General features: G+C 34.9%; 4 protein-coding genes and 1 long non-coding RNA gene across 12 annotated transcripts; 2 read left to right on the top strand and 3 right to left on the bottom strand.

Moving 5' to 3' along the window:
• Window positions 1-2,970: 2,970 nt before the first annotated feature.
• LOC125659766 (cytochrome P450 2C8-like) lies at window positions 2,971-6,380 on the bottom strand. Its single transcript, XM_048891541.2, has 4 exons — window positions 5,996-6,380; window positions 4,323-4,835; window positions 3,442-3,885; window positions 2,971-3,251 (listed from the first exon to the last, which is right to left on the bottom strand). The coding sequence occupies exons 1-4, from the start codon at window positions 6,312-6,314 to the stop codon at window positions 3,073-3,075; spliced, it is 1,455 nt and encodes a 484-aa protein (XP_048747498.2). The 5' UTR covers window positions 6,315-6,380; the 3' UTR covers window positions 2,971-3,072.
• Window positions 6,381-20,919: 14,539 nt separating this feature from the next.
• LOC125659779 (uncharacterized) lies at window positions 20,920-25,180 on the bottom strand. Its single transcript, XM_048891562.2, has 4 exons — window positions 25,105-25,180; window positions 24,776-24,863; window positions 24,431-24,574; window positions 20,920-21,280 (listed from the first exon to the last, which is right to left on the bottom strand). Exons 1-4 carry the CDS (start codon window positions 25,117-25,119, stop codon window positions 21,003-21,005), a joined length of 525 nt encoding a protein of 174 aa, XP_048747519.2. The 5' UTR covers window positions 25,120-25,180; the 3' UTR covers window positions 20,920-21,002.
• A 10,103-nt stretch (window positions 25,181-35,283) lies between these two features.
• LOC130050286 (uncharacterized) lies at window positions 35,284-37,279 on the top strand. Its single transcript, XR_008798721.1, has 3 exons — window positions 35,284-36,344; window positions 36,454-36,558; window positions 37,199-37,279. It is a non-coding gene; the product is annotated as an uncharacterized LOC130050286 (long non-coding RNA).
• Window positions 37,280-39,527: 2,248 nt separating this feature from the next.
• LOC125659785 (DNA cross-link repair 1A protein-like) lies at window positions 39,528-65,567 on the bottom strand. Of its 3 annotated transcripts, none has more exons than XM_056149901.1 (12): window positions 65,388-65,567; window positions 63,888-64,076; window positions 63,553-63,793; window positions 61,388-61,555; window positions 58,566-60,320; window positions 55,456-55,589; window positions 51,503-51,621; window positions 46,398-46,541; window positions 45,877-46,022; window positions 44,407-44,561; window positions 43,218-43,359; window positions 39,528-40,065 (listed from the first exon to the last, which is right to left on the bottom strand). In XM_056149901.1, exons 2-12 carry the CDS (start codon window positions 64,029-64,031, stop codon window positions 39,860-39,862), a joined length of 3,354 nt encoding a protein of 1,117 aa, XP_056005876.1. In that variant the 5' UTR covers window positions 64,032-64,076; window positions 65,388-65,567; the 3' UTR covers window positions 39,528-39,859. The 3 variants fall into 3 exon arrangements, with proteins under 3 accessions (XP_056005876.1, XP_048747529.2, XP_056005875.1); XM_048891572.2 differs by having other exon boundaries at window positions 65,230-65,490; XM_056149900.1 differs by having other exon boundaries at window positions 65,339-65,490.
• A 34-nt stretch (window positions 65,568-65,601) lies between these two features.
• On the top strand, window positions 65,602-69,854 carry LOC125659768 (UDP-GalNAc:beta-1,3-N-acetylgalactosaminyltransferase 2-like). Of its 6 annotated transcripts, XM_056149903.1 has the most exons (3): window positions 65,651-66,894; window positions 68,102-68,418; window positions 68,689-69,854. In XM_056149903.1, the coding sequence occupies exons 2-3, from the start codon at window positions 68,190-68,192 to the stop codon at window positions 69,621-69,623; spliced, it is 1,164 nt and encodes a 387-aa protein (XP_056005878.1). In that variant the 5' UTR covers window positions 65,651-66,894; window positions 68,102-68,189; the 3' UTR covers window positions 69,624-69,854. The 6 variants fall into 6 exon arrangements, with proteins under 6 accessions (XP_048747500.2, XP_048747503.2, XP_056005877.1 ...); XM_048891543.2 differs by having other exon boundaries at window positions 65,602-65,682; window positions 68,102-69,854; XM_048891546.2 differs by having other exon boundaries at window positions 65,635-66,315; window positions 68,102-69,854.
• The last annotated feature ends 2,235 nt before the right edge of the window (window positions 69,855-72,089 follow it).

The following is a 72,089-nucleotide window of genomic DNA, read 5'->3' as shown; positions in this document are numbered from 1 at the left end:
CGAGAAAAGGTACCAGCAATCCTGCAAAACTCTGAAACAGCGATCAGACTGAACAGTATTAATGAGTTATTTTTATAAAGTTAACCAATTTTTTAAAGGAATGTGATTATATATAATTAAAAAATAAAATTTGGATTTACCAATGATATATGAGTAAGTTCTTTTTTCCACGTTATACAGTGATTTGATTACATGTTTCCTTTGGTGCAATACCCCTTATCTAGAACTAGACAAGCATGCTCTTGCAATATGTAAAACTTATACGGTACCAATTTTGATGCACCAGATGCGCATTTCGACAAATAATGTCTCTTCAGTGATGTGAGTCAACATCCGGTGTAAACAATAACAAAAGATAATCACACCCACAAACTGCCAATCTCTAGTTTGAAATACAAATTTAACCCTGCTTCAGATTTTTGAGGCCAAAATTAAAACTTCATGATAATTTATATCTAAAATAGATATGGCCAATATATGCAGTTATGAGGGGAACAAGCATACCCATTTTAAAATTTCAATACAACAGCTTAATCTTTATTTTTGCAAAATAAGTGCTGCAATCTGAATGTGACCAGAAAATTCATATATTCCACCATTTTCACCGATTGGCTGCTTTTATACCCAATTGCCGGCATTTAAACTTATTGTGCGTTTCATATGCCAGAAGTGGTGTTAATCAAATGTGGATTCTAAAAAATTCTAAGGAACTTTTAGTAAACTTGAAATCGCAAAACTTTTCCCAAATTAATAACATCAAAATCTATGACTTTTCAACACTATACGACCATTCCTCACGATAAATTAAAGACTAGGCTTTTTGACATCATCGACAGTTGCTTCTTCAACAAAAGTGGAAAAAAGGAAATATTCATATCTAGTGATCAGTCATCCAAAAACTTACTTTGTGAAACAAAACTCTGATTCCACGCACAAGTACTCTGAAGTTGAAATAAAGAATATGCTAGAGTTCCTCAATGACAATATCTTCGTGGTCTTTGGTGATCAAGTCTTCCAACAGTTTGTTGGAATTCCCATGGGCACGAATTGTGCTCCTTTGTTAGCTGACCTGTTTCTATATTCATATGAATCAGAGTGAAAGAAATATTTCTTTGGCAGTATTAAATGTAGTACAGTTATGTCGACTTGTTTGTGTTTCAAAACATCATAATACTCAATGTCATAAATCCTATAAGCAATACAAAATAGAGTGTTTGGGCAAACACGGATCCCTGGATATACCAGAGATGGGATCAGGTACCTAGGAGGAGGAGGCATCTCCTGTCGACCGGTCACACCCACCGTGAGTCCTATATCTTGATCAGGTAAATGGTGTAATCCGTAGTCAATATCAATGGAGTTATGTGTTGTCAGTATCCATTCATTGTTTACAATTATTGTTTTGTTTTATTACAGTATTGTTGTGTACTACCTGCACTCAAAATGACACCTGTGACCTACATTGTTCCAGAGCCTCATGTTATTTTTAGTAGAATGATGACGTAATGTTTGCATCATTGCCTTTCAAAATTGTACAAGAATATTCGTTCCTATTATAAACACACTGAAAAAGCTCTAGTTGAGAAAAGGCTCTGGTTAGACACTTTTCTATGCATTTTGGATTTTTATTAGGCTATACTGGGAACTGGGATGTCGGAATTACTATTTTTGTGTGTGTACAATTTGGATTTTTATTAGGCTAAACTGGGAACTGTGATGTCGGAATTACTATTTTTGTGTGTGTACATTTTGGATTTTTTATTAGGCTATACTGGGAAGTGGGAACTGTGATGTCGGAATTACTATTTTTGTGTGTGTACATTTTGGATTTTTATTAGGCCATACTGGGAGCTGGGATTTTTATTAGGCTGTACTGGGAACTGGGATTTTTATTAGGCTATACTGGGAACTGGGATTTTTATTAAGCTATACTGGGAACTGGGATTTTTATTAGGCTATACTGGGAACTGGTATTTTTATTAGGCTATACTGGGAACTGGAATTTTTATTAGGCTATACTGGGAACTGGGATGTCGGAATTACTATTTTTGTGTGTGTACATTTTGGATTTTCATTAGGCTAAACTGGGAACTGTGATGTCGGAATTACTATTTTTGTGTGTGTACATTTTGGATTTTTATTAGGCTATACTGGGAACTGGGATTTCGGAATTACTATTTTTGTGTGTGTACATTCTGTTCGGATTCATTGTTCAACTACCGTAAGTTAGTATTTTGCTATTGTTGTAATTTTCTTTCAATAAGAATTGTAAATAAATCTTATTGTTTAATTGTCTTTGTAAATTCTGCTGCTTTAAGGGTAATTTTGACCCATAACAGTATATCATAGGAAGTTGAGAAAAGTTGCATAATGTCACTCATTGACTTAATGAATATCCAGGCATACGCATAGACGAGTTATGTTTCTATTACTGCTAAAACTCATACCGACACTACTGCTAAAACTCATACCGACATTACTGCTAAAACTCATACCGACATTACTGCTAAAACTCATACCGACATTACTGCTAAAACTCATACCGACACTACTGCTAAAACTCATACCGACATTACTGCTAAAACTCATACCGACATTACTGCTAAAACTCATACCGACATTACTGCTAAAACTCATACCGACACTACTGCTAAAACTCATACCGACACTACTGCTAAAACTCATACCGACATTACTGCTAAAACTCATACCGACATTACTGCTAAAACTCATACCGACATTACTGCTAAAAGTCACACAGACACTACTGCTAAAAGTCACACAGAAACTATTGATAAGATTAAAAATCATACACGGTAAAAATGGAGCTGTCTGTTTCATCGTTTCCATTCAATGTATGTCTTTGTGAAAATGCATTTAGGAACATATATTTTCCTACGTGTGAGAGATAGTGTGGACTGTGGACTATATCATTAAGTGATAATGAAAATATTGAAATTTAAGACAAAATAGATAGAAAACACTAGACCTTTATTGATATCTAAGTCTCGCTTCTATTCTTGCACACTACACGTGCATTTGAATCACCACAGTTCACAAATCTGTACAGTTCTAACGTTTGCTTAGTATCAGGTTGAAGGGGAGCGGCATGTTGGTAATCCCCAACGTAGAATCCAGAGAAGGCAGACGATCGGGATTCTCCGGTTTGACGTCAAACTTTTGTAGAAACCTGGTCAGGAATAGGAATAGTTCCATTTTGGCCAGCGACTCTCCTAGGCACATCCTGCGTCCTGTTGGTATAAATAATGTACATGTGATAGCTGAATAATATCATCATCAACACAAACAATAAAATGATTATAAAAAGGTACATGTAACAAATCATTGGCTGTCTAAAGTTGATTTCTTCTCAAAAACATTAAGTATGATTAGCATAACTAATAACAAAATCTGGGTTTTTTTTAATTCCACATGGCCTACCTGTTGAGAAAGAAATCAGTTTATCTTTGTGATCCCCGGAACATTTCCCGGTTGGGTCCAAAAACCTTTCTGGTTTGAATTCGGAAGGCTCAGGAAAGATTTCAGGGTCCAGCAACACAGAATCTAAAACGCAAAATACGATGGCACCCTTGGGGAATAGATGTCCGTTGTAAGTAAAATCCTCTTTGGGTGCATGCGGCAAATTAAGGGGAACCAGATTTCCTAAACGTTGAACTTCCAGAATGAATGCTTCTACCCTTGGCAATTTATCCCTGTGTTCCATTTTAGGTTGTCCCTGACCGATGACGTCATCAATGTCGTTTTGAAGCCTTTTCTGCCAATCCTGATGATGAACTAGGTACAGGAGCGCCCACCTCAGTGTAGTGGACGTCGTTTCAGTTCCTGCGGCGAAGAAGTCTCGAACACTGTGACTTAACTGTTCATCTATGAATGGAAAAATCTATTTGCAATCATAACTTCACGAGTCTTTCCGGCAAGCTCGGGAAACGTACCTCGAATTTCATATGTTACAAAATGGATACTTCCAAACACATCAATCACTACATGTATATAATTAGAAATTATTAACGTAGCGTTACCTTGCTATAGTGAAATCTGATCTTTTAAAATTAATATTAAAAAAAAAAGACTAGATGATATTGTATAGCTGCATTTTGATTTGATAAAGAATGGAGATTATGGTATTTAGATCGAGGTTGTATTTCTGCTGCCAGGAAAGGTCCGAAAAGTTGCGATTTTCTCCCCATGCAATAAACAAAACAACCCCTACCGTTGAAAATATATTACATGGTCTTTGAAGAACTGAACATTTGTTCTGGAAATACCTCAGAGTAAATACTGTATACATATCTCTGCATTACCTGTAAATGTAGTGTCGACTTCATTTAATCTTTGTTTTTCTTCCAAAAGATAAGCATCGATGTAATCATTGATGTTGTCCTCGTCAAAATTTCGCTTGTGTTCCTCGATCATTTCCTTTACAAACGGCTTTAAAGAATTGATATTTTCTAATACTGAGTCAAGGCTAAAAAATCTAATATGATGTAACAACGGGAAAATGTTTGCTGGCGAAGATGCATTGGTAGTGGAGAACAATTTGTTTAAGATCGAAATCAAACGTTTGAATTTAGAATCGTCATAATCAAACCTTTTTCCAAACAAAAGTGAACAAATAACATTTGACACCGAAGTGTTCAGAAGCGTCTGAATGTCAAAAGCCTTGTTTTCATATTTTTCCAGTTCGTTCATTAGACAGTCTATTTCTTCAATGATCTGACTTTCCATGCAGCGTCTCCCGAATCCAAATTTACGCATCGTTGTCAGTGCGAATGTCCTCTGTTCCTTCCACAGTGAACCAGATGACCAGACAAGACCTGTAAAGAAATCAGTTCCATGTTGTGTACACAGATACCGAACTAACTGATTTCGGAGATCACAGGGTTAATTCAGCCTGTGATTTGGCTTATCTTTAAACTAGTGACTAATTCTTATTGTTAAATCAACACCATAATATTTGTTTTGAGGTTAAGATTTCACGAGTTCCTACTGAGGGATTGTTCAGCTCAATTACAATCATCACATCAAAACATTGTTTTCAGTGGTTACAGGTTAATATAACGAACAGCGATCAATCTCATCACTCGTACAAAGAATACAAAACTAAGAGTCAGGCAAGGGCGGAACCCTGGACACACCGGAGGTGAGATCAGGTCCTAAGAGGAGTAAGCATCCTTTGTCGATCGGTCTCACCCGCTGTGAGATCTATATCTTGATAAGGTAAATGACATAATCAGTAGTTAAAATTAGTGTGTAAAGAACATAAATTCAATACACCAGCGTGGGCTAGTATTGCACCTAATGAAGGTAAAACAGATTGAAAAAACTGAAGTTGATGTTAACAGTGAATTACATGTACATATAGGAGTTAGACTAAAGCAAAAAGTGTTATTACAGAGGTCGAAGTCTTTAAATTATTTTGTTTACTTCTTTTAGTTTGATTCTATCAAAATAAGACTTTGATCGTTTTGATAACCATGAATAAATACCATATCCATGCACAGAACCGGTCGCGGTAGCTCGGTAGTCGAGAGTTCGTCTCGTAACGGGGAGGTCGTGACGAAGAGCTACACTTTTACCATGGTCGCGTCAAACCTACGACGTAAACATAAATAGTGATTGCTCCTTCGCCTAACGCTCGACAATCACGGGTCTTTGGGATAGGACTTTAAAATCGGAGGTCCCGTGGCGCGGCAGGTGTGGGCACGTTAAAGAACCCCCACTGCTACTGTCATAAGCGCTAAGCATAGGTCTAAATTTGTGGTACTTAACCTACAACTGGTGACGTCTCAATGTGAGTGAAAATTTATCGTAAAAGAAACAACCAACGAATGGTGCATTGTCCTTACAGTCAAATACTAATTGTTAAATTAAGAATACACACACCCTAAATCGTGTCACACATCTCTCAATAGAAAAGTTATGCTACTTTGTTAGTATTATACAGTCCGTACATAGCAATAAAATAGATAAATACCTTTTCCTTTTGCTATAACTTCAGAAACAAATATCTTTGGTCGCTCAGAAAACGTATCACCATGTTTAACCAGAAGTTCTCGAATGTTTTGATATCCATGGACGACTATCATGGGTTTGTGAAAGATCATCACCGTGTAGATATCTCCATAAATCTTTCTCAGTCTCCTGTGTCCTTGCACGGCTTCTGATGGCTTGATTAGTCCGACATTTCCAATGATGGGGTAACATGTCGGACCGGGAGGAAGCCCCTTACGTCGTCCGGTCAGACTCCAAATCAGAGAAATCAAAACAAGCACAATGGCAATAGTTACCCACATACTGCACCACAATGTTAAACGTACGAAATGTCAGGGTTTTATCAATGTCCGGTGAATATATAGAACGAAATGCTCAAACCTTTGTATGCGACAACTCGATTTCGAACGATATTTATTTTGCTTACAAGATTGCAATGAACGCTGAAACTGTTTGGAGATTAACCTGTGTCAATACAAAGACCTGTATGCGTGACGCTGATGATTTAAATAAGGGAGGTTCAAGGATACTACCCAACTTTAAGTTCAATGACCAGTTTCACTTTATATTTGTCATTGTATTCATCTTGTTTACATTCGTAGTTTATACCCAGTCCAGGAGTAGAAAAGGAAACGGGTGGAGATAAATTTTTAAAATGTCTGTTTTCATGACATGTTCAGCAAGAGAGCCTGATTTTGAAATTTAAAAGGGGCGGGAACCCAAGAAAGTTTTATAGGATAAATGATAGGATTAATCATATGATAAAAATTTGTCATACTATACTGTTGATATACGGCCTAAATAAGCTTCAGTACTAATTTGAAAACGTTAAAAATTGAATTCCCGCTATCAATAGAGGCTGCCATGATGTGAACTCTTTGGTATTCAAGACCACAACAATTAATAATTTTGATGTCATACCGTCTGTTCCGGTTTTGATGAGATTCTAAGATCATCAAAGATATGCATGTGGTAGATCTTACGAATAGATAGGTTGATGCCTTCCTGTCAAGCAGTTAATAAGACTAATGCGAAGGGGAGATGTGAATTTTTTTGGGGTCGAAATTCCTGACCCAACCAAGTCATCTCAAAAGAAAAGACTATGTAAACTGTGGATCCATCATTTGCGTAATGACAAGTTGAGGTTTGAGACATTTATATGAAAAACCGTATACGGTCTGCCTTGTCTGCGACTCGACTGAACGTCCTCTTTTCTTAATTTCTTCTTGCAATAGAACGAGCTCAAATCTATACGGCTCCAAACTGAACTGTTCGTGACTTGTATTGTTTACAGTGCTGCTGATGAAATAAATGCAGGATAATTCGTACTCGCAAGTAGGACCCGAGGTCACCCGAAAGTAGTTCTTATATCTCAAAATAAATGCGCGTAATAATAAATACAAGTAAAACTCTTACCTGTTAGAAAAGGGTGAATGTGCCTACTTTCAGCATGACTTTGTCATTGTCGAAGTACAACTCTTTCGGCAGGTAGGCAAACTCCAATTTACATTCTGTTATGAATCCTTTTATTAGGTCTTTCCACTTTTCTGTGTTTTTCTTATGTTTATTAATTACTATTATCAATCTATATATCTTTTCCTGACGGAGTGATTTTTTTGTCTCAATGCTTACAGATGAATAAATCTCATCATTATATAAAACCTAAAAAATATGCTTTAGTAGGACCATATCGATGTAGGGGAATGTTCACAACCTGTTGATTAATGGTTCTACAAAGGCTATCCAAGGAGGGGTCGCCAACAGAGTACAGCGAGGTCGGTCTGGCCTGCACTGAGGGCTGCGCTAGGAACTACAGATGAACATTTGGAAATTACAACTTCTTATGGAACAACTGCCATCATTTCGCTAACAAAATATCTCATCATCGGACATCCACGGTCGGTTGCACTTCTTTTACGTAATCAAAGTACTGACAGTACTGAAAGACGGTGGCGTGGGTTGCGGAAAGCTTAACTCAGGTGAACTTAAAACAGCACAGAGATAGTAATTGTCTGAATAAGGAATCTTAATGGTAATTCATTTAGTAGTAAGAATTCAATAATGGTAAAGCAGGGTGTAAGAGTCCATAGATAGTTTATTGAATTCAAAAGAAGCATGTACATGTGGTTTAAAAATGCAATTTCCAAAATTGAATTAAAACCATGCCTTTTAAAGGAACTGGTTCACGTTTTTCGAAAGAAACATTTTTCATTTTTTATGTTAAAAATCAAAATTATAGCTCGTTTAATGTTGACAACAAAACTTTGGACCGTCTGAATGCAAGGATAAGAGCATTATTTTAGCTTTGATATTGTGTTATGTAAACAAAAACTCAGGTCTTTTTATGTAAACAAACCAGTGAAACGTTCATTTTGTAATTTAAAACATCTTCATATTGTACAATTACAAATTTTAACTTTTAATGACACATTTTACCTAAAGAATACTTGAGATGTGATATATATAATAAACTTGGATCAATAGCCATTTATTTTGAAAACCCCGTAAACAATAACACACCTTAATCTTTGTTTTACAAACAAATAATAAACTCTCTATAATGAGATTCTGTCATGATGAATAACCTTCATTTTTTGTGAAACCCTCTAAAACATATTAGACTGTAGATTTTGATCATTTAAAGTGAAAAACAAAATTTTAGGGAAAATCGTGAATCAGTCCCTTTAAATGAGCAAATTTGTTTTTTTTAAGAGAAGAGAGGAACATGAAATTCCTATCCTTGTACTGTTTCTCTGTTGAACTTGTACGTAATATTTCAGATCTTTTGAGAATGATCACCTTGTAAAATGGAGAATGACATTAGAGTCTGTGGCCTTTCCATTTCGAAATATCCATATTTTTCTAGCATGTTGTGGCACTCAAAACTTAGTCCTCAAATAATATGTGGAAATTGTTCATGTGCTTAAAATATTTTCATATTACGCGTTATTCAATATTTGTCTGAAATCTTGGAATTTTCCATCACGAATTCTCAGCGAATAGAATGTTGGAATTATCAAAAAGCTATCTAAAGTAGATTCGATTAGAGTGTAGGGTCCTGTGGAGATCCGCGTTAGAATATGTCCTCAGTACCCCTTAAATAAGCTTGAATCTTCTTTACCCAAGGATTTGTGTCAAGTTTGATTGAAATTGGCCCGTCTTGAAGACTATGATAGAATGTGGCAACACTAGGCCTCGGTCATTCCATGGTGGGACAAAAATGAAGAAGTGATAGTTTCTTCTTGTTTTGTTGTAACAGGACTAAAACTGGGACTAGGTTCATGTAGATCAACGAAAGAAAAGCAGAATTTTAACACTTCTTTATTCCATTGTGAGCTAATTCTAGGCTCTATCATAATTCCATTGTTGTCAAAGACAACCATAAATCGCCATGGGTTTCACAAGGAAATATGCTGCACACAAAAAGCAGCTGATTATACACAGATAATATCACAGAAATGCTATATAAATAATTTCCATCCACAATTTTTTAAAGTGAGATCTGAGTAGCCTATTCATCTTTTTATATCCCGAAATTCAACATACAGGATTTAAGTTTCTCTTGACTACCAAGAAGTTTGTCTACAAACATGTAAAGACTGGGGTTTTTCCCTGTTCACTAGTTTATGGACATTTAATAGTTATTTTTCTGTTCACTACTTAGTCCAGGTACTTATGGACATTTGACTGTTTTTGCTGTTCACTACTTAGTCCAGGTACTTATGGACATTTGACTGTTTTTTCCGTTCACTACTTAGTCCAGGTACTTATGGACATTTGACTGTTTTTCTTGGAAGTCTTCAGGGTGCCTTGCTGCCACTGTTGGAAAATGGCGGTCATTTTAGCTCGACTGGCAGGGTTTCCAACATTGACTGTGGGGATAATCTTGCTAGGCTTGATAAACTGTGCAAATCTCTGAAGTTCCAAATAACTGCTGTGTTCAGAGTAGGGAATACCTGAAAAGAAAAGGAAAGTCTACACTTTCTAAACAACCTGATCGAAGGATAGTATACCGTGTGTTTACTTATGCTTAAATCTAATTGGTGCAGTCAGACCTGATGTGTTATTGACGTAATCATGAATTAGTGCTTGTTCTGTGTATTATAATGGATGAATAGAGATTTTCATATTTTACCACAACCATAGATTAGTGCTCTAGTTTCATCGCAAAAACTGCTAAAATTTGACTCCTGCTAAAACAAGTCAACATTCAGTATTCTCAGTTACATTGTATAAAGCGTAGTGCCATAAATGAGTCACCTTTCGTGTTTGACGCTATATGTCTTATTGAAAAAAATCCTTTGTTTGAAAAATCATTCTGAAATTCATTTGTGGTCCAATTTTGATGAAAATCTAAAGCATTTCTTGCAAAATATCTAGACATAAATTCTGTTAATGATTTATAAAACATTGAACAACAATCGCAGAAAGGTAACTACTGAGACGTTTATAACAAAGTTCAGCACTCCAGTTCCCGATATAATCCTTTGTGAGAGTGGGGAGAAAACTTTGAGTATGGTGTTCTTTACAGTCATATAATATGTTGTAAGGCCACACCAATTTGTAAAATAGTTCTTCGGAGTTTCAAGCAAAAAAAGTGAGGCGAGAGGGCGAAATTATTTTGGAAATATTTTTTATTTTGGAAATAAAAATTATGAGGCGAGTGAATACAAGAAATATAAATAATTTTAATTCGATTATGTTTGATTTTGAAAAGTGAGCGCTTAAAAATAAAGATCTAAAATCATCAGATATCATTTGTTTACCATTTTGCAACTTTGTTGATATGGTTTACAATAAATAAGAAGTATTTCAGGTTTCAAAGACTTCATTTTCTTCAAACCTAATGCATGTACTTTGCAACATTTACTGATAGGTCTTTTTAAAAAAAATTATTTTAGTTTCATTTCAACAAACTTTCAATTCAGATCTATGCATATTTCTAGGGACATGTCCGATTTTGAAATCTCCAATATATCGCTTTTAGCATTTTCTTGAATTTTAAGAAAATTAAAGTAAAGTAAATTTTATTTAAAGTTGACAGTATATACATTCAACAAATCAAACACAAGCTTTGTAGAGCTTTTTAACCGATTATAATCAAATTTATCCCTTTAAAATAAATACAGTTATTGAGAATGACGATTTTGAAATGCTTGAATATTCTGAAGTGCAATTCAATTCGGTCCTTTCTTGACACCAGACTTAGTCCATAAATAGTTCTAACGCGAGCATGCGCTCTCGGCTTTTTCATTTTCATCCTCGGGCAAGTGGAGACGAATTCCCCTCCCATCCCTCCCTTAAATATTATGGTTGGTTTGAAGGTCCAATTCTGTTGTATAATTTGATGAACTCATTTTCTGCTGTGAGTTTTCTTTCAATTTCAGAAATCGTTATGGCAGTTAGAGACTGAAGAAATCTATAGACTTGCCTTTGTTAATCTTTCTAATATGTTGGCGCAATTTTGACAGAAAACCATTTGCTGTGGGATACTGTTTTATCCAGGTCCCCCAGCTCTGATATGGTTTGTTCAATATTTGTGAATGCTATGGTGTCAAAATCTTGTAGGTGGTAAGATCGGCTCATAGGGTATGAACATACGAGTGGCATGTTAACGGTGAATGTTGTTTCAAATAAAAGCCATATGCTGTTGAGTATTTTTTTTTCAGGTCAGAGGTGGTTAAATTAAGTAAACCGCCCATGAAGCTGAAATATGTAGACATCAGCTTTATTCACGTGTATTGATTAATTTTAGTTTTAGGAATTTCGAAAAACTGTATAATTGAACACACGTGCACGTAATTAATAATCACCAAAAACCTTCGTGAATTTGTCGTTAACTGTCGGTCCGACTTAGAATAGTCCTCAGTACCCCTTGTTTGTCGTAAGAGGCGAATAAATGGGGTGGTCCTTCGGATGAGACCACAAAAACTGAGACCCGTGTCACAGCAAGTGTGGCACAAAAAAGATCGCTCCCTGCTCAATTGCCATTAGCGCTGAGCAAAGGCCTACATTTTGCAGCCCTTCACCGGCAATGGTAACGTCTTCATGTGAGCGAAATATTCTCAAGAGAAACTTTAAACAATATAAGAATCTACATGCACATATGTATAATCAAGCAATCGATTTTCTTTAAATAATGGTATAGAATAGCGCTTCAAAATTTTCATCGGCTTTCGGTTTGATTGCAGTATAAGGAACATTCCAATCCAGTGATATGATCATATGAAGTATCGTAAATATACTACTCAAAATTTGATAAGGATCATAGATATGTTTCTGTTTAAAAAATTAATAACTGCATAACTGGCAATGTTGTGTCCAAGTGAAATCAAAAACGTCTTCAACAAACTTGCACGTGCATTTCATGCCATGGGAAATGCGTTTCTCATCACAGTTTATGCTTTTGCTACCATTGCACGATTTTCACTCAGGCATCGGTGTCTGATTCTTTCTAAAATTTCAAACTCATTTGAGTGTTTACACTACGTTTATCAACACAATGCCCCCTCAACGTGTAAGGCGTCGCCTGACGACAGAACAACTGGGCAGATGTATTGGAATGCTTGACGTTGGCTATTCACAACGTGACGTTGCAAATGCACTAAACGTCAGCCAGAGCGTTGTAAACAGGGCCTGGAACCGACAGCAAACTTTTGGTACAGCAGCACACCGACATGGGGGTGGTCGTCAGAGGTCGACAACCCAACGCCAAGACCATTTTGTGGCTCTTCAGGCACGACGCCATCCCTTCTGGACAGCAACCAGCCTACGTAACGACCTCCAGAACGCCTCGGGAGTGAATTTGTCCACTCAGACGATACGGAATCGGCTTCACAATGCAGGTCTCAACTCGAGAAAGGCATGGGTTCGATTCCCTCTGACTGTTCGACACCGGCGGGAGCGATTGGACTGGGCTGAAGATCAGAAAGATTGGGTTCAAGTTCTGTTCACCGATGAGTCCAGGTATTGTTTGGACTTTACAGACAGGAGGCACCGAGTGTGGCGACGACAACGTGAACGTTTCCATGATGCCAACATAAGTGAACATGACCGTTATGGCGGTGTTTCCATCATGGTCTGGGGTGGAATCAGCAGGGATGGAAGAACAGATCTTCATGTCCTGGGGAGAGGAACAATGACGGGGGTGTGGTACCGGGATGAGATCCTCGACGTTTACGTCAGACCCTAAGCTGGTGCTGTTGGCCCTGAGTTCATCCTGATGGATGATGACGCCCGTCCTCATCGCGCCAGGATGGTGGAGCAGTACCTTTAGCAGGAGACAATTGTCCGTATGGACTGACCAGCGCGCTCGCCGGACTTGAACCCGATTGAGCATGTATGGAACATGCTGCAGGTTGCCCTTTCACGCCGTAGAGCACAACCCACGACTTTGTCAGAGCTCGGAAACGCCCTCGTGGAAGAGTGGAACAACCTTCCCATTGGAAACATCCGGGTGCTTATTGACAGCATGGCTCGACATTGTCAAGCCGTCATTGATGCAAGGGAAGGACATACCCGGTATTGACACTTCATCGACTAAGTGTAATGATGGACTATCCCCCAAAACTGTGTAATTCTTTCTCTGGTTTGCTGTTAACATGCCTTTTGGTGTTGTTATCAGATTTCAAGCATTTCATATTGATAAAAGTTCATGCCGTTCATGAATTTTCATTCATAACCTGAGTAAACACGATTCTGAGTCAAATTTATGTCTTTTGTTATGTTAGTGGTAAATTACACACATATAACCTAGTAATCCTTATCAAATTTTGAGTAGTATATTAAGAAAGATATCATTAATAACTTAAAACACCGTATTACACTGTTCAGATTTTTCTCGAAAACCCGCAATTCTATCACGTGTCAGCCACATGCATCAAGGTCTTTCGTGAGCTTGTTGTAAAATGTCGAAAATATTGTACGTACGCAGATGTTTTTGGACACGCGGGCGGATATTATTTTTTGATAATATTATAATTTGGAATTATTACAAATAGATGCGGCGAATCCGACGAACTAGATTACAAATTGGCATGGCCTGATATGGTAAACAAAATTTTAGAATCTGTTAGACATATAAATAGTAAGAAATATATGTATATTAATTAAAAGTATGTTACAATACTGATAATGTCTCGCACATTAATTTAATTTTATTAAAGTTTATCCGAAATTCCTAATATAATGTCTATATAATTCGAGTTATGAGTGTTACATTTCTTAACTACTTTATGATATGTTAGCAATTCATATTTTATATGTTCTTTAACTCTTTCTTGTGTTTCATTTTTGCTATTGAGTCTACATAACATTTTGAATTTGTATATACGATAGGCAATGAAAGAAATTAAAATATTAAGAACTGATATTTTGTCATTTGTTTCCTGATAGAAGCCAATAACAACATGTTTCCAGCTAATTTCAAATTTTAATGAGGAACTTATCAAATTCCAAATATCTTTGACGTTTGAACAGTCAAATATTAAATGTTTACAATTTTCGGTTTCATTTGGACAACGAGCATCAGAGAAGCTGCCACCCCATTTGAGGCAAAACGGATCGGAAAACAAGTGACCACGACAGACCAGTGGGAAGACACAAAAGATGTGGTGATGCGTGAAATAATTGGAAAAAAAATCAATCAATGCAGTGAACTTAAAGAACAACTATTAAAAATCGGAAAGCAGGGCACCATCGTCGAAGCCGTGTATGATGACTATTGGGGGTCAGGCTTGGACAAAGCAGGCACTCAACACACCACACAGAGGAAATGACCAGGGAAAACACTCTTGGTAAAATATTCATGGACCTAATCAAGAACAGAAAGATCGGCCGTAATCTAAGCACCCAAACACCAAGTTCCCCGGCTTCTCAGCGTGGTAAAAAAAATCGTAACTGGATGTAAGAGTTATCTCTCTTTGTATCTGACATACTAGAAATGAAAAATTTGTCAATTCGTTCAATTAACTGCAGAGGTTTAAATACATATGAAAAAAGGGTTAAACTATTTACATGGTTAAATGATATAAACGCTGATATAATCTTTATTCAAGAGACACATTTCATAGAAAAAAATGAACATATTTACAACTCAAGATGGCATGGAAAAAGTATTCATAGTTTATCAGATTCTCAATATAGCAGAGGAGTATCAATACTGTTTAGAAAACAATTACCTGTTGAAATTTTAAATGTACACAGATCGAATGATGGTAGGAGACTTCTTGTTAATCTAAAATTTGAAGAAAATGTTTTCACTTTTGTTAAGTGCACCAAATCAGATAAAAGAAAGAAATACTTTTTTAAAAAGAATTTCAACATGGTGTAATCAATATACAATTAACAAAGAAAATTTTGTCATAGGAGGGGATTTTAATTGTGAGTTAGACAATGAAAATAGTGCAGATAAGAGTTTATATACACTCAAACAGTTTATTAATAGTTTTGAATTAAGTGATGTATGGAGATCACTGTATAATAAAGAAGGTTTTACATGGTGCAATGGTGACAATATACCAACCTCTAGAATCGACTACATTTTCATATCTTCTAACCTATGTTTTATACCAAATAATGTAACTGTGAGGAGAGTTCCTGGCTCTCACTCAAATGGTATTAGAATGTCTGATCACATGTGTTTAAAACTTACATTAGATATATCAGGTAACATACGTGGGACAGGGTATTGGAAATTTAATACATCTCTACTTGAAAATAAAGAATTTATAAATTCGATGAACTCATTTTTGAAAAACTTTCGAGATAGTAATGATGACTCACATACACATTGGGAAAAATTAAAAACCTCAATTAAAACATTTTGTATAAACTTTTCTAAGCGAATCAGAAAATCGTATAATCTAAAAATTAAAGAAACTGAAAATGAAGTAAATGAAATTGAAATATTACACTCTAGTGAAATTGATATGAACAGAAAACGTTTCTTAGAGGAATCTTTATCAAACCTCATAAATGAAAAATCAAAGGGAGCGCAAATAAGATCAAGGGCAAATTGGGTAGAAAAGGGTGAAAAAAATACTTCATACTTTTTAAGATTGGAGAATCAAAGGCATACATGCAATACTATTAAACAGCTAAGAAATGAAGATGATACTTTAACTACTGATAACGATGAAATATTACGCAAAATAAACGTTTTTTATGAAACTCTTTATAAATCTTACGATATTGAAGAAAATAAGATAGAAGAATATTTTTCCAATGTAAGTGTTGAAAATATCCTGAATGAAAATGATAGACAAATACTTGAACTATTCCCAACATTACAAGAGTTTTCAGATGCACTTTTTGCAATGAAAAATAATAAAAGCCCTGGTCTTGATGGACTACCAAGTGAGGTTTTTAAAATGTTTTGGCCTAAACTTAAAAAACATTTCTTTTCTACCATTCAAAAATCTTTTGCTAGAAAATTACAGACCAATTAGTTTGACTAACACTGACTACAAAATCATCGCATTTACTTTTGCAAGACGATTCCAAAAAGTAATTAATAATTTAATATCAAATGACCAGCATATATTAAAGGTAGATTTATAGGATTAAACGCAAGAATAATAGCTGTTTGTTACTGAAATTCTTGCAATTCAGATTAAAAAAGCAATAGCATCAAAGGTATTAACATGGTTAATAATGACAAAGACAATGAAAGTAAAATTGTCCAACATGCAGATGACTGTACACTCCCTTTAAAAGATGAAGTCTCAATGAATAATGCTCTAGATATCATAAATAAAATTTAGCTCCGTTTCGGGAATGATTCTTAACACATCCAACTCGGAAAGTATCTTAATGGGAAACCTAAAACGTAATTATACGGGTTGTCACTTTATTTTTGTTCCACCAAGGAATGGTCGAAGCCGACAGTGATGCCACATTCCATCATAGTCTTCAGGATGTTAGCTCACCAGAGCTTTAAGTGAGCTATTCTGATCACTTTTTGTCCAGCTTCTGTCTGTCTGTAATCTTTTCACATCTTTTGACTTCTCCAGAACCACTGGGCTGATTTCCATCAAACTAAGCATAAATCATCCTTGGCTGAAGGGGACTCATGTTTGTGCGAAGGATGAGCCATGCTGCTCGCAAAAGGGAGATAATCAAGAAAATGCAAAAATAAGGTGGGGTCATTTAAAAGATTTCTTCTCGAGAACCAATGGGCCTGAAAAGTTGAAACTTAAATGATACCTCCCTGACCCTGTTGGTGTAGAATTAAATTTGTTCAAATAATGCCCCCAGGGATAGGGTAGGGTCACAATAGGGGATCAAAGTTTTACATGTAGATATATAGCAAAACTCTTATCAATATGATTGGTTGTATTTTAAAATATGCTAATTGTGGTTTACAGGTTGTATTAATATGCAAATATTAACAGGTAGTGCAGATTCAAGTTTTTCAACTCGTGGCTTCCATGGGTAGGATGCTGCTGCAAAGATTTACTTGGTGAAATACAGAGAAAATATATTCTGAAGACCAGCAGGTCCTTAATTATATTACTATCCAAGCATCCTCAGGTAGTTCAGATATCAGTTTGTTGAAATCATTCTATATGGTGATTTTTTATGACCGTGTAATTGTAGATTTGGGGGCATATAGTTTTTGGTCTGTTTGTCCACAAAAACTTCAACCTTACTTATAACTTTTGAATGGATGGTGATGGAATTTCACACGTGTATTCCTTGTGACAAGGCCTTTCTTTTGGGACCGAAATGTATGACCTTCACTTTGGAGTTTGACCAACTTTTGAAAAACTTTAACTTAGGCCATATCATTTGAATGGTTAGTGATAACAATTTCATATCTCGCATGTTGTTTTTTTTTTTTTTATAAAAATCTTCTCAAGACCAGCAGAGCTAAGATTAGTTATATTCAATGTAATTCAAATTAGATCCTATGGTCCGCTCATCTACTATCACTTCACATAGGATCTAACAACTCGCCATTAGAGGTCATGTCAGATTGAACTATGAGGGGAAATTGGCAGTCAATCAACTTATTTTAGCTTTGCCAATCAAATCATCGGTTCTAAACTACTGCTCGGGTAGTTTAAAAAATATGGCGGCCCCCATAATCAAAAACTTTGTTGAAGATGTGCTATAGGATTTTGACGTAAATGCATTAAAACTATGTGTAACGATAGTAGATGAGCGAATCATAAAATGTAATTTTAATTAGATTGAGTTATATTAATATGCAGTCATCCTCAAGGACTGCAGATTCAAGTTCCTTCAAATCACTTCAATAGGAGATCAAACTTTTACATGGGAATATATGTAATCGTTGAAAATATTCTTATCAAAAACCACTGGCCATGTAAACATGCAAACATTCCAATGTACTGCAAATTCACATTTGACTAATGTTTGGCTTAAATGAAGTCCGTAATAGCTCCAAGTGGCTGAAAATTTTAACTCGTCTCTACTTTCATTTAACACAGTCATTTTCATCGGTGCCACTAACTACCCACATTGACATCATTATTATCAATCGTCAAACACCTGTGATAATGTGATTTAGATAAAAATAGACATAATAAGACATTTGTATATTTATAAAGACTTGTTATTAGCATAATTTATGTACTATAATGAATCAATATTGATAAATATTAATATTTGAGTCTCTAAATCGTTATGGGTCCTTCCATCTCTTTTGGGTAATTAGTCATAACTATCGTTCATGGTGGGGATTGTGATAGTACAGACGGTTTAAAAATGTTCAGTCACTTGGAGCTATTACGGACTTCATTTTATGAATTGGGGTAAGAAATTCATTTTAGAGATGATATTTTATGCTGCACATTCTATTTGATAGCTTGTTGCAATGCTCAAACACTCTGTGTAGTCGTATAATGTCAGGGCCCAGCTAAAAGTCAACCAAAAAATAATAGGCATTTTTCCGAGTTCATTTCTGCATATCTTGGGAAGTATACGGAATTTCGGGATGAACTTTGGTAGTAATGTAGATTGATTATGTATGAATAAATTAAAATACAAAGTAGAATTTTATATCAATTAATTTATTGTTTTTACATCGGCTAACTTGGATACCCTATATTTAGAGTTCTATACCTTTACTCTTTATATAGTAAATTCGACCCCAAGCGATGCAATTGCCTGTGATTCGGAACACCAAAGTCCAATGATCGATTTTCATATCAAGGCGAAAATGAAAAAAAAAACAAAACAAAAAAACTTGTGCATAAGAGTGAAAGTATATTAAGTTCTTATTATATCAGAAATTTAATTTATAAAGTACAAATATCAGCATTATCAACTGCTAAAATTCAAGGAAAACTGCGGATCATTCATCATTATGAAAGAATAGAATAAATCATTGTTATTATCATTGCATAACACAAGTATTGTTTGGGTAAAAAGTGGGAGGAGTTCTGAATGAGAGAAAAATGCAAGAGCCTTGAGTTATGAATTTAACCCTTACACATGTGCATATAGCGAAGAACGAGCAACGAACGCTGGTACGTATACGAAAATGAGAAAGTTTCAGTTAATAAATACCTCTCCCCACCCGAATTATCATTTTAATATTTTCAAGTATGGACAAAAGCACAATTTATTATACCAGGTATTTTATTTTGTCTCATTTGACAAGAATTCTATACAGGTTTATCATTTTTCTTAATACCCCCTTCTCTCTTACTTAAAAAAATTATACTACGTTGTACGTTTCAATGCACATTCGTGCTCAAATGTCAAATTGATTTGACAAATATTTCTGATTATTTTACGCCTATCTTTATGAGAGACATTGTCAATAAATATATTTACCCCTTTCCCCAAATTTAAAAGTTTTAAACCGTTTGTCTCCAATATAAAGAGGAAATATTTCTCGTATATTTCTGCCCCACATATGATATACGTATAGTTCAGTGCAATAAACAGTTTTATCCACATCACAAACATACAAATATTGCACAATCTAAATGTAAACTCATGGTCACACTATTTATTTTGTACGTACGTACATTAATTCTTGGAGATTATTTCCTCAGTTCGATATACTATATCTGTATTTACAGTAAAGTGAATTACGCAAAATATACGTGGGAATAAACCTTTTATACTATTTAGAAGCGTTCAGGTGTCAACACGAGGTAGATGATGTACCTTTTCTACCCGTGCTGGTTGTTCAATGCAATTATCTCGACTCCTCCTTTCGGGGATGTTGTTTTTAATTGCGTGTAATCCAAACGACCGCGCTCGTAAATTTTGAAGTCATGCATGTGCATACAAGCTTTCTGAAGGTCAAGAAGAATCATCCCAATAAAAAGGTTTTTAGCCGATTTTGATTTGATATGATCAGTGAGATGCACTAAACAGCTGTCTGTAGAAAATGAACTTCTGAATCCTGATTGAAAGTCATATAAAATGTTATTATTAATAAGAAACTTTCAAGTTGATTGTATATTGCTTTTTCTAAAATTTTAGACACAATGCTTAAAATGCTTACTGGCCTATAGTTTTCTGGTTTTAATCTATCACCTTTATTGAAAAGAGGTTTAACTTTGGCAGTTTTGATTTTTCGGGAACTGTTTCTTCCGATATAGACTGATTTATCAGAAATGCAATGGGAAGCTTAATGATAGGTGCTGCATCTTTGAGAAATCTGGCTGGTATCCCATCTAAGCCCGTACGTTTGGTGACATTAAGTCTACAGAGTTCTTTATAAACAAACAAAAAGTTCTTAAAATTGTGAATTAAACTGTTTTGGAAATTAGTTTAGCAAATTTAAGTGGCACTACAAAGTTCAGACAATAAAGGTTAATCCGAGTTCTCAGGGAAAAACAGCCTGTCATTGAACTGTACTCACAAACACATCAATAAGTGACGCAACTCTGTCAATCCATGATGAAAGATGAAAATACAAAGTCAGCTTTTTGTTTTATTTATTCTTGATATACATTGTACACGAGAGCGTTTGCTAAATATGTCTCGGAATAGACATAACTGAATCATTGTCCGCTGTAGTACGCATAATTACAAGTTTTCCTCTGGCACCATCTCGGACAAGAGTTTCCCATTCTACATAAGACTTGAGATATTTTGTTAGCGAAATGATGGCAGTTGTTCCACAATAATCTGTATCTTCCAAATGTGCATCTGTAGTTCCTAGCGCAGCCCTCAATGCAGGCCAGACTGACCTCGCTGTACCCTGCTGGCGACCCCTCCCTGCCTCCGCTACATCGATGTCCCCCAAATCGACGGCTGGAGATAGCAACTCTTGAATTTCCTAGTTTTAGTTAAAAGAAATTATAAGATTTTGTTATTGAAAACAAATCAGATAGAGCGCTTAATTTGTTGGGTTCCGAATTATCTCAAAATGGGATTGTCTGCAAGTGTAAGAGATCCCCACAGCTGTGAACTCTCTACATGAGTGAACAATTCTAAAATATAACAAAAACAATAGGAAAAAACCAGTAAGTCCATTTTCTAATATCCTCATATACACGTTAAATTTTTGTATCGTTTAATTTTTTTAAACGTCAGTTTTCAGTTAAATGGGTTAATTGGGAAAGAATACGATATAAAAAATATTATATTTACTCTTGACAATGAAAGATGCATGTTACAAGTATATTTTAATAATGCTATACATAAAGTCTTAAAAATTACTGTGAAATTTATTAGAGACTGTTTTGAATACAGACTTTAGACTACATAAAAATTATGTAAACATTATCTAATGATGTTCAATGGGCCTTTCCCAATTATTGTAATGGTGTTTGTGCCAATAAATATTTGTATTTAGGATATACATTATGTTTAGGATATTCAGGAATAACTTAAGTTTGTATGAACGAAGTGTGAAAACAGAGGAAGCATGGGTAACATGTATAAGCCACGATCGAGACCCTGCGCCCAAGTTACCCTGCCCCCAGTACGTGTTACGTCATGACATCTTGTTAGTTTTAAAGCCCAACTACGCTCATATTATGACAGATACAGACAATTTTAAACCCAATACTGTACTTTCTGCGGATTTTGAAACTGCGGACCATATATTTTTATTTACATAAGCACATAATTATGAACATGAACTATGTCATTTTGAATTATATTTACATATCACCATCAGTTTATTGACTTATGAATATCAATATTTTATGGATTACATGTCCATGAATTTGAAATTTCGACTTAAATCTATTTTTATTTTATATTTATGAAGCCAGATGTAAGATATCAAAATATATATGTAAATAGATACACACAAACCTGAAGGTAATCAATAGGACATATTATGGTTAAAACGCTTGTAACTGGTCTTCAATGCAGGCATGTGCATATGTTCGTGAATGATATTTGAAACCTTTATGCATTTTGTTTTGTGAAATGATTTATCATTCTTTTCTCTATAAGTAAAAGAAACTTACTCTATAGGATTAATTCTACACCATACTATGGGTATATAACTATCCTTCTTTTAAAATGACATAACGATAATCAATTTTAAGTGTATTTTATCGATCGATATTTTTTTTCTGATATGAAGAGGTGAAATATAGTGCAAGAAATTTATGAGTACTGAATATGAAAATTTTGTTGATTTTTTCTTCTTATCCCACTGTCTGCTCCATTTATACATGTACTTTGCACTCGCATATGCTGTAGTTTTGGAAAGGAAATCTACATTATAAATGTAGATATGAAAGGAAGATAATATACACTGTAGTGTATTCAACTTTAAACACTATTTTTTATCTACTCATACATCACAGAATCACAGCACAAATGTTCAGAGTGGACTACCCCTAAAATGAGAACTCAAACATTCTTGATTGAAGAGTAACTGAGACGTACATATTATCAAAAATTTAAATATGACCCCTCTCTCTCTCTCTTTTTCTCACACACACACACACACACACACACACACACACACACACACACACACACACACACACACACACACACATCAATTCCATGTTCACATGCATACATGTACAGTGTAATGTACTTGAGGTATTTTCAAATTTCCATGTGCCACACATTCTCCAGCCAGTAATTTTTATAGTTTACAGCAATGGTCAGTCAAACACATTCTATTCTGACCCCCCTCCTCGGATTAAAAACAGCTGATCAGCACGGTGTAAGTGTGTCGCAGTCGATATACTGGGATGGCAACGTATATACTGCAGAGATACAAATAGTTTGTTATTATATTTTGTGTATTTTATGAGAACTTTATTTTATTTTCCAGATTACGTTTTACTAAAACTGCATCCCCCCAAATAAAGTAAATTCTAATTGACTAATGTTAAATTGATATACTACATGTACATTATATATGTTATAGTATACATTGTATCACATCATATTGAAATACAAAATATTCTTTATTTTACTATCAATATTTAGTATTGTTAATGTTCTCTATATAGTAATATACTATACACGATATGCTTAGATCCATATACTTCTGTTTATAAACATTTGAGAAATTTAAATGTCTTTGACTAATGTCTTTTTATCAGATAAGAAACCTACATATTTATATGATCACATGATTACGTGTCTTTTATTTCCTTTCATAATTTAAATTCCATTTTTTTTTAATGTTTTGTACATATATCACTGTTCGTTATCTTCACCTTACATATACACATAAAGTCAAATCTAAATATCAATCTGCATATATATTCCACTTTCCATACATAATATTTCTTTATATAACCTTTATACGTTCACCCTTATCGCGGCGGTTGGTACCTAAATAAATTGAGTCATTTTTTTATTTTTGTATATACACTGTAGGCCTATTGTTCAATTTCAAACCATACAGAAATTACCCCCCCCCCTTTCAATGCTTCCATTGTTTCTATATCTCCAATAATACAAAAAATTAGACATTTATTCTTTATAACTCTCTTGTGGAACTTCACTGATTTATTCATTTGATGTCACCAAAAGTGTTGGCATACAAACTTTACAAAACAAAATGCATAATCATACTAATATACATGCGAAAAGTTATATAAACAGTTACAAGTATGTAACTATGGTAATGCATTGGTGCACTGAATTATTGAGAGGTTAGGGTACAAATATAGCCTGTTATCATAGACTTACTATAATAGTACAGTTTGTACTTTACTTCTAAAGCATATTTCAAAGTACTCCTGTAAATATTCACATAATTTCCTAATTTTAACAACATTGGATGTACACAAATATTTACAATGATATTTTCTTTTATAAAGTAAAACTTAGTGTTGTATGTTAACCTGGAATATCACTCGCGTTTCTACAGAGTTACCACCAAAGGTTTGTAACTGACGGGGGATATGTAAATATTTACTTATATATGTATTATTATTAATAATTTCATACTTCATAATATAATTTTCAAAGGTTGAATATAGAGAAAAATGCAACTTACCCAGAAGATCCAAGTATTTCCCTCTGTAGTAAATGAAGCGATGCGTGTAGGACCAGGTCCCCCTCCAAGGCGCTCCACGCTTGCCCTTCTGTTTGCTAAGGCAACTAAGATTCGTTGTGCCAAAATAGTACGGGGCAGCACCGGCTGTTTGTGGATTAAAATTGATTTTTAATTGTTATGACAATATTCTGGCCAATGTCTCTCTTTTTTAATTTATCGGGTGGCAGCAAATGCGAAATGTAGTTATTTACGATTTGGAATTGCATGTATATGTAATATCATTTTGATATTATGCTTTTGGTTTATCTTGAAATAATTTTATATTTAATTCAGTTTATCACAGACTCCTGGATGGGCATCCTCTGTTGTTCCCTCTCTTGCCCCACCACCAGGCTTCAGAGTGGACAAGTAAGGTGAAAACAACAATGAAAACCTGTCAAATAATTATTTGATGAAAATATCATACTATTGAAGAAAGAATAGGAAGCAAAGGGTATTTATTAATTATATCTACATAAGATGGGGTTGTTTATTTTTAAGTCCACAATTACATGTGCATAAAAATGTTCTGTGAGCAAGCTCTCGAATGGACACAGGGAAACATGAAATTAATTAGTTCTATGTACATGTATCATCTAGTTTTTTTTAAAATTTCATTTTCTACAGAGACTTACCAGCAAGAACCGCATGTTGTTCGTTAAAACGCCTCTACATGTAACAAAATGCAGTCACTAGACTTTTATAACATCATTAGTAATGATATATCTGAAACTAATATGACTTTTGGCGACAGGTGTTTTTTTCTCAATTCGATACTGATAATATGAATATAGCAATGAATACCATTTCTTTTCTTTTGTTTTCAAAACCATACTTTCTCAAGTAATTTGTGTATACACGTAGGTGTAACAAAGAAAACAAAAAGACACTTTATACTTACAATGTCCTCCCAGAAGCTGATCAGTTTCGTGAAATGTTCAATAATTTTGTCCTAAATTCACAAACCTCAGTACAAATACTTCATGATGTTGAAGTTGAAACACTTCTATACATGTAGATCAGTCCAAATGTGTACAACTTCGTACTGAAGGATTTTTAATGTGTTTATGTGGTGTTTTGGTACACAAAGATAATAATTTGATTATGGCCATAGTGTATAGATACAATGTATCAGAACTATGAAAAATAAAATCCTTAAAACATTTGTATAAGTGCTAGCAATTGTTTCCGAATCCTGTTTCATTTGGCACCTGTTTGTATATTTCATGCATTAAATATACATGTAATTTAAACCAAAATCTGTGAGACGTCTAGTTTCTTGCCGTTAGAAATTTGATATTACAGTAAAATACACCTAGTTTGTCAGAAATGTTGAGGATACATCAGTAGAGTTCCGTATGATTGTGGCAGCTCGTTCATATAACGCATTCCCACAAAAAGACAGTATGCACTGGTAACAGAAAGAGAAAAAGTGTTACGGACCAGACCGGGATTCCAACCCGGGCCCCCAGAGTCTCTAGTCAGGTGCTCTACCAACTGAGATATCTGGACACCGGGAATCGAACCCAACTAACCGTTACACATTAAAGAAAAGATTTCTGGTTTTCAATGGTAAAGCAATAATTTACATACAGAATCTAGGGCCTACCATGAAAATGAAGTGATTGATCAATCTGAACACGACGAAGTGTATCAACTTCAACATCATGAAGTATTTGTACTGAGGTTTGTGAATTTAGGACAAAATTATTGAACATTTCACGAAACTGGTCAGCTTCTGGGAGGACATTGTAAGTATAAAGTGTATTTTTGTTTTCTTTGTTACACCTACGTGTATACACAAATTACTTGAGAAAGTATGGTTTTGAAAACAAAAGAAAAGGTATTCATTGCTATATTTATATTATCTGTATCGAATTGAGAGAAAAAAGCCGTCCCCAAAAATCATATTAGTTTCAGATATATCATTACTAATGATGTTATAAAAATCTGGTGATCACTGGATGCAGTTTGTTACATGTAGAGGCGTTTTAACGAACAACATGCAGTTCTTGCTGGTAAGTCTCTGTAGAAAATGAAATTTAAAAAAAACTAGATGATACATGTACATAGAACTAATTAATTTCATGTTTCCCTGTGTCCATTCGAGAGCTTGCTTACAGAACATTTTTATGCACCTGTAATTGTGGACTTAAAAATAAACAACCCCATCTTATGTAGATATAATTAATAAATACCCTTTGCTTCCTATTCTTTCTTCAATAGTATGATATTTTCATCAAATAATTATTTGACAGGTTTTCATTGTTGTTTTCACCTTACTTGTCCACTCTGAAGCCTGGTGGATGTGTGGCAAGAAAGGGAACAAAAGAGGATGCCCATCCAGGAGTCAGTGATAAACTGAACAGCGAAAATAAATTAAATATAAAATTATTTCAAGATAAACCAAAAGCATAATATCAAAATGATATTACATATACATGTACATGCAATTCCAAATTGTAAATAACTACATTTTGCATTTGCTGCCACCCGATAAATTAAAAAAAAAGAAAGACATTGGCCAGAATGTCATAACAATTAAAAATCATATTTAATCCACAAACAGCCGGTGCTGCCCCGTACTATTTTGGCACAACGAATCTTAGTTGCCTTAGCAAACAAGGGCAAACGTGGAGCGCCTTGGAGGGGGACCTGGTCCTACACGCATCGCTTCATTTACTACAGAGGGAAATACTTGGATCTTCTGGGTAAGTTGCATTTTTCTCTATATTCAACCTTTGAAAATTATATCATGAAGTATGAAATTATTAATAATAATAATATATATAAGTAAATATTTACTTTTACATATCCCCCGTCAGTTACAAACCTTTGGTGGTAACTCTGTAGAAACGCGAGTGATATTCCAGCTTAACATACAACACTAAGTTTTACTTTATAAAAGAATATCATTGTAAATATTTGTGTACATCCAATGTTGTTAAAATTAGGAAATTATGTGAATATTTACAGGAGTACTTTGAAATATGCTTTAGAAGTAAAGTACAAACTGTACTATTATAGTAAGTCTATGATAACAGGCTATATTTGTACCCTAACCTCTCAATAATTCAGTGCACCAATTAATGCATTACCATAGTTACATACTTGTGTTTATATAACTTTTCGCATGTTTATTAGTATGATTATGCATTTTGTTTTGTAAAGTTTGTATGCCAACACTTTTGGTGACATCAAATGAATAAAACAGTGAAGTTCCACAAGAGAGTTATAAAAAATAAATGTCTAATTTTTTGTATTATTGGAGATATAAAAACAATAGAAGCATTGAAAGAGGGCAGGGGGGAGGGGGGGGGGTAATTTCTGTATGGTTTGAAATTGAACAATAGGCATATATATACCAAAAAAAAAAAAAAAAAAAAAAAACACAACTCAATTTAGTTGGGTCCCAATAGCCGCGATAAGGGTGAACGTATAAAGGTGTTATGTATGGAAAGTGGAATATATGCAGATTAATATTTTTAAAATCGAAAACTTAAGATATGACTTTAGATTTGACTTTTTGTGTATATAATAATAATAATAATAGTTTATTCACCAATCAAGGGCCCTCGGAGGGGCATGTACATTTTAACAGGCAATTAATTATAACAATGAAAATAAATAACAATCAATTAGAAGTACTACTGGTAATACTGACAGAGTTCACACTTCTGCACTGCACATATCTATATAATTATATATGAAATACTGATTACAGACAAGATTTAAATTAACAACATGATAAATAAAATAACCCAACTGCCTCACATAACAGTTACTGGGATAGCAGACAATGATAGTGTCGTGTGAATACTTATATAAAAGAGAATAATAGCATTATATGAAAGAATAAAAAAAAAAAAAAAAAAAACAACAAAAAACCCACAATATGTTGACCTGATTATGTACAAAACATAAAAAAAAAAATGGAATTTAAATCATGAAAGGAAATAAAAGGCACGCAATCACATGATCATGATATCAAACGTGTACTTGTGGGTATAAATATGTAGGTTTCGTATCTGATAAAGAGACATTCAAACTTCTCAGATGTTTATAAACAGAAGTACTGTGTATATGTTGTTGTCGGTTCCTTTTTATTTCCGTGCAGTATCACGGGTAGTGTCCACACTAGTGGGCCCCCTTCCAGGTATCTGGCTGGCTGCACGCATGGCAGATCTCACCTCAGATCTCCATTCTTTCCGGTCTTGAGGGTCGGCAGTAGAGAGCTTCCATTCTCTACTATCTTTCTCCGTCAGCTCTCTCCAAGATAGCATTGGCCGACCAACTCTACGTCTCCCAGGAACTTGTATATTTAGAGCGCACTTGACTGCACTGCTGGATCTGACAACGTGGCCATACCAGCGGAGTCTCCTTTCCCTTAAGATGAGGTCGAGGTCGTCGATGCCAAGCCGCCCCAGCAATTGTTGAACCTACAGTGGCCATATCTTCAGGCTTGGTGTTACAGATCTGTCTTATGGCCCTGTCATTGCGTAGTAGGCGATGAAGATTTGGCTTGGTCAGTGCCCAGGTCTCACTGGCATGGAGCATAGCGCTCCGTACATAGGTGTTATACACTCGACCATGGGTCTTATACGACAGGTGAAGTGATGTCAGGACTAGTAGCAGCTCCATGAACTTTTTCCAGGCAGTCTTCACACGCGTAGTGGCTGCAAGGTCACAGCCACCAGCTGCGGAAAGCATGTCTCCGAGGTAGCAGAAGGATCCTACAACCTCCAACTTGTCCATACCAACTTGGATATCACTCTGCGGCCTGCCGTCAAGAGGGCGAGCAGTTCCTCTGCATCTTGAACATCTGAAGTCAGGGTCCACAGACAGGCACACGAGCCCACTCATTTCTTGTGCACCCAGGGCAGAAAATACTATTGCTGCCTACAACTGTACGACAGACAGCACTTATGGATTTAAGTATATCGTGTATAGTATATTACTATATGGAGAATATTAACAATACTAAATATTGATAGTAAAATAAAGAATATTTTGTATTTCAATATGATATGATACAATGTATACTATAACATATATAATGTACATTGGTATATCAATTTAACATTAGTGAATTAGAATTTACTTTATTTATTGGGGGGGGGGGGTGTGCAGTTTTAGTAAAACGTAATCTGGAAAATAAAATAAAATTCTTATAAAATCCACAAAATAAAATAGCAAACTATTTGTATCTCTGCAGTATATACGTTGCCATCCCAGTATATCGACTGTGACACACTCACACCGTGCTGATCAGCTGTTTTTAATCCGAGGAGGGGGGGGGGTCAGAATAGAATGTGTTTGACTGACCATTTATGTAAACTATAAAAATTACTGGTTGGAGAATGTGTGGCACATGGAAATTTGAAAATACCTTAAGTACATTACACTGTATATGTACATACATGTATGCATGTGAATATGGAATTGATTGTGTGTGTGTGTGTGTGTGAGAGAGAGAGAAAAAGAGAGAGAGAGAGAGAGAGAGAGAGAGAGAGAGAGAGGTCATATTTAAATATTGATAATATGTACGTCTCAGTTACTCTTCAATCAAGAATGTTTGAGTTGTCATTTTAGGGGTTATCCACTCTGAACATTTGTGCTGTGATTCTGTGATATATGAGTAGATAAAAATAGTGTTTAAAGTTGAATACACTACAGTGTATATTATCTTCCTTTCATATCTACATTTATAATGTAGATTTCCTTTCCAAAACTACAGCATATGCGCGCGCAAAGTACATGTATAAATGGAGCTGACATTGGGATAAGAAGAAAAAAATCAAAAAAAATTTCATATTCAGTACTCATAAATTTCTTGCACGATATTTCACCTCTTCATATCAGAAAAAAAATATCGATCGATAAAATACACTTAAAATTGATTATCGTGATGTCATTTTAAAAGAAGGATAGTTATATACCCATCGTATGGTGTAGAATTAATCCTATAGAGTAAGTTTCTTTTACTTATAGAGAAAAGAATGATAAATCATTTCACAAAACAAAATGCATAAAGGTTTCAAATATCATTCACGAACATATGCACATGCCTGCATTGAAGACCAGTTACATGCGTTTTAACCATAAATGTCCTATTGATTACCTTCAGGTTTGTGTGTATCTATTTACATATATATTTTGATATCTTGCATCTGGCTCCATAAACATAAAAATAAGAATAGATTAAAGTCGAAATTTCAGATTCATGGACATGTAATCCATAAAATATTGATATTCATAAGTCAATAAATTGTAGGCGATATTTTATTGTAAATATGATTCAAAATGACATAGTACATAATTATACCCATCGTATGGTGTAGAATTAATCCTATAGAGTAAGTTTCTTTTACTTATAGAGAAAAGAATGATAAATCATTTCACAAAACAAAATGCATAAAGGTTTCAAATATCATTCACGAACATATGCACATGCCTGCATTGAAGACCAGTTACATGCGTTTTAACCATAAATGTCCTATTGATTACCTTCAGGTTTGTGTGTATCTATTTACATATATATTTTGATATCTTGCATCTGGCTCCATAAACATAAAAATAAGAATAAAGTCGAAATTTCAGATTCATGGACATGTAATCCATAAAATATTGATATTCATAAGTCAATAAATTGTAGGCGATATTTTATTGTAAATATGATTCAAAATGACATAGTACATAATTATACCCATCGTATGGTGTAGAATTAATCCTATAGAGTAAGTTTCTTTTACTTATAGAGAAAAGAATGATAAATCATTTCACAAAACAAAATGCATAAAGGTTTCAAATATCATTCACGAACATATGCACATGCCTGCATTGAAGACCAGTTACATGCGTTTTAACCATAAATGTCCTATTGATTACCTTCAGGTTTGTGTGTATCTATTTAAATATATATATTTTGATATCTTGCATCTGGCTCCATAAACATGAAAATAAGAATAGATTAAAGTCGAAATTTCAGATTCATGGACATGTAATCCATAAAATATTGATATTCATAAGTCAATAAATTGTAGGCGATATTTTATTGTAAATATGATTCAAAATGACATAGTACATAATTATACCCATCGTATGGTGTAGAAATAATCCTATAGAGTAAGTTTCTTTTACTTATAGAGAAAAGAATGATAAATCATTTCACAAAACAAAATGCATAAAGGTTTCAAATATCATTCACGAACATATGCACATGCCTGCATTGAAGACCAGTTACATGCGTTTTAACCATAAATGTCCTATTGATTACCTTCAGGTTTGTGTGTATCTATTTACATATATATTTTGATATCTTGCATCTGGCTCCATAAACATAAAAATAAGAATAGATTAAAGTCGAAATTTCAGATTCATGGACATGTAATCCATAAAATATTGATATTCATAAGTCAATAAATTGTAGGCGATATTTTATTGTAAATATGATTCAAAATGACATAGTACATAATTATACCCATCGTATGGTGTAGAAATAATCCTATAGAGTAAGTTTCTTTTACTTATAGAGAAAAGAATGATAAATCATTTCACAAAACAAAATGCATAAAGGTTTCAAATATCATTCACGAACATATGCACATGCCTGCATTGAAGACCAGTTACATGCGTTTTAACCATAAATGTCCTATTGATTACCTTCAGGTTTGTGTGTATCTATTTACATATATATTTTGATATCTTGCATCTGGCTCCATAAACATAAAAATAAGAATAGATTAAAGTCGAAATTTCAGATTCATGGACATGTAATCCATAAAATATTGATATTCATAAGTCAATAAATTGTAGGCGATATTTTATTGTAAATATGATTCAAAATGACATAGTACATAATTATACCCATCGTATGGTGTAGAATTAATCCTATAGAGTAAGTTTCTTTTACTTATAGAGAAAAGAATGATAAATCATTTCACAAAACAAAATGCATAAAGGTTTCAAATATCATTCACGAACATATGCACATGCCTGCATTGAAGACCAGTTACATGCGTTTTAACCATAAATGTCCTATTGATTACCTTCAGGTTTGTGTGTATCTATTTACATATATATATTTTGATATCTTGCATCTGGCTCCATAAACATGAAAATAAGAATAAAGTCGAAATTTCAGATTCATGGACATGTAATCCATAAAATATTGATATTCATAAGTCAATAAATTGTAGGCGATATTTTATTGTAAATATGATTCAAAATGACATAGTACATAATTATACCCATCGTATGGTGTAGAAATAATCCTATAGAGTAAGTTTCTTTTACTTATAGAGAAAAGAATGATAAATCATTTCACAAAACAAAATGCATAAAGGTTTCAAATATCATTCACGAACATATGTACATGCCTGCATTGAAGACCAGTTACATGCGTTTTAACCATAAATGTCCTATTGATTACCTTCAGGTTTGTGTGTATCTATTTACATATATATTTTGATATCTTGCATCTGGCTCCATAAACATAAAAATAAGAATAGATTAAAGTCGAAATTTCAGATTCATGGACATGTAATCCATAAAATATTGATATTCATAAGTCAATAAATTGTAGGCGATATTTTATTGTAAATATGATTCAAAATGACATAGTACATAATTATACCCATCGTATGGTGTAGAATTAATCCTATAGAGTAAGTTTCTTTTACTTATAGAGAAAAGAATGATAAATCATTTCACAAAACAAAATGCATAAAGGTTTCAAATATCATTCACGAACATATGCACATGCCTGCATTGAAGACCAGTTACATGCGTTTTAACCATAAATGTCCTATTGATTACCTTCAGGTTTGTGTGTATCTATTTACATATATATTTTGATATCTTGCATCTGGCTCCATAAACATAAAAATAAGAATAGATTAAAGTCGAAATTTCAGATTCATGGACATGTAATCCATAAAATATTGATATTCATAAGTCAATAAATTGTAGGCGATATTTTATTGTAAATATGATTCAAAATGACATAGTACATAATTATACCCATCGTATGGTGTAGAATTAATCCTATAGAGTAAGTTTCTTTTACTTATAGAGAAAAGAATGATAAATCATTTCACAAAACAAAATGCATAAAGGTTTCAAATATCATTCACGAACATATGCACATGCCTGCATTGAAGACCAGTTACATGCGTTTTAACCATAAATGTCCTATTGATTACCTTCAGGTTTGTGTGTATCTATTTACATATATATTTTGATATCTTGCATCTGGCTCCATAAACATAAAAATAAGAATAGATTAAAGTCGAAATTTCAGATTCATGGACATGTAATCCATAAAATATTGATATTCATAAGTCAATAAATTGTAGGCGATATTTTATTGTAAATATGATTCAAAATGACATAGCACATAATTATACCCATCGTATGGTGTAGAATTAATCCTATAGAGTAAGTTTCTTTTACTTATAGAGAAAAGAATGATAAATCATTTCACAAAACAAAATGCATAAAGGTTTCAAATATCATTCACGAACATATGCACATGCCTGCATTGAAGACCAGTTACATGCGTTTTAACCATAAATGTCCTATTGATTACCTTCAGGTTTGTGTGTATCTATTTACATATATATATTTTGATATCTTGCATCTGGCTCCATAAACATGAAAATAAGAATAAAGTCGAAATTTCAGATTCATGGACATGTAATCCATAAAATATTGATATTCATAAGTCAATAAATTGTAGGCGATATTTTATTGTAAATATGATTCAAAATGACATAGTACATAATTATACCCATCGTATGGTGTAGAATTAATCCTATAGAGTAAGTTTCTTTTACTTATAGAGAAAAGAATGATAAATCATTTCACAAAACAAAATGCATAAAGGTTTCAAATATCATTCACGAACATATGCACATGCCTGCATTGAAGACCAGTTACATGCGTTTTAACCATAAATGTCCTATTGATTACCTTCAGGTTTGTGTGTATCTATTTACATATATATTTTGATATCTTGCATCTGGCTCCATAAACATAAAAATAAGAATAGATTAAAGTCGAAATTTCAGATTCATGGACATGTAATCCATAAAATATTGATATTCATAAGTCAATAAATTGTAGGCGATATTTTATTGTAAATATGATTCAAAATGACATAGTACATAATTATGTGCTGATGTAAATAAAAACATATGGTCCGCAGTTTCAAAATCCGCGGAAAGTACAGTACACAGGCAAATGTGCCTCACGTGAATTTCACGTGAAATGCTGTTCACGTGAAATTCACATGAACCTTTCACGTGAAATTCACGTAAATTTCATGTGAATTTCACGTGAAAAGTGATTCACGTGAAATTCACGTTAATATGTCCACATGAATTTCATGTGAATCGCTTTTCACGTGAAATTCACGTTAAAATATTCACATGAATTTCACGTGAACAGCAATTCACATGAAATTCACGTTAAATTTTTCACATGAATTTCACGTGAAAAGCATTATATCACTTTTCACATTAGTTCCTTGCGAAAATTTTAATGTGATTTGATTTTCGCAAGGAAATAATGTGAACGTTGATTCACGTGAAAAGATTCACACGAATTTCACGTGAAATTTCTTCATGTGAAATTCACACGAACAATTTCACACGATTTTCACGTGAAAAGCTATTCACGTTACAAATTTCACAAGAAAAGCGATTAAAGTGAAATATTCACACTTCTTAATATATTCAAGCGAAAAAATAAATACAATTAAGGTAAAATATAAAACGATATGGAGATTAGGCAATTCAAAAGTTGGAGTACATTTATAAAATGTAGGCAAACGACCAATAAAGTAGATCCTGCTCACGCCTCCCTCTCCTCGTTTATTTGCGAAATTATTAACTTGCATTGTAGTTCTGTACGCAGTATGATTACATGTACTTTCCACACCTGATTTCTGTCATTTCCCATTATTTTTTCTCTTAAGAATTAAAATATAAATTAAATCTCCCATCATCATAGATATTAATGAAAGCATATTTTCCAACTACTTGAAGAATCACTATATTGATAGAGTTAGAATATGCAACTTCAAAACCACGAAATTTTCTAAACATGGAAAATTACTATTTTACAGTAAAATCAGAAAGAACTATGAATTAAAACTAACAAGACCATTTGAAATTTCCATTTGTGAGAGTAGTACGTTTTAAATAGCTAAGAATATTTGCCCATCCTTTAGAAATTGAAACTGGTGAATATTCAAAACCATGCATTCCAAAAGATTGTTGTTTTTGTCAGTTTTGTAAAACTACTGAAGATGAGTTAATTTTTTTTTATCTCGCTGCTTTATGATGTTAGTAACAGGCTACTTGTCGGGGTGCACTTGGGCTGTTTACATACATGTGATTTGAGGGTAGTATTGTGCAGGTGGGAAAAAATGCCATGATATTGTTTTCCGCTGTCGGTAGTTTGGCATCAATTTTAATTCCCCCCCCCCCTCCTTATTAGATACATCGAGAATAATTACCGGTGTGATACCTTGGAAGCTGGTGTATGCATAAAGTTAGACCTACTGGAAATAGCTGATACACGCATGTAGAAATGAAAAATTTTCTATCAGCCGTATTCACTATCCCGAATTTGTAGATCGTCAATCAAAAGGAAAACACAGACTTCTAGCACTCGGAAGAAAGCGAATAACATAAACAATCCTTAACACTACTGTCCATGTATATTTAGATAACTTTTAAAAAATATCTATAAAGCTTTACACTGTAACAGTCAGATTCCGGTAATAGTTACAAGACTGTGACGTCACACTCGAGTAAGCCGTCTGACGTATGCAAGACAGCGAATGTGAAAGTACATAGAAACTCTACAGGTAAGATGAGATTGAGCATTGTAATTTATAAATGTTCAGTGTAAATTCAAGCCATTAGGCTTATTACATTTATGTGATCTAAAGTTCCTAATGCAACCGCTTATTTCAGACTGATGAGAATTACTTTAGACGGGGTACGTCAACAAATAGGCACGACAGCGAAAATACGGAAGTCACTTCGGGGACGTGTCGCAGAATCGCATAACTCTACACGGTTTGTTAATCTTTCCTTATTCATCAGAGAACATGGTAATCGTAATTCAGAACATAATTTTTTCTAATTTAATCGATTTAGATATTGATTAGGGGTGCTAAGTAACGTTCTATATTACCTTCATAGAGGCATCATCGAAATCAGGCACGTTGAAAGGGGGGGGGGGGGGGGTGATGTGTAACAATGTCCATCGATTGTTATATATATCGTAATGCCAATTAAATGTATATTGGTTGCTCCCCCATTTAACTATAGTTTTAAATGAGAAGAATGTAAGCTTGAAAGCTCTATCAATATCAATCGTTTCATTTTAAGCAATGCATTTATATAGATTTAATCTAGATAATGAGGAATGCAAAATCATTTTCAAATCGCCTCTGGGTTAGAACATGACAATTTGAAAACATATTCCATGACTTCCTTCTGTATCTTATATAATAATTCTATTCTGTATGATGATATATAAAAGGTTATGTTTCTTTCAAACACAAATTATTGATAATTTTGCAACTTTTTTTTCTTCGTTTCTGCTACATCTACATGCAATTACATTCATAGTACAGTATGTGTACATAAGGCTTAATATGACTCCTTTTGTATATTGAACAGTCCTTCTAATACATAAATATTTCTTTTTCAGAGATTAAAAGAAAGAAAAAAAGACAATGAAGACAACCATGTAAAAACAAATTCAATCAATTAAATTATCAGCAGATTGAAAGCAGATTTGTACTCCTTTTTGTGTTCATCTGAACCCGAGATTCAGATTATCAAAATATCCATGTATGATTTAACGTTATAAAGTTTATGTGAAATTCACGTGAATTTTATGTCAAATTCATGTTAAAGATTTCACGTGAAATTCACGTGAATTTTATGTGAATTTCACGTGAAATTCATGTGAATTTCACGTGATTTTTTTTCGTGTGAATTCACATTTGATGCTCTTTTAACGTGAATTTCACGTAGAAATTTTCACGTGAAATTCATGTGAAATTCACGTGAGGCACATTTGCCTGTGTATTATGTTTACAATTGTCTGTATCTGTCATAATATGAGCGTAGTTGGGCTTTAAAACTAACAAGATGTCATGACGTAACACATACCGGGGGCAGGGTAATTTGGGCGCAGGGTCTCGATCGTGGTTTATACATGTTACCCATGCTTCCTCTGTTTTCACACTTTGTTCATACAAACTTAAGTTATTCCTGAATATCCTAAACATAATGTATATCCTAAATACAAATACTTATTGGCACAAACACCATTACAATAATTGGCAAAGGTCCATTGAACATCATTAGATAATGTTTACATAATTTTTATGTAGTCTAAAGTCTGTATTCAAAACAGTCTCCAATAAATTTCACAGTAATTTTTAAGACTTTATGTAGATCTATATCACTATTAAAATATACTTGTAACATGTATCTTTCATTGTCAAGAGTAAATATAATATTTTATATATCGCATTCTTTCCCAATTAACCCATTTAACTGAAAACTGACGTTTTAAAAAAAATTAAACGATACAAGAATTTAACGTGCATATGAGGATATTAGAAAATGGACTTGCTGGTTTATTCCTAATGTTTTTGTTATATTTTAGAATGTTTACATGGCCAGTGGTTTTTGATAAGAAAATTTTCAAAGATTACGTTTTCGATTATGGGCACCGCCATATATTTTTTAAACTTCCCGAGCAGTAGTTTAGAACCGAAGATTTGATTGGCAAAGCTAAAAGATGTTGATTTGCTGCCAATTTCCCCTCATAGTTCAATCTGAGATTACCTCTAATGGGGAGTTGTTAGATCCTATGTGAAGTGATAGTAGATGAGCGGACCATAGGATCTAATTTGAATTTCATTGAATATAACTAATCTTAGCTCTGCTGGCCTTGAGAAGATTTTTATAAAAAAAAAACAACATGCGAGATATGAAAATGTTATCACTAACCATTCAAAAGCTATGGCCTCAGTTAGTTTTTCAAAAGTTGGTCAAACTCCAAAGTGAAGGTCATACATTTCGGTCCCAAAAGAAAGGCCTTGTCACAAGGAATACACGTGTGAAATCCCATCACCATCCATTCAAAAGTTATGAGTAAGGTTGAAGTTTTTGTGGACAAACAGACCAAAAACTATATGCCCCCAAACCTCCAATTACACAGTCATAAAAATTCACCATATAGAATGATTTCAACAAACTGATATCTGCACTACCTGAGGATGCTTGGATAGTAATATAATCAAGGACCTGCTGGTCTTCAGAATATTTTTTCTTTGTATTTCACCAAGTAAATCTTTCCAGCATCATCCTACCCATGGAAGCCACGAGTTGAAAAACTTGAATCTGCACTACCTGTTAATATTTGCATATTAATACAACCTGTAAACCATGATTAGCATATTTTAAAATACAACCAATCATATTGATAAGAGTTTTGCTATATATCTACATGTAAAACTTTGATCCCCTATTGTGACCCTACCCTTCCCCTGGGGGCATTATTTGAACAAATTTAATTCTACACCAACAGGGTCAGGGAGCTGTCATTTAAGTTTCAACTTTTCAGGCCCATTGGTTCTTGAGAAGAATTTTGTTTAAATGACCCACCTTATTTTTGCATTTTCTTGATTATCTCCCCTTTGAAAGGAGCTTTGCTCTTCCTTTGCAAAAACATGAGTCCCCTTCAGCCAAGGATGATTTATGCTTAGTTTGATGGAAATCAGCCCAGTGGTTCTGGAGAAGTAAAAAAAATGTGAAAAAATTACAGACAGACAGAAGCTGGACAAAAAGTGATCAGAATAGCTCACTTAAAGCTCTGGCGAGCTAAAATCCTGATGACTATGATGAAATGTGGCATCACTGTCGGCTTCGGCCGTTCCTTGAAGGAACAAAAATAAAGTGACAATTTCCCCTTGTTTTGTTGGAGTGGGACTAAAACTGCGACTAGGTTCACAAAGAAAAGCAGCATTTTAATGGTTCTTTATTCAGTTGAGCTCTATCATAATTCCATTGTTGTCAAAGACAACCATAATAAATCTCCATTGTTTTCACAAGGAAATATGCTGCACACAAAAGCAGCAGATTATACATAGATAATATCACAGAAATGCTATAAATAATTTCCATCCACAAGATTTCAGCGAGGTCCGAGTAGCATATTCATCTTTAAATTTATATCCCGAAATTTTAAGTTTTTGTTGACTACAAAGAAGTTTGTCTACATACATGTAAAGACTGGTTTTTTTTCCCCCCGTTCACTAGTTTATGGACATTTAACAGATTTTTTTCCTGTTCACTACTTAGCCCAGGTACTTATGGACATTTGACTGTTTTTCTTGGGAGTCTTCAGGGTCCCTTGCTGCCACTGTTGGAAAATAGCGGTCATTTTAGTTCGACTGGCAGGGTTTCCAACATTGACTGTGGGAATAATCTTGCTAGGCTTGATAAACTGTACAAATCTCTGAAGTTCCAAATAACTGCTGTGTTCAGAGTAGGGAATACCTGAAAAGAAAAGGAAAGTCTATACACTTTCTAAACAACCTGAAGGACAATCGGGGTTTTATCCAGCATTTAGATGTTAGTACCCATTTAAGGGGAATTTTTGATAAATCCAGTCATGAGCTTCCAGGGGATGAGGGACATCCATGGAATATAATATCCACAGATTATAACAGCCATATAAATTGATTGATTACTCATTTTATCTATATTGTAAGTCTGACAATTATAGAAAATCACTTAGAATTAGAAAAAAAAAGATTTTCGTTGAAAATTCTTATACAATTTTGTGTAGTTTCTACAAATGAAGGGGATTTTTTTTATCTGTTGAAGGGGAAATATCCATTTGTTGCCAAAGGGAAAAGGTACCTTTTACCGGTAGTAAAAACAACCTAGATAAATCCCTGACAATATACTGTGTGTTTACTTATACTTAAATCTAATTGGTGCAATCAGATCTGACGTGTTATTGACGTAATCATGAATTAGTGCTTGTCCTGTGTATTATAATTGATGAATAGAGATTTTCATATTTTACCAAAACCACAAATTAGTGCTCTAGTTTCATCGCAAAAGCTGCTAAAATTTGAATCCTGCTAAAATAAGTTAACATTCGGTATTCTCAGTTACATTGTATAAACCGTAGTGCCATAAATGAGTCAACTTTCGTGTTTGACGCTATATGTCTAATTGAAAAACATCCTTTGTTTGAAAAATCATGCTGACACTCATTTGTGGCCCAACTTTTATGAAAATCTAAAGCATTTCTTGCAAAATATCTAGACATAAATTCTGTTAATGATTTATAAAATATCTAGACATAAATTCTGTTAATGATTTATAAAATATCTAGACATAAATTCTGTTAATGATTTATAAAATATCTAGACTTAAATTCTGTTAATGATTTATAAAATATCTAGACATAAATTCTGTTAATGATTTATAAAACGTTGAACAGCAATCACAGAAAGGTAACTACTGAGACGTTTATAACAAAGTTCAGCACTCCAGTTCCCGATGTAATCCTTTGTGAGAGTGGGGAGAAAACTTTGAGTGTGGTGTTCTTTACAGTCATATAATATGTGTATGGCTGTTAGAGAAAACATAACACACTGAGACCTGAAACTGCAGATCCTTGTAGTTAAAGGAGTGAAAGTTACAATACATTGATGCTAGATAATTTTAAGAAAATAAATCATTGGCTGTTTTTAATATATAGCAGTTGACTCCTTTATGGCACAACGCTGTAGCTTCTATCAATGCTAGTCAGTCAGACATGACCCATGCATTCCTTTGTCAAGGATGTGACTGAATTCCTCAGAAATCAGAGGAAAGCTGGTCAAAAAGGGAGGAAAACACCTCACCCTACCTGGAAAAATATCATTTTCTGCCACTTTACATCAAATCCAGACTGTTTCATTTTTTCGAAAATTGAGCAAATCAGAGGATAGAGGAAAAATCACATCCCTGCTTTGTGTATGTTTACCAGGTCAACAATATATAAATATTGCATGTAGTTAAGCGTAACATTGAAAATTTTCACCCTGAGAAAACCATTGTCAACTGAGGCGTAGCTTAACTACATTCAATATTTGTTTTATTATACTGAATGTTATATAAGCAACAAAGCAGAAAGGCTTGCGTCTGTTGACATTTGATCAATCACTGTCATGCGATATTTCGTATATTGATGTGGGTATTCGTGTTTATCACAAACGCTCAAACTACATTGTTTAACAATCTACGGTGAACCGTAAGCACATAAATTTGACGCATGTGATAATTTTTTATTACCCGTTGCTAGATAATATCACCCTGGAGGACGTGCTTTCTGTTCTCAGAAGGTAACAATATTTTTTTTCAAATGCTTCTTGACCAATCAGATTTGAGTATTTTATATGAAAGTATAATAATATACATTGTAAATAACCATCAAAATCCCTGCACCTCAAATCTTTTTCTTGATTTTATGTTTCAATGCTAATTTTTTTCCAAGAAATCTCAGAATATTATTTCACATTAATTCCATGGTTGTGGTGTAAAACCTAAGTTACATTAAATACTATTTCAACTGATCTAATTACATTAATTCATTTTGAAGGGAATAAAATAAATGTCAAAAACACACACCACAAATGTGAGTCAGAGTACATTCTACGTAAATATTTTCAACGCTGTCTCCATAAATACTGTCAAGTCTTGTAAAGAAGTTGAACTTTTCCCCAGAAAGTTTTCATTCAAGTGTGGTTGTATGCAATATGTATGGGAACAGAAATTACCATGCTTTTTTCCAATGGTTGACCAGAGGTGGGTAAATTTTAACAACAGTCAGAAGTACATCACTTACTGAAGGTTGCCATAACGAAGTGTACATGTATCTAATGTAAATTCAGTATTTTATGCGAGTACTTAATATTATTATACTTTCATGGAAAATACTCTAATCTGATTGGTCGAGAAGCATTTGAAAAAACATATTTTTACCCTTTGAGAACAGAAAGCATGCCCTCCAGGGTGATAGTATCTAGCAACAGGTAACAGTACTTGACAACGAGCGATATTATAAAAAATTATCACATGCATCAAATTTAAGCGCGTACGTTTAGCCGTAGATTGTTAGACGACGTCGTTTGAGCGTTTGTAATAAACACGAATACCCGCATCGAAATACGAAATATCGCATGGCAGTGATTGATCAAATGTCAACAGACGTAAGTCTTTCTGTTTTGTTGTTTTTATAACATTCAGTATAATAGAACAAATGTGCATGTAGTTAAGGGCAACACTGAAAATTTTCACCCCTCGAGAAACCATTGTTAACCTCGGCTACGCCTCGGTTGACTATAGTTTTCTCGGGGTGAAAATTTTCAATGTTACCCTCAACTACATGCACTATTATATATTGTGAAATAATTCATAGATGTCAAATTGCGAGAACAAGAACTCAAAAGTGGACTATTGATGATTTTTTCTAAAACACGCTTTTCAGAAAATAATTCTAATCACAAGTGGTTCCTTTTAAATTACATAATAATAAATTTCTTGTATAAAATTTGGAGTGAACAATATTTAGAGCAGACATGGTCAATGCCCTTCATTTTCAAAGAAATGATGTAATCATTTTCGTATTCTGTCCTGATTTGTACACATACCGTAAATCTTAATCCCATCCCTGTTGTACTCGGGCCGTATCTCCTTCAGAGAGCTGATCTTGCTAAACGTCCACCCAGTGGGCTCCAGAGCCAGAATGTTTTGGTATGAGGTTGTCAACTTCCTAGAATGTTCCAACAGAGCCTAGCAAGAAAAATGTGTTCAAATACTGGTTTATCTAGAATTTTCCAACAGAGCCTAGCCAGAAAAATGTGTTCAGATTTATCTAGAATGTTCCAACAGAGCCTAGCAAAAACAAGAGGTACTGTGAGCAATGCTCACTAAGAATACCCCCCGCTTACCCCAATCTCCCAAAGGGTGTTGGTAATAGGTATAAACTACCTCTTTTCTGAGTGTAAAAAACAAATGGCATGACAAACCGAACCATATTGCTACTTTGATGTCCAGTGCGCGTGACCTTTGACCTTTTGACCCCAAAATCGATAGGGAACATCTTCATCCCATGGGTAGTCCATATGTATAATATGGTGACTGTAGGTGGAAAGGATAATGCTTTAGAGCCCGGAAACCATATTGCTACTTCGATGTCCAGTGCGCTTGACCTTTGACCTTTTGACCCCAAAATTGATAGGGAACATCTTCATTCCATGGGTAGTCCATATATATGATATGGTGACGGTAGGTGGAAAGGATAATGCTTTAGAGCCCGGAAACCATTGCGTCTACAGATGGACGGACTGACAGACAGACGGACAACCCGATTCCAGTATGTGTTCAGATGCTAGTTTATCTAGAATGTTCCAACAGAGCCTAGCAAGAAAAATGTGTTCAGATGCTGGCTTATCTAGAATGTTCCAACAGAGCCTAGCAAGAAAAATGTGTTCAGATGCTGGTTTATCTAGAATGTTCCAACAGAGCCTAGCCAGGAAAATGTGTTCAGATACTGCTTTATCACAGTAACAAGATCTTCATCAGATAATCAACATCTGATCTAATTATCCGTGTCACGAGGTAAGAAGCAAAGCATCATGGGTATATGTGCGTGTTTCCTTAGGGATCTTCATATCTTCTTCTCCATTAATAATTCAAACACAGCTTCACAAAAAGTACGCTAGTGTGATATTGCACTTTGTCTTTACTTCCTTTCAAATCTTTCTATGAACACTAGAGTAAAGATTTGTAACATCTACTTTCATTTTATATACGCGCCCACTACAGAGAAGTACCTACCCTAGGATTTAATTTTGTCATCGGCAGAACATGTAGACAGGAATCGTTGAAATTCAGACTCAGTTTCTTTCGAAGGCTGTGATCCTCCAAACAGTCTAAAACGTTCTTTTTGTCGCGCAAAACACAGATCTTGCAATTAAGGGCCTCTGAAATAGCTGTTGGTGACAGAAACAAAGCTGGATCAGCAAAACGTTTGAGAATCAGCATTGTCAAAATTATCACTTGACTGTAAACAAATGAATCGTTTATACAACACTTGTGCAAGATAGAGAGATACCAGGGACAAGGAAATTTTTTTGAGAAACATATATCATCCCCCCCACCTCCTCACATGGCAATATTGACAAAGATCAACTTTAAATGTAGAATGTACCAATAGTGACAAGCGACCATAATAAGATTGATCTCTCAAGATACTGAGCAGTCATTTCCAGATAACCAGTCATGTGAGTTATGACCTTTGATCTTGTGATTTGAAAACCAGTGGGGATCATCTACTCTTTAGAGGGCACCCATGTACACAGTTAGACGTCTGTCAAGCAAAAGGTTCTAAAGATATTAAGCAGACAATATCGTATGTTTAGAATAGTTTGACCATTGACCCTGTGACCTCAAAATCAATAGGAGACATCTATTCCTTAGGTACAACTCGTGTACCAAATTTGATGTCTTTTGAAAGGGTTCTAAAGATATTGAGCACACAGTATCTTATAATGTCCAATTTGACCATTGATCTTGTGACCTGAAAATCAATAGGGGTCATCTACTCTCTAGTAGCAACCACTGTACCAAGACTGATAACTGCATGCCAAGCAAAGGGTTCTTTAGATATTGAGCAAGCAATACTTGGGTCAATACACTGACCAACAAGGCCCATGCCCCTCTTTTCCAAAGGGGGGCATAAAATCATTGGTAGTAAAAGGTGCTGTGACCTCTCACAAGAAATCCAAGTCTCACATAAAAACATACAGGTAACACCAATAAAACTACAAAACATTTACAGCATACTGAGATACTGTCATAAGTACACTTAGTGTTTATACAATAACACAAATAGACCTAATAAAACTACACACAAAACATGTACAGCATACTGAGATACTGTCATAAGTACACTTAGTGTTTATACAATAACACAAATAGACCTAATAAAACTACACACAAAACATGTACAGCATACTGAGATACTGTCATAAGTACACTTAGTGTTTATACAATGTAAATATTCCATCCTTCTACAATGACCAATACAATATTTTCAAAGAGTTATGACCCAAGATAGTACCTTTTTTGCACATAAAGGACAGCCAATGACTTTTTCTGAACATTAGGGGTAGATAATGACCTTTTCCTGTTTAAAATTTTCAACCAAACGGGCAAGAAAGGGGGGCAGGTACCCTCCCCTTTTTTTATATGGCACTGTTCCGGATACAGTATACTGTGATACTGACAGAGAGTGGATGTATATACCTATAAATATCCTCTCCTTGCCTATCGTGTAAGAGCCACACACAATCAGAGTCCTGGGGGTCTTCTGAATTTCTTGCTGTACCATACCCACTGTAAACTCAATCACTTCTCTCTGGGATGGAAACGCGTAGGTCGGATTACAGTAACTGAAAAGTCGACAAGTCTAAACCATTACTTACAACAAGTTATTTATTACATCAGGTAGTCAACTAGTCTAAACCATTACAATGGGATGTTAGTTACACCAGGATGTTAATTACAAATACACCATGAGGTTAGTGCCACAGATATCAGGATGTTAATCAAATAGATATAAAGATGTTAGTTACACAGATACCAGGATGTTAGTTACACAGATATAATGATGTTAATCACACAGATACAAGGATGTTAGTTACACCAGGATGTTAATTACACAAATACCAGGATGTTAGTCAAATAGATATAAGGATGTTAGTTAAACATATACCAGGATGTTATGTGAGTTACATACAGTATAAATAGACAATGGTAAGGCTTACGTAGTATCCAAATAAAGTTGTGATATCCGAACTCCAACCAAGGCAGGGTACTGCTCCATGTTCTGATCTGCCCGGAAATCTCCCGTGTGAAGAAACATCCTACCATCCTTCAGCTTAAAGAGGATCAGAACTGACCCAGGACAACTGAAAAGGGAATAATAGGAGTTCAAGTATGGAAAAATTTATAGGCTCCCTGGAGCACAGCATTATTTAGATTACTGATTATGTAGGGAAACTGTCACATTAAAATCTATTTGCATGTTCATTTTAATTCAGTTTTGTTTTGTCAAATCAAACGTAGCTTTATCCTGCTTGGGACCTCTTTTAAATTGTAAATACCCCTTTATTAAACCTCAATCTATTGGAGCATAAAAACCGCCAGTCCGTGCTCTCAGTAGGAACTGAGCTGTCCAGCGAGAAGGACGCATTGATAGAGCACGCTTCAACCAGAATGTTGCCATCAACTATAGAATAACTTTATTGTAGACACTTTGGCATTGTTGTAAATGTTGCCCGTGTTCGGCTTGTTCTGAGGTGAGGTTTATATAACGATTTTTATAGAGTATTTTCTTTGTTTAAAGGTCCTAAAGCTTCCAAGTATCTTTATTCATACTTTGTGTTTTGTACTTGTTTCAATACCAGTTTCCTTTTTCAAAAATGTGTTCACTATATAGTCCTGTTTGTAAAGTTACGGCGTGTAGTACTGGCCATAATTGTTTAGCTGTAAGAAACATTGTGTAACTCATAGGCATAGAATTGCTAGAGTTTTAGTGTATCTTGTTATAATATGAAGTAACTTATATGTAGAACAGTGTATGGTATATATATCCATGGATAATGTAAAGTAAGGTTTCAACCTGAAAACCTGTGTGTATGTGTACGTTTATATAGTATGACTTTATTGTCGTAGGTGTTACCTTGTAGTGTGTACCAAGTAACCACAGTATCGAAACCAAACACTGGGGAGCATCGACATGTGTGATATCCACGTATGACAGCAGTCATCAGTGTAGTGGATCCGTGTTTAAGCCAGAAACACTGAGGAACTTTACGCTCAACGCCATAAAACCGGGACCAGAAACTTAAATATTTGTATACCAAATAAATATGTAAATTGTTTTCTGTGACTTTATCATTTTCACATTCTAGCACGGTTATCCGTGACAGAAACATCAATTTCATTGAAGTACTGGTGAGGTAGCAAGACAACTGATTCATTCCATTTCTGGCTAAGTGGAGAAACACACAAACTGCCCATCCACTAAGTGAAAAAATCTATGAATCACTAATTACTTATTGGCCAAATGTAAAACACACGAATCACCCATCCCCCCCCCCCCCTCCCCCAGTAAAAACCACACGAATCACCCATCCCCCCCACCCAGTAAAAACCACATGAATCACCCATCCCCTCACCCAGTAAAAACCAAACGAATCACCTATCCCCTCACCCAGTAAAACACACGAATCACCCATCCCCCCCACCCAGTAAAAAACCACACAAATCACCCATCCCCCCCACCCAGTAAAAACCACACGAATCACCCATCCCCTCACCCAGTAAAAACCACACGAATCACCTATCCCCCCACCCAGTAAAACACACGAATCACCCATCCCCCCTCACCCAGTAAAAGACAGGTTATACACTACTGGTATGTAAATGCAATTTTTGCGATGCATTCACGTGCACCAGCAAACTGTGTGTAAATCAGTATCAAGTTAGCTATTTCCAGCAATATGGATGTATATTGAAGACAAAGAAGGACACAGATATTTCTTGCATCATATTGCCATGTTCTGATCAAATGCTCTCTAAAATAATGTTTGACATGAATGAAATAGCAGAAGATCACTGCTCATTCTAATGTATGAATTATTAAGAAAGTGATGCAATGTTTTATAGACAATTTCAATATTTGTACGTGTGTAAAAATTTTGCTGCACATTCACATGGCTGAAAATACACCAGAATTAAATTTACTTTTATGTAAAAGTTCATTTACACCTAGTTTGATTAGATATAAATTTTGCTCTAGGAGTGAAAATACTTAGGTCATTACCAATCCAATTAAAATCAGATTTTCTCTAACCGTTTTGGTTAGAGAAGATCTGATTTTAATTAGATTGGGTCATCACTAAAAAAAATTTGTTTGATGTACTCTGACCCACAATTTACAAGGTAGGTAGAAAGGCCGTTTTTGTGGTTTGTTTTTTAATGATGTCATGAAAATCAGATTTCTGATGTTTTCATTAAACATATATCGCTGCACGACAGAATAGTTGAGTACATTTTTGTACAAATGTATATAATACATGTAAATCTTGCGATGTCTCCTGAAATTTTCTGAAGACCTCTACAGTTGTAAATTAACACCCCTTTTGGTGGTAAATAATGTGGTAATTTGAAGCAGTGATGCAGTATATTTGATTGCTCAGATAGAAAATGTTTGAAAAGTTCCCGGGCAGTATCAAAGTGAAAGTAGAAGAGATTTTTTTTTTACACTTTTATCTTGAACCGCACATTTTGAATAAAAAATAATTCCATAAGGGCTGTTCCAGAAATGATCAAATGGGGGGGTCGGGCGGCAAATGATATTTTTTTGTGTGGGTGGTCGTATTTTTTCATATTTTATTTGGTCCGTGGTTGGACTGTTAAAAAAATATTTATTATGGGTGGTGGGTAGTTTCTATTGTTTTATTTTGTGCCACGTGGGTGTTGAGTTTTCAGAATATTTTTATTGTCCCTCTTGTCGTGTTGGTTACAAAACGTCGGAGGGAAAATTGAAAACGTGCTTTCGAAATGCTGCTTTCGAAATCGGAAGTAACATAGAACTATTCGAGTTGTCGCTCTTTGCAGCGCATAACTTTCCATTACGGCACTCTTCAAATTAGAGGCGCGTTTAGTAGGGTCCCTTTGGACGTGATGGCGGCGAACTCTGTTCTGTAGATTATTACAGTTTACAGTGCATCGATTTTGGGAATATTTTGAAACCAATAGGTATTCCGTTTTCTAATAAAAATAGGCAAACCTTAGTTGATTTATACGAGGGTACCGATGCGTTATATTTATCAGTCAGTGTGATGGTGATATAGAGGCCTCCGGGCGCGGGCTCCATTAGAAGACGAACGATTCGTGGAAAAACATATCCATACCCATTTCATGATAATAGCATCGTTTGGACTCCCAATCTTTCCAACATTTCCGCCATAGATGCCTTTGATTGTTGATGTGACATCGTTTCTTCAGAACTACTGTGATACAATGTCGCACAGGCATTACCGCGTCATTGACTAGAATGTTTGTCCCGAAAACCTCGCAAGATTTGTACCGTTTTCATTTAAATATTTTTGTGGTGGGTCTGGTTAGTTTTTTTTTTTTTTTTTATTAGATGGGTCATTGTAAAATGAGTTTATCAATTTGATGGGTCATGGGGTAATTTTTTATTTTTATTTTTATGGGTGCTTGGTATATACAAAAGGTGCCTCCCGACCCCCCCATGTATTTATTTCTGGAATAGCCCTAACACAAATAGAGCTAACAAAAAAGTGGCCTAAAGTTTAAAACTAATATAGAGAATGTCTTTTTTCTATGGAACAAAAAATTAAAAATCAAAATATCAAAGTGCTGAAAATATAATTGGGTCGGGCAAACTTTGATGGGTCGGTTGGAGTACATCAAACAAATCAATTTTTATTGTAATTTTAAGGCTCAGGTGCAAATCCTGCTTACCCGTTCTTCACCTTCACAATACCATTGTTAATTAATAAAATTTGCTCACCGTGTGTGTGAACAAGGCATTGAAAACACATGAATTTCTCACTTATAGATTAATTAGGGAAACACTTTCTGGTAATTAATTGGAGAAACACTTTCTGGTAATCAATTGAAGAAACACTTTCTGGTAATTAATTGGAGAAACACTTTCTGGTTAGTGGAGAAACACTTTCTGGTAATTAATAGGAGAAACGCTTTCTGGTAATTAATTGGAGAAACACTTTCTGGTAATTAATTGGAGAAACACTTTCTGGTTAGTGGAGAAACACTTTCTGGTAATTAATAGGAGAAACACTTTCTGGTAATTAATAGGAGAAACACTTTCTGGTAATTGAAGAAACACTTTCTGGTAATTAATAGGAGAAACACTTTCTGGTAATTAATTGGAGAAACACTTTGTGGTAATTAATTGGAGAAACACTTTCTGGTAATTAATTGGAGAAACACTTTCTGGTAATTGAAGAAACACTTCCTGGTAATTAATAGGAGAAACACTTTCTGGTAATTGAAGAAACACTTTCTGGTAATTAATAGGAGAAACACTTTCTGGTAATTAATTGGAGAAACACTTTGTGGTAATTAATTGGAGAAACACTTTGTGGTAATTAATTGGAGAAACACTTTCTGGTAATTAATTGGAGAAACACTTTCTGGTAATTAATTGGAGAAACACTTTCTGGTTAGTGGAGAAACCCATCTGAACTAGATCCCATTGTCATGACAAACATCACAAAATGGCCTGGTTTTGTGGCATTATTAGTTCAAGGTCCATAACTCTTTCAAACAGAAGTCAAATTAAACTTGATCTGTGGCCAATTGACAAAAGTTTATGCATACATTTTTCAAGTCAAAAGCTGCAGGGATAGACAATAAAAGTCTACAAAACTGTCAATGCATGGAAGGATGCTAGGACAGATGCACACACAGGCTGATATCACTATAGGGCTCTCGCCAATAAGCGGGGCCCTATCAAATTGTCATGGTACTCTTTTATAACATTGTTGTAATGGAAGAACTATGGAAGTTTTAAGTTTGCATGCATTAACGATGGGAAACACTCACTGATTGGCCTCTAGCATTAATGAAGAGAAACACTCACTGATTGGCTGCTGGATTATTGATGAGAAACACTCACTGATTGGCTGTTAGATAATGAGAAACACTCACTGATTGGCTGTTAAATAATGAGAAACACTCACTGATTGGCCAGTAGATGATGAAAAACACTCACTGAGTGGCCACTGGATACTGAGAAACACTCACTGATTGGCCGTTGGATAATGAGAAACACTTACTGATTGGCCGTTGGATAATGAGAAACACTTACTGATTGGCCTCTAGAAATGTTAATTCCACTCCATCCACATGCGTCGGTTTGTTTAATGGCAGGACACGGACATAGGACTTATTGACCTTGATTCTGGAGATGACCAAATTGGCAGTAATCTTTAAATTAGAGAATTGTGCTATTAAATATTGGCAATAATCTTTAAATTAGTGAATTGTATTACATGTATTAAATAATTTATATCATCACATTGAGCATTACTTTTTATTAACATGTATGGTGTAACTTTTCTTTTTTTGTGATAATCCAAATTTCACTTTCTTTGCAAGCATCCTAAGATCGTCAAAAAAAGAAGCAAAAGCATAAAATTGTCACCAACTGTGCAGGGCTCAAAACAATCAATGGGCCAATGGTCCGGGGCCAGTAAATTATGGATTTGGGCTAGTGATTTGTAAAGAACATGTGCCCCTGGGGCAAATTAATTCTAATACTTATCAAAATTTCTCAACGATTAGACTAGTAAATATTAGACGCATGTGCGTCCAGGTTTTTATCACATACAAATTAAGTTTTAGTTAAGTTGTACTATGAATAACACAAAGTAGAAGAATTCATAAATTAATGTTTCTAAAAACAAGTTAGGAGGAGTTCCAAGTTAACATATCTAAGAACGTGCGTTTTCAGCTGCAAGTGTCTTCGAATGAGCTGTCTACTTTTGTGATGCTTTCGTAATTCAGTGTCATTACACTTTCACAAATGACAAGAAAGGTGAAGATGACACTGACAATTTTCTAAGTTTTTAAGTGAACAAGATTGCTATGCGTAACCATGTCCCCTACCGTTGCAAAAAAGTTGAAGCACAAAAGTCCTCAATCTAATTAAAATCAGATCCAAATATCTGCTCACAATCGCTACAATAGGATCTGACAAACCCCATAGGGGATCATGTCCACATGACCTTTCGCTTGGAATATTCATGAGAACTATCAGCCAGTCAGATTGCGCCATACAAACAATGATGGTTATTTAGGCGGTTCCCAGCAATTTGTAAACAAGTTGCAGTAATCTCTCTTCCACACTATAAATGTTGTTGTTGTTGTCGGTTCCTTTTTATTTCCGTGCAGAATTACGGGTAATGTCCACACTAGTGGGCCCCCTACCAGGTATCTGGCTGGCTGCATGCATGGCAGATCTCACCTCAGATCTCCATTCTTTCCGGTCTTGAAGGTCGGCAGAAGAGAGCTTTCATTCTCTACGATCTTTCTCCGTCAGCTCTCTCCAAGATAGCATTGGCCGACCAACTTTACATCTCCCAGGAACTTGTATATTTAGAGCGCACTTGACTGCACTGCTGGATCTGACAACGTGGCCATACCAGTGGAGTCTCCTTTCCCTTAAGATGAGGTCGAGATCATCGATGCTAAGCCGCCCCAGCAATTCAGTTGAACCTACAGTGGCCATATCTTCAGGCTTGATGTTGCAGATCTGTCTTATCATGGCCCTGTCATTGCGTAGTAGGCGATGAAGATTTGGCTTGGTCAGTGCCCAGGTCTCACTGGCTTGGAGCATAGCGCTTTTATATATAATTTTATATAAAACACTATAAAATTGTTTATTCTCACAAAAGCAATTTTTAAACTTTTGCAATAATGCCTAATCTATTCTGTTCATTCAAACAACAAATCGTACGCAGTAAAATACACCCAAATTAAATTAATTGTGAAATGTGATTTATGTATGAATAGGAATGGGTACGATTTGAATAGTTTTCAAGATGGTTATTTAATTAACGCGAGGAATATAACGCCAGTCGACGTAAACAATGCATTGTGACGTCACATCTAGCTGCGATGTGTTTTCTTTTAAACCAAACAATCGCAGCCATTTTCCTTGAATTGTGAACACCGACGATTTCATATGCAACACACTGATTGGCCAACACAAAGTTCACATGAACATGACCCCTAGTCGGGCAGTGCTCCAAGTCACATCTGCTATCAGGTCGCAAAATGAAAACCTAGAAATACTTCTAGTAGCCATGTTCAAAATTTCTACTCGCCATGGTAAAAGAATTTGTAAATAAGACCTACAAGTTTTTTTTTTAATTTGAATATCTTTTAAGAAAAAAATCTACACCCGTGTATGCGTTTTGTTTGTTTTATTTTTAAACTGAATAGAAATGTGCTGTGAAACATGCTGGATGCTAACAAGTCAAGTATTTACTTTGGCAAAAGTTGTATTGCATTGGGCCATCCTGTATATTTTACAGTCCGCTTTTGGGGAAGAAAATGCAGCGTTTCAAACAAGGATTTGCTTTAAAGTCCTCAATAAGTGGGCCTTCACTGCTTATAAGAATAAGAGCTTCTACTTTTGTTGGATCTTTTGCTGAACAATCAGTACCAGCATCAATAAGAACACTACATCCCGAGTTTGTAATTGTCTGTGAAAATTAGCAGCAACAGTTGCCCCACTTGCAGTCACGGACAAAGACGTGTCTCTTACTGTTACCGTGAATAGTCACACTTCCACATTTGAAAGATGTACACCTAGTCGTGGTGAAATCGGGCAATGGGTGTCCAGAAATGGTGGACGTTGCTGGCTGATTGGCCTCACAAATTCTGCAAAACATTTTGCAATCTCTGTATGTCAACCACGAAAATTCCTTCAGCCATTAGGACTGGGGTTCTTCCTTTACTTTTGCATTTTTCTTAAGACACAGCTACGTCATCTTTAAAAGATGAACTTTCTCTGTGTGATTCTTGAATTTCTTCATTACATGTATTAGGGCGAGGCTTCTACTTTTTACTAAGTCCAAAGTGCTTTAACCCTCGTTTTACCGCCATCTTGATTGCTTCAAACGCTGTTTTGACCGAGACTGAAAAATATTTATTCAGACTTCTGATCCCAATTACAAAATTTTAATGGATGCCCAATTTTTTTCCACTCGCAAAAATGCGACTTAAATATATTCTCTAGTCGCAAAATCGATTTTCTGGTCATAAATGCGACCGTTTTACTCGCAACTTGGAGCACTGTCGGGTTATGTCAGATCTTCTTAATATGAAGAATATATGGCACGGATCTAAGAAGTCCGATTTTAATTAGATTGAAAACTCCTGTAAAATTTGTTGAATCAAATTGCAGTGGAATATGATCAACAACATATGGTGTCTGGCCATCCTACAAAAGTTGAACAAAATCCATTAAGCGGTTTCAGAGGAGTTGCATCCACGATATCAAATGGGATGGACAGACATCTCTATTTCTATGTCCCCTTCTGCGTTGGTGGGGGACAAAAACATGAATAAAAATCATAGTAAGATTACAACATTTTTTAAACTCGATGTTTATGCTATTTTGAAAAACAAGAAACTAGACCTAATCCTGAAAATTGGGCCAGTCGTTTTCACATCCACTGGTCAGATGGGACAATAAAAGTTATCAATTGACCAGTAAAAATTTAAGTTGATTGCCCAAGTGACCAGTGAATAAAAAAAATTATTTCTAGCCTTGCTGTGAACTGTAATGACTCAGCAGAAACTCACTACCTCTGTTGTAGTGCTTAAACGATGACCAGGTGTAACCAGTGTTCAGTCACCCGTGACAATCAGTCATGTCGATCTTAACGACACTTTGTAAGTAAAAAAAGTTCCATTTCATCTAAAGAAGTTTCTGGTCCTGAATATGATAAAAGATAACTCTATTTAGATTAGCAATTAGGGAAATCATGAATTGCATAAAAAAGAATAACGCAAATTAAAAATGTATTTTGGAATATTTTTGCAAAAATTGTGACACCATAAAAACGTTATACGGAACTGTGAATCTCCTTTTTCTACACAATTTGATTAAACATGTTCCGTTACATCACGCTATCATCATCCGTTCTATTACGTTATAATGCTATATAATGTATGAGCATTCATAATTGATATAAAATTAATGTATTAGAATTTTTTTTTTAAAAATTGCTGTACAGCGAGACAACAAACCTGGCTGCAGTAGATGGGCTGTGAGAAAGACTTGGTCAGTCCAGTATAATGGTCATAATGAAAATGAGACAGAATGTATCCCGTACAGCCTGGAATTACGCCATAGCTAAAGGCGTCCACCGTAAACCCTGTATCTGAAACAGAGATCGATATTGTAAAACAGATCGATATTGTAAAACAGAGATCGATATTGTACAACAGAGATCGATATTGTAAAACAGAGATCGATATTGTAAAACATAGCTAAAGGCGTTCACCATAAAAAATTTAAAACCCCTGCTGGACTCGAACCTGCGACCTACAGTTCAGCAGTCGGTATGCTAACCTACTGAGCTACTCGGCTAGGTATTACAATTGAAAAGGAAAAGTTATATATTGCTGATATTGATTTTTTCCTCCATGTTTTAAAGGAAGTCAGCCATTATGGCCTCCTTAAGTCTCATAATGCTTTTCAATACATATATCTGAAATACGAAATACATTAATGTATATCTATAAATTATATTTACATTTATAATGTTCTTGCTTTTGATATTTTTAAAAATTATAATGATAGGCATTTCCTCACGAATGCAGTGCAGTGGTGAACAATGCGTGTAGGAATATACCGGTTAATATACAGGTATAGGTTAATATACAGGTTAATATACAGTTATAGGTTAATATAAAGGTTAATATACAGGTATAGGTTAATATACAGGTTAATATACAGTTATAGGTTAATATAAAGGTTAATATACAGGTATAGGTTAATATACAGGTATAGATTAATATAAAGGTTAATATACAGGTATAGGTTAATATACAGGTTAATATACAGTTATAGGTTAATATAAAGGTTAATATACAGGTTAATATACAGGTATAGATTAATATAAAGGTTAATATACAGGTATAGGTTAATATACAGGTTAATATACAGGTATATGTTAAAGGACACAACGCATATTTCTAAACTTTTTCAGCAAAATTAACTCTTTTTATGCCTAAAACTACTTTAAATGTGTTTTAAATGAAATATTTTGCGTAGTTTTCGAGTTTGAAAGCGATGAAATTCAAATCTTGCGATATGCATATTTTCTTTCGCTAGTTTACGCGCCATTTTGTGTGACGTCATATGCGCCCTCGGGTTTGAAAACATCTATAAGCCATTTCATAAACAGATTAGATTTAATCGACAAAAAACCAATTGTCACGTTAACGGCTTGTAAATAATAATGCATTAAGATGTTTTGTGCCGTGCTCGGGTGTACTAGTTGTCGGTAGAAAGGATTTAGACTGAGTATTTTTCAATTTTTCGAAGGAAGGTACGAGAAAAAAGACGTGGATAATTTTTTTGTTGGAGCAAGAACTTTACCTTAAAAAACACACCCAGTCACCTTTTCAAACATCGCTTGGACAGAGACCCTGATAAACTGCGAGAAAATGGATATATCGAAGCTATAAGCACTGGTAGGCCTATAGCATACATTCTGTTTTGCTCTTCAAATTCAATACACACTCGGATCAACTGACCTTCACCTTGTAACAACATATATCGACGATACAATGCAACTTCTACCAACTGGTAGATTTACAACAAAAAATAAAGATACAAAATAATTGAACTTTTAATTATACAAATAATAGAATATTGTATTTCCTAACTTTAAATTGAATTATAAAATTATTTCTTTATTGAACTTGTAGCATCTTGAGTGCGTCAGTAGGCTATAACACCGTGCTCCCACTTCGTACTTCCTAAAGACGTGCAGATCACAATTCAAAAATAGTAATAAGATTGTTTTATCAAAATAAAATAATGTGATTACCACTTTAAATTTGAATATATTTATTGATTTGTGTGTGTGTTGTCTTTTTCTTTCTTTCCGAAATGCACGCGTGACAATAGCTTGGCATAGGGCCTAGTTGTCAACAATTTAACGTATCATAATTTGTCTAATCCAAAAATAAATAATGATTGCACTGTTTATTTTAGAAAAACAGCACCAATTACAGATGTATAAAGGAATAACATCCCCAAACAGTTTGTAGACAGTGACCCATATAAACATTATTTACTCACAATTTTGCCGATTTCATACACGCTTTACTCGCTATATTTGGGTATTTACATCGTTATATGTGTGCACTGGTGGCGAACACATATAAAACTCGGACAATTTATCAACATCGATTTAAATGTTGCCCATGGTAAATTAATTAGGCCCCTAAAAGTTGAGTTTTTAATAATATTTCGCAGTACTTTCACAATCCGAAGGGCGCATGTGACGTCACTGTACCACGTGACTACCTACCTAATTAACTTGACTTTTTGAAATCGGGGCTTAGATTTAAGTCTGTATTGTGGTTAATTATCGCAAAATTTCGGCGAACGAACTATTAGAATTAATTACTATAAGCATAAAGAAGACAAAATGCATGTAATATTGTATACTTTGAAAACATGAGATGTGTCCTTTAATATACAGGTATAGGTTAATATACAGGTATAGGTTAATATACAGGTTAATATACAGGTATATGTTAATATACAGGTTAATATACAGGTATAGGTTAATATACAGGTATAGGTTAATATACAGGTATAGGTTAATATACAGGTTAGTATACAGGTATAGGTTAATATACAGGTATAGGTTAATATACTGGTTAATATACAGGTATAGGTTAATATACTGGTTAATATACAGGTATAGGTTAATATACAGGTTAATATACAGGTATAGGTTAATATAAAGGTATAGGTTACTATACAGGTTAATATATAGGTTAATATACAGTGTAGTATGTCTACTTTAACGGCTGGGAAATTAACAGAATTTAAACAGAAATGGAAATAGATATAAATAAAAGAAAAAATAAATTTTAATTTTGAAAATACATGACGTTATGAGCTGCAATGCTTCACACCAGGATACATTTCCTGAAGCGCTAGCATGTTTCATGAAGTATGCTGGTGTAAGTGTCTCAGTTCAAACCCTCATGTTTAGCATTGTTTAGTCGAAGATGAAATTTATCTTTAACTAAAATATTAGCAACTGAATCAACACCATATACTCACTGAGAGAACAGTTTGAGATTGACAGACTATATTTGTTACCATGTACCTGGTATTTTCTTGTAGAATGGACAGTTCCTCTTTTTATAGATATTGTTTGGTTTATGCCGTGGATTCTCCGCTGGCGGAACAATCAGTTCTGACTTCTCCACCTCCCCCACTGACTTCTCCACCTCCCCTACTGACTTCTCCATGGCTTGCTTAGGTTTACCTTTCCTTTGCTTGGACATCAGAAATGTCATTGCATTGGGCTTATTGGAATCTGTTGAACTCGAGGTCTTACTCGTTGATCCCGAGTCCACAACTTTACTGGTACTCGGCTCTTTAGTCACAAATGTAGAAACAGCCATTCCATTGCACATCTCTAATGAATTGCATGTCAAGCCAATGTCAGAGGAACTATTCTTAAAACCAGCTGTTTTAAGAGCGACTGCTTTAGTATTCATATCAACACCAATGTCTTCCTCTGAAGAAACAGGGCCTTTCCCTTCGGAACTTCTCATTTTGTTTGTGACCTCTTTCAGTGAAGATCTATTGCCTTTTGGAGTCACTAATTTACGATTTTCTTTAGTAAAATTTGACTTTAACTCTGAATCAGACAAATTTGATGTGCTTGTGCCCGGCAGTACGCTAGTTTCTGGAGCAGACCTGATATTCCTACCAAAGAAAAATGACGTGAGCGACGTCTGCTTGTTTTTAACTCCACTGATGTTAAGTGTAGCAGTCCCCCTCGACTCTGATTGCTTCCCTTTGTTTAGATATCCTATGAGCATTGGATTTAAGGACTGTTTTCTACCCGTGCTTGGCTTTGTATTTGATTGATCTTTCTTCTTCCTTCCTGAGTTAGACTTTTGAGGAAAACTTCTCTTCTTCGCTGAAGATTCTTGAGCACTTGTGGGAGAACTTCCACTTTTCTTGAGAGAAGACATTTTAGAAGAGGTAGAACTCTGAGGTAAACTCTTGTATTTCTTGACTGAGGGCGTTTTAGAGGAGGTAGAAGTCTGTGATGAGCTTTTCCTTCCTGAGAGTTTTTGTGAACTTCCTGAATTCTGTGAGCATGTCTGTGGTGTGAGTATTCTTGCCCACTGCATTTTCTGAGACAAAGAAGCGGTATCTTCGCAGTCTTGAAAATCTGAGTCTGAATCAGAAACATAATACACTTCCTCATTGTTCAATAAACTTTCCTGACTTCCTGAATCACAATTTGTTTTCCTTTCTGCAAGATCCTCGTGTCGTTTATCATCAGAAGAGAACAGCTTGTCATCCAGCTGTTCTGTTTGAGCTAAGCTCTTCCTTTTAAGACTGTTCATATCTGTGACTGGAGGTTTCGTACTTATCCATTTCCTGTCTGTCTGTCTAGTTCCGACTTCACCAGCTGACTCATCTTGTGACGAAAAAGACAACATGGAGTCACCACTAGAGAAAATATCCCCTACATCCAGTTTTTTGACTTCGTTCTTCTCATCTTCCTCCGTAGAGAAGCACATGACCGTCTCCTGTTTCACACAAGACAATCCGTCATCAATCTCCTTGTCTGGTAACAAAGAAAGAACAAATCTGTCGTCTTTGTCATCAGATTTATCGTCAGATTCCTCATCAGACAACACTTTATCTATATCACTGTCACTATGGGCGGCATCCAAAATGTCCGACAAACTCCGTTGACTCGGGAAATCTTCGCTTTCCACGTCGGATTCACTGCCCTGGATTTCTGCCTTTGTCTCTTCCGTTGAAGGAACCCGACTCTGATTTTGATCAAACTCTTCTGGAAATTTCAGCTCCTTTCTTGCTAGTTTGTTTTCCTCTTAAAAATGTAAAATTGAGCATCAGTATAGTGTCATCTCCACATCTGACATTAAATGTTGATGTCAAGAGAATGTCAGTTTCTCGTAAAAATATCAAATACCGAATAAAATATTGATCACATACTACTGTTATACTTTTGACTTATTTCTGAAATCAGAACAAGAAACTTAAGTTCGAAATTGTATTTGTATCACATCCTAAATTCGAAACTAAATTCGAAATTGTACTTATTTCAGATTCTAAATTCTAAGTTCGACATTGTATTGTTTCAGATCTAATTTTGAAACTAATTTAGACATTTTATTTGTCGTTGTAATACCAGTGTGCGAAACTAACTTTAAAGTCCTATAGACTTTCGGTCCATAGTCATTTTATTTCCTATAGACCACAACAAATTCCTATAGTCTGAAATTTATCGTGCAATATTCAATGTTATTTGAAAATAAATAATAGACACAAATTCGGTTTGGTAATTTGTTCATAAATTAGTTTAATTATATTCTTTTTTGAATTTCATGCATGTCAAGCTTTTCAATGCAAATTTCATTTTCTTTTTTCATTTTGTTCCAGCTCAGTTTCACTGCCTGATTCTTCATCTAAGTCACATTTACTACGTTTCATTTTCTCATGATTTTCTGCGATTTAGCCTTACTGGAACTTGTTGTACTGACCGCTTTCTGTTTGATTCAAGTGCGTACACCTTCCACATATTTTTAAAACCGTTTAAAAAGGACTTTCCAAATTTGCATGAAAATGACGTACATTGAAGTAAATATCAAATTGACCCATCCACCCCTATTGAAAATGGAATAATCTGATTCGAATGATTTGTAATTACATTGTGGAACATTTTATTACAGCTAAGGGGTGAACAGAAACATTAGTATACTACATATAAACTGGTCCCACTTCTCATATATGTTTAATAAGCAGCAGGGAACCAGTTTTTTTACTCATAATTCCTATAGACAAATCGGTCTATAGCTATTTTGATCATTATAGACCGACTTGATTTTCTATAGACATTGTCTATCATTCCATGGTTAATTTCGCACACTGTAATACCTGGGCTCTCTGTAGACTCCCGGTTTGTAGATCGATGTAATGCCTCACGGTTTGTAGATCGATGTAATGCCTCACGGTTTGTAGATCGATGTAATGCCAGTCTGTGATGAGAATAGTTTCTATAGTGACTCTCTATTGTGTTGTCACATGACAAACCATCAGGGCACTCTGTAACAAGTTACATAAACAGCATATGATTTTAGTTGATGCAAAAAACAGCCCATCGTCGCAAACCACGGGTTATTGTTTCATTCTATTTGTGAAATAGAATGAAACAATAACCCGTGGTTGAAATAGAATGAAACAATAACCCATGGTTTGCGACGATGAAAACAGCCCTGTTATATTTTTTCTATTATAAATGATACTAAAACGACCTTGAGAAACAAAAGGCATTCTCCGCTTGGCATAAGGTAAATGGGTACCAAGTTTGATGGTCCTAATCCCAACAGTTCGGCCTGTATCTTGCCTACAAGGTTTTCCTATTAACTGATACTATGACCTTGATCTTTGACCTTGAAAAACAATAGGCATCTTCCTCTCATCAAGGTGATAAAATGTTCCAGGTTGTAGGATCTTGGAGCTTACAATTCATTTTGCATACAAGGTCCGAACAGACAATGCCATATACCGTAATATGTCCCATCTTTGACGGGCGTACAAAAATGCATTGCAGGTCATACTCTCTAAAACATTTCGAAAATTATCTGACATTTTCAGCTGAATGAAAATTTGACAAAATGAGTATAATCATGATAATGATGTACTTAAACAGAGAGCTGTAATAATGAAGAACTTTCTAAATATCTTTGACTCTATGATCAAATATTAATTTCATCAATTTCAATGTTTTTCTACGGGTCAAATAAGGTCCTTACTGGCCCTTCTCCTTTATATACAATGTCTCACTGCTTTAAAATATTACATGTCCTTTTCTACCTAAAACATCATTATTGACCAAAAACACTGTATATCCTCTTCATGTAAATATGTAACTTAAGGAGGTACTCTACATTGTCATAATGGCTGACTTCCTTTTAAAACATGGATGAAAATATAAATATCAGCAATATTTGCCTATTCATTTAAAAAATTATTGCCTAGCTGAGTAGCTCAATAGGTTAGCATGTCAACTACTGAAGTGTAGATCGTGGGTTTGAGTCCAGCAGGGGTTTTAAATCTTTTTCAGATTGCTTTTAACTAAAACTGCATTTTTTGACTAAATACACTCAGTATATTTGAAAGTTTTCAACTTTAAAATATTGTTGTACATATCCTCCTCCAGTTTTCATCCATATAAATTTTCTCTGGTGTAACATACCTCCTTAACACTCACAGACCCTCGACAAAAGTCGATACCTAAAACTTCTAAAATAGCCGGACTTTGTTTATCATGTGATTCTTAGAAATAAACAATAGTATGAAATTGCTCCATTCATAATGCAATAACGATGAACAGAGTACACATATGACTTTCCTCTGATCTCAAGAGAAACTAGATGTGTCAGCACGACATGAATGTTCCCGTCTGCAGTAAAGTCAAATGTGGGAAATCCTTCGAAGCATGTATTGAATATAGTATTCAGATCAACGAACTGGAACAAAACTCAAATTTGTCTCTAACTCCTCAATATACATCTGCATATATAAAATCACTTCCAACATCTCAAGGAGTTTTAAAAAAGCCTTGAAAACTGGTTGTAACAGTAATTTTTCTATGTTAAAGGGACACAACTCCATCGAAATCAAAGAACCAGAACAAAACTCAAACTTTAATAATCTGTAACTCATCATTATACATCTATATACAACAAATCAGTTCAATATCTCCAGACGTTCAGAAAAAAAGGCCAGAAAACTGGGTGTCTTCTCTTGGAAGGACAGACAAGGGTAAAACTATATATGCCCCGACCACTTTGTGGTGGGGGCATAAAAATCGTGAATAATTCCACATCAACATGCTTTATAAACAATCAATGGTGCACCAGAGCCTTGCCTTACAGAAAATCGGGATGTATGTATTTATAGGAATGAAGACAGGAAGTGACTATTCACTAACAATACCATGATTGCAATATCTAGTTAGGGAATTGTTGAGTAGACGTAAAGCTTTGACAAGGTGAAGATGGTGTCAGGTTTAATACACGGAAAACTGAAATTCTTACCAACAGAGGATTGTGGACCTGACTCCACACATTCCATTATGTGCCAGGATGGGGATAATATCCCTAGACATGACAGGGGCACCTGACAGCTGGGACATGCACCCTGGGGACGGGTGGGAGTGGGACACGCACCCTGGGGACGGGTGGGAGTTTGGCGAGTTTTCAATACAGCCTGCTTGATTGATGTGTCCTCCTTTTTCTGAGGGGTCTTCCTGTCCCTTGTAGGTAGTTTTCTTTTCCTCTGTGTAAAAAATGTCAATATTCACTCTTTTGAGAAGAAATTCTAAGCTTTTGATGGTACGCTCACTGCCTCGAAAAAAGAAAGAATTATATACCTTGTCCGATGACGTGCCAGATATCTGCTTAGAGGGCAGATGAGGTTTAGCTTCTACTTTGGGTGGGCCTTTAGATTTATCCACACCCCTTCTGACTTTCTTTATAGACTGATAATCCCAAATCTCCTCCTCCTCTTCTTCCATTTTACCCTCAATCTCTTCTGGTCGATTACCCGCTTGGTCCCATGACTGTCATTAAAACGTGTAACATATATAACTCACAATCATGAATACAAACATTACAACATATTGATAGCAAACTGATAGTTATTAAATATGGACTCACAAGGAACTCAGTACTGTACACAAAGAATCCTAATTATTTAAAACGTGATCAGAAACTGTTTTTATAGTAATGTTTTATGTTTTAAAAAAATACTTTTCAGAAAACCTGCAAAGAAGTGAGAACTACAAGATTCCATTAATTCGGATAATCCCGAGACTAAGGAATGTCTTTGCAAATCAATCACACTGCGCGTACAACAACTTCGTACTCTGTGACCTCCTTTTTTGCTGCCAGTGGAAGAGCTGAAGCCTTGTCCAATCAATGCATGCAAGATTGTGTCAAATAAAGAGATGAGATGGGTTTTGAGTTGAAGAGACTTGGAAGTATGATATCTCCCTGACCTGCCGCTCGCCAAAATTTCTTAGGTAACGCTGTAATTACTTGAAAATGTGCCCCGAAACGGGGACCCCCCCCCGTTTGTTTACAATTTTTGTTTCATACATTGTGTATTTTATTATACCGGTATAGCGGTAGAAGGCCAATCTCTAAAGCTTACAAAAAGCGTGAAATGATTACATGAATCGAAAGAGGGATGAGATAGACTGGGAATTCACACATTTCAGAGAAATTATTGCCACAAAAAAAAAAAAAAAAAAAAAAAAAATAAAGGAAAAAAAAAAGGGGGTGGGGCGTGGGAAGGGTAGTAAATATCCATGCTTCAGGTGCCTGTGGTCAAACTGGCTGAGTTAGTTTGACAGTAGTGTAAACATGTACGTCATGGTATACTTACGTATCCTACAATATTTTTACTTGCTTTGTTGTAAGCTGTTACTAATGCTTTAATGCTATGCAGTGTATATCTATACGTTTTAGTATGTACCTGTTTGTTTACTGTCTAACTTATCACAACCTGTTTGACAACGTCAGTCCAAATATCTAGCCATGTAAAATCTCAACCGTGATTACCCACACCCTTAGCCTTATCTCGGCTAAGATTCGGTTCGGCGGGGCTGGATATAATTGGTTACCGTGTTAACAGCTGAAAGCTAAATAAAACAGTGTCTAAGACTCTTACGAGATGATGCACGCACACCTGTCAACATTTTACGGCCCTACCTGATTTTGTTGATTTATCCGAATTATCAAATGTCAGCATAAATATAAACACGATGTTAGTGCCCTCTAACTTGCATTCAATTTCAACTGAGCTTTTAAAAAATATTACGACATTCGGGAAAAAATCCGATTCTTTGCGCCAAACTTACGTTTCCTACCTCAATGACATAGAAGATTTCCGATTTACGTTGCCCTTCTGTATTTTGTAATCAAAATTAAATATTCGTCAATCAAAATCTATGTCGTTTTCCTCATTGTTATCGGTAGTTTTTACAACTGAGGAAAAATGTATTTAATGGATTTTAAAATCGTCGAATGAGTTCTATTTCGAAAGGTCATGAATAATCCGGAATGCCGTACATGGGACTTTTATTTTAGAGTCCGATATTTATTTCCTACAGCAGTTTTTACCCGATAACATATTGATGATATATTCTAAAACTTTTTCTACTAGTGAGTAGCCTGACCGTTTCGGGCGTTTGTTTAATTGAAATGCAAAGACTTGCTACACTGATAATTAAGCATCCATAAGTAATTTAAATTTGTTTAGGTTTTCAAGTCTGTGTCAATAAGTGACCAGGGTTCGAAATTAACTATTACAAGCACTAGTCCGTACGGACTAGTCACTATTGATGTTCACTAGTCCGCAAAGCATTTCACTAGTCCGCCCAGTATATCATAATATGTTTTACGGCGTGACTGTGTTTGAGGGCGAAGCAAAAAAATTTTGGCATTGGTGTCTATATCCAAAACAGAACAAAAACAACCCGAAGTTAGCATGATTTGATCCGCCTATATATTGAACGCGGGAAATATAACGCAAATGATGTAAACAGTACATTGTGACGTCATATTCAGCGTCGTATTTTAGCAGATTTACAAACATAGCGTCTGAACCACAACAACAAACATGGCGTTAATGGTGGAATGATTAAAAAAAAAAAAGATTTACATGCTTTTACGAATTTTTGTAACATCTCAGAACGACGTGAACTAGGGTAGACGAGATTCAAAATGGAGAAATACATGTCCACGCGATAGTATTCGATTCGACGCCATTAGTACCAAAATTTTCAAGTTCCATAGGTATGGTTTAATTTTTCATTGTTTTCCTATATTTTCCTTTTAAACATGTATATACGTGTTACCTATAGGGAGAGCTCCGCTCTCACGGCCCTTCGGGCCGTGAGAGGGCTTCGCCCTCTATTAAGTGGTCTTCATTTTATTCAATAACATTTAATGAAACCAAACATCACAGTTGCAAGCAATTCAGTTTCTGACACCTACAGAAGAAAAAGACCACCATACTTTATTTTGCATTCAAGATCTTCAGAAGCATACAGTAACCTCCGAGTTAATCCTTTTATAAACGTCTATAAGTGCGTTCGATATCGACGATCCCATTGTTTTCATGCTCAGCTCTTAGAGTCACAGGAGTTTGAAATTTTATCAATAGTCAATAACATTAACTCGATTGACCAAGCCATGAGCTATAATGTTACGAACTCCTGTGTTAGAGTTGCGAATGACAAGAACATGTGCTTATTCTTAGATCACGCTACTTGCAGTTCTTGCACCTCGAACCCGTTCTCGTGATGCGTACTCAGAGTTCGGAATTGACAAGAATTTGTGCTCGTTCAAAGAACAACGGTCTCAACCATGCAGGTAATCGACCATAAGTTCAAACATCTAAGAGACTCGGACAAATCTTGCTAAAATCATTGATTTTCAGATTTTCACTAGTCCGTACGGACTAGTGATATAGAGAGTTTACTAGTCTGACACGTTTTTTACTAGTCTCGGACTTACGGACATGAGGTAATTTCGAACCCTGATAACAAATGATTGATTTCAAATTATTATGTCTTACGGCGTGACCGTGTTTGAGGGCGAAGCAAAAAGTATTGGCATTAGTATCTAGATTCATAACAGAATAAAAATATCCCAAAGTTAGCACCTAACATGAGAGGACACTCTAGAGCTCAATCAACGTATTCTAACTAGGCATTTTTGATCCGCCTATTCATTGAATGCGGGAAACTCTATGCAACTGATGTAAAGAGTGTATTGTGACGTCATATTCAGAGTCGGTGTTGAATAAATTCACAAACATAGGCGGTATGGTACAACAGGGCCGTAAATTACGTGGAGGCGGAGGAGGCAGCTGCCTCCTCCAACTTTTGAGCCAAAAAAAATTAAAATTTAAAGTTCATTAGAATTTATGTTGTTTCCAATAACTAAGAACATGATACCTCCCTTAAAAAGCATTCCAAATCTTTCTTTTAGAATGAGTTAGTCAAGTAACATCTTAGAAGGCCCTAGAATCAAGGATTTTGCACGAAACGTGTTCAGTGTGCACAAAATGTGCTCAGCGTCTGGGGGCCTGGGCGGCCCCCGCCTAATTTCCTGCCTCCTCCAAATTGAAGGTTAATTTACGGCCCTGGGTACAATCGCGTTAATCGAGAAGTGATTATATATGATTAAGAAAATAAGATTTACATGCTTTTACGGATTTTATGTAACATCTCAGAACGACATGAACTTAGGTACGCAAGATTCAAAATGGAGAAATACATGTCCACGCGCTAGTATTTGAATTGACGCCATTGGGACCAAAATTTTCAAGTTCCATAGGTATGGTTGAATTTTTCATTAGTTTTCTATATTTTCCTTTTAAGCATATATATACGTGTTACCTATAGGGAGAGCTCCGCTTTGCCCTCTATAATGTAGAGGGAATTTCCTTAATTCTGATAGTACAGCAAAATGTGTACATATGATGTCACAATGGCATTTAAGTGCAGACAGTTTTGAATTCTGGTAACACGGTTAACATATTAGATTATTTAAATAAAACACTTGTGTATTTCAGAAAATGGTGAATTAGAAGAATGTGTGTATGCATGTGATTCAGGAGAAATAATTCGTGAACAGGAATTCTGCTTCCTCCAGATGACTTCATGGCAACATGGCAAGCAGTACTGGTCTTTGTGTGTGGCATTTTAACTTCATATGCATTATATTATATTTTGAATATACCTGTACAGCCATGCCACACTTTGCGCAGGAGAAACTTGACACTCGCAATTGGAGTAATGTCAGCCCCGGGAAACTTTGAGCGCAGAGCAATGATACGGAGCACCTGGAAACCGACGACGGATAAAACTGTGCAGGCATGGTTCATTATAGGTAACAAGGACTGTCCAATTCACCCCGAGAATAGAATTGACAAGTATGGTTGTAAAAGATGGAATGCTAACTTTCTAGGTTCGCATTATATTGTCCATAACCATTTTCTCACCAATGTCACAATACCGAAAGACCCCAAGCACAGAAAAGTAGGAGGAAGTGTGGTTGATAGACTTCATTTTAAAGTCATGTGTAGCGTTTATGTTAAGAGAATTGGTGTTGTTTCTTTGCTGTTAAACTTTAATCCAAATGTTACTGTTCAAATTATAGAGGCATGGTCTGAAAATGTAGTTGCATCTGTGCAGTTTTCACCCATTGATCCAGGAATCGAGATAGAAAACTGTATGTTCCAGCCCATTCCGGACGTGATTTTATATAAAAGCTATGAATACATTATAGAAATCGAAAATTTAAGTTCTAGTGAAAAGCTGTCCTATTTTAATGTAGATACTGTGTTAAACAACTTTGATGGAGCTATATATTATCACACAAATGTTAGAAAGTATGATACAGTTCTACCAACTATGTGGCTGGAGGTCAAAGGTATCAGCGATATTGATGATTTTAAACGTGCAGCTGAATTAGATGATGAATGGAGAAAGCGGAACACCGATATCCGTCAACAACTTGAATCTGAAGCAGATGAATATCAGGATATCTTATTTGTGGACACTGTTGATGTTTATAGGAGTTTACCAATCAAGTTACTATCATTTCATCAATGGCTGTTTAGAAATGCGCATCCGAGTTTCATTTTAAAAACCGACGATGATTGTGTAATTAATTTGAATTCAATTTTGAAGGATTTATCAGAGTTAAAGGAAAGAAATGAAGATTATCTGTGGTGGGGACAGTTTAGGAAACAATGGCTGGTACAGAAATTTGGAAAATGGGCCGAGTTTTCTTATACCGCTGATGTTTATCCGGAATTCGCCTGTGGTTCTGGAAATGTAGTAAATACAAAGGTACACGAATGGATAGCAAATAATGCAGATCAATTACACATGTATCAGGGAGAGGACGTATCAATGGGGATTTGGATGGCTGCCATATCCCCTGTTCATATCGAGGATAAACGCTGGCAATGCTCGAAGAATTGTTCTCGTGAATCATTAAGTATTCCAGAACTTCAACCACTGGAAATAAAAGAGCGCTGGCGAAACTTACAACTCTGTGATAGTCTATGTAACTGCGAAGTTCGATAAAATTTACCTCACAATCTCAATGATCAATAGTTCATATAATATACATAACATTTGTTTTATGTATTTTTCTTTCCAAAATTAGTTTTTCAATGGCAAAAATATGTCACCATCTTTCACTTTGCATGGCAGAATAATTTGGATTGAAATAATGAAGTTGCTTCTAAAAAAAAAAAATTATATGATAAATATTGTGTTTGAATTTGGTATTCTATTAAAGTTTGTGTATTGAAACATAATTTTCCTTGTCTGTCTTTTTAGCATAAGTGAGCTTTTCTGATCAAAATTTGTCTATCTGTATGTTGTTAGCTTTTCTTATTTTTGACTTCTTCAGAACAAAATGGCCGATTCCAACAAGTACTCGGTGATCAATCTCACATAAATCCGTTACAGAATTAATATGAAATCGAGAACATCATAAACAAAGACCGACTCCAAATACCAGAGGAGGAATTAAATAGATATATTGAAGCTTTTAGATCACCAGAGTTACTCACAGCTTGAGATTATCACAAGCCCCAGGAAATTTTAGACGTTTGGTTGAAACCCATGTCTCGTTACCTTAAAAAGGGGAGGGGTTGTCTTACTTGTTGGAAATTTCAACTACTGAGTATATCTATTTACTTATATATTGAATTGTTTTTCAGAAATTAGGATTCTGTGGAAGATAAAATTATTCTAGATTGCTCTATAAAACTGTTCACGCTACTGGAGGATTATTACATGTACATTAAGTTTTAGAATATCATCTAACGTGACGTTATCACACAGAAAGTTTTAGGATATGACAATGTAACTATCACACTGAAAGTTTTAGGATATGACAATGTCACTATCACACTGAAAGTTTTAGGATATGACAACCTAACTATTACACAGAAACTTTTAGGATAGGCCGTCACTATCACACTGAAAGTTTTAGGATATTACAACATCACTATCAAATAGAAAGTTTTAGGATATCACAAACTCGCTATCAAACAGAAAATTTTGGGATATCACAAACTTAATATAGAAGAGAAAGTTTTAGGATAAAACAAAACCTCGCTATCATACAGAAAGTTTTAGGATATCACAACGTCACTATCACACTGAAAGTTTTAGGACATCACAAACTTGCTATCAAACAGAAAGTTTTGGGATATCACAACCCTACTATGAAACAGAAAGTTATAGGATATCACAAACTCCCAATTAAACTGAAAGATTTAGGATTGCACAACCTTGCTATCAAACAGAAAATTTTATATCACAAACTCACTATTAAACAGAAATTTTAGGATATGACAAACTCACTATCAAACTGAAAGTTTTAGGATATCACAAACTCACTATCAAACAGAAAGTTTTATGATATCACAAACTCACTATCAAACAGAATGTTTTAAGATATTACAACCTCGCCATCAAACAGATAGTTTTTAGGATATTTCAACTTTACTATCAAACAGAAAGTTTTAGGATAGTGCAACGTCACTATCAAACAGAAAGTTTTAGAATATCACAAACTCACTATCAAACAGAAAGTTTTAGGATGATACAACCTCGCCATCAAACAAAAAGTTTTAGGGTATTTCAACTTTACTATCAAACAGAAAGTTTTAGGATAGCACAAACTCGTTATCAAACAGAAAGTTGTAGGTATTCAAAACCTTTCTATCAAACAGAAAGTTCTATGATACCACAATGTCACTATCAAACAGAAAGTAACCTCACTATCAAACAGAAAGTTTTGGGATATCACAAACTTAATATAGAAGAGACAGTTTTAGGATAGCACAACCTTGCTATCAAACAGAAAGTTTTAGGATATCATAACTTCGCTATCAAACAGAAAGTTTTGGGATATCACAAACTTAATATAGAAGAGAAAGTTTTAGGAAATCACAACCCTACTATGAAACAGAAAGTTATAGGATATCACAACCTCGCTATCAAACAAAGTTTTAGGATATCATAACTTTGCTATCAAAGTTTTGGGATATCACAAACTTAATATAGAAGAGAAAGTTTTAGGATATTACAACCTCACTATCAAACAGAAAATTTTGGGATATCACAAACTTATTATAGAAGAGAAAGTTTTAGGATATCACAACCCTACTATGAAACAGAAAGTTATAGGATATCATAACTTTGCTATCAAACAGAAAATTTTGGGTTATCACAAACTTAATATAGAAGAGAAAGTTTTAGGATATCACAACCTCGCTATGAAACAGAAAGTTATAGGATATCACAACCTTGCTATCAAACAAAGTTTTAGGATATTACAACTTTACTATCAAACAGAAAGTTTTGGGATATCACAACCCTAAACAGAAAGGTTTAGGATATCAGAACTTCACTATCAAACAAAGTGTTAGGATATCACAAACTCGCTATCAAACTAAAAGTTTTAGGATATCACAAACTCGCTATCAACCTGATAGTTTTAGAATATCACAACGTCACTATCACACTGAAAGT

The sequence above is a fragment of the Ostrea edulis genome, chromosome 9 (genome assembly GCF_947568905.1).
Source record: "Ostrea edulis chromosome 9, xbOstEdul1.1, whole genome shotgun sequence".
NCBI lineage: Eukaryota > Metazoa > Mollusca > Bivalvia > Ostreida > Ostreidae > Ostrea > Ostrea edulis.
This window is presented reverse-complemented; position numbering and strand designations above follow the sequence as displayed.

Excerpts from the sequence above, each read along its gene's own strand:
- LOC125659766 (XM_048891541.2), bottom strand. The coding sequence starts at position 6,314 with ATGTGGGTAACTATTGCCATTGTGCTTGTTTTGATTTCTCTGATTTGG. Across the intron at positions 4,836-5,995 it reads AGTTATAGCAAAAGGAAAAG|GTCTTGTCTGGTCATCTGGT; the intron begins GTATTTATCTAT and ends ATTTCTTTACAG. Across the intron at positions 3,886-4,322 it reads AGTCGACACTACATTTACAG|ATGAACAGTTAAGTCACAGT; the intron begins GTAATGCAGAGA and ends TTCCATTCATAG.
- LOC125659779 (XM_048891562.2), bottom strand. Across the intron at positions 24,575-24,775 it reads CAGAGGATGCCCATCCAGGA|CCGGTGCTGCCCCGTACTAT; the intron begins GTCTGTGATAAA and ends ATCCACAAACAG. Across the intron at positions 21,281-24,430 it reads GAAATACTTGGATCTTCTGG|GAAATTCAAGAGTTGCTATC; the intron begins GTAAGTTGCATT and ends AACTAAAACTAG.
- LOC125659785 (XM_056149901.1), bottom strand. The coding sequence starts at position 64,031 with ATGGAAGAAGAGGAGGAGGAGATTTGGGATTATCAGTCTATAAAGAAA. Across the intron at positions 46,542-51,502 it reads ACATTTCTAGAGGCCAATCA|TTGTCCTGGGTCAGTTCTGA; the intron begins GTAAGTGTTTCT and ends TTCCCTTTTCAG. Across the intron at positions 43,360-44,406 it reads TGACAAAATTAAATCCTAGG|GCTCTGTTGGAACATTCTAG; the intron begins GTAGGTACTTCT and ends TTTTCTTGCTAG.
- LOC125659768 (XM_048891543.2), top strand. The coding sequence starts at position 68,190 with ATGGCAACATGGCAAGCAGTACTGGTCTTTGTGTGTGGCATTTTAACT.